Source organism: Gossypium hirsutum, chromosome A13, assembly GCF_007990345.1.
Source record: "Gossypium hirsutum isolate 1008001.06 chromosome A13, Gossypium_hirsutum_v2.1, whole genome shotgun sequence".
Classification (NCBI taxonomy): Eukaryota; Viridiplantae; Streptophyta; class Magnoliopsida; order Malvales; family Malvaceae; genus Gossypium; species Gossypium hirsutum.
In genome coordinates this window covers 64,161,392-64,233,480 of record NC_053436.1, presented here as the reverse complement: position 1 = coordinate 64,233,480, position 72,089 = coordinate 64,161,392, and the positions used below count along the sequence as shown (strand labels likewise).

Below are 72,089 nucleotides of genomic sequence, written 5' to 3'. Positions count from 1 at the left end.
TTTACAGAAATATGCACATCTCATCATATACAATAGGCAGATAAACTTTCACATAAAAGTGAGCTCATGTGACATAGATATATCGTATGATTTCACATAACCTCTCACACTGATCCGATGTCACATAATCATAGGAATAGTCTCATAGATTGCTCTCGTATGCATCACATAACTACCTTATGATTTAGTGCAAATCAAGCTCACATATAAACTTGGAGTACATACCTGTTTAACCTTTCGCATTGAATATATTTATAAGCAATTCTTATTACGAAGTCTTATAGCTTTAACCTCTACTCAGATTATCGGCGAGACCTTTAGCTCGGACGTAATCTCCACACGAAGTTATCGGGTCTTACCCGGACAAAATCTCCACACGTAGTCATCGGGTCTTACCCGGACATAATCTCCACACGTAGTCATCGGGTCTTACCCGGACATAATCTCCACACGTAGTCATCGAGTCTTTAGAGCTCGGATATAGTACGAGCACGAATCTTACGGACACTAATCAGTGATAATATTCTCGCATAAAGCCTGCGGGGTTTTAACCCGGATATAGTACTGACACAAATGCCCTTCGGGACTTATCACATTTATACACTTTCACATCCATCACGTTGGCCACTCGGCCCTGTCACATATATACACTTTCACATTCATCACATTGGCCATTAGGCCTTATCACATATATACCCTTTCACATTCATCACATCGGCCATTAGGCCTTATCACATATATACACTTTCACATTCATCACATCGGCTATTAGGCCTTATCACATATATACACTTTCACATTCATCACATCGGCTATTAGGCCTTATCACATATATACACTTTCACATTCATCACGTCGGCCATTAGGCCTTATCACATATATATACACTTTCACATTCATCACATCGGCCATTAGGCCTTATCACATATATATACACTTTCACATTCATCACATCGGCCATTAGGCCTTATCACATATATACACTTTCACATTTATCACATCAGCCATTAGGCCTTATCTCATATATGCATGTTCACATCCATCACATAGAATCCTAAATCAAAATATAGATTGTCATGTATTCACATCACAATTATCCAAATATACTTCACATACCACATATACTTTCACATATACACACTGTCTTGGCTGAATCTACATCTATCATTTTCCAATATCACAATTTAGAATTCACGTATGGGTTTAATCAATAGCTTATGAGCAACTAAAACAAGTTTATCAAGGTTTACAACACAATCTCAAATTCAGCACAAGCTGTTTTTCCTGAGCAATAGTCACTAAATTATTTATAACTGGAGCTACAAAACTCCAAATCACTTTCCGTTAATTTTTCCTGAATATAGACTCGTATATGTTCCATCCATAAAATTTCCAGAATTTTAGATTTGGCCAATCAATACCAGATTCTTCTTAAAGTTTCCCCTGTTTCACTGTTTGACTAATCTGACCACTCTTCACTACGAATCAAATTTCTAATTTTACAGAATTCAAAATGTGTTGTATTTGATTTCATTTGAAACTAGACTCATTAAGGAGTCTAAGAATATAAATTTTATCTTATAACCATTTTTGTACAATTTATATTGATTTTCTAAAAACAGAACAGAGGATTACAGTGTCATTCTGCGCTGTCTCACACAACTTTAATTATCTCATTATCGGAAATTCCTTTGCTTACACGGTTTCTTTTATAAGAAACTAGACTCATTAAGCTTTAATTTAATGTCTCATTCAGCCTCTAATTCAAATCCATAAATTTATGGTGATTTTCTAAAGTCACGTTACTGCTGCTGTCCTAAGCAGACTATTTCAAATTACCCTTAAATTCCCAAGCTCAAACACTTAAGAACTTACCATTTGAGCTTAGAACATATCATGGCCACATCATATCTTATTAAATCAACTCATCATGTCCTATTATAATTGAATTTACTCAACGTTTAATCACTTAAAACTTACAAAGGAATCAAACTCAAATACTTAAGAACTTACCTCGGAAATTGCCGAACGATTACAGATCGACTATTCGGTTAGGTAGCTTTTTCTCTTTTCCGAATTAGACTCCCTAAGCTCTTGAGCTTGAATAAACAAATTTAATCTATTACAAACCAATTATACAAACTCATGGCCGAATATAACAAGAAGACTACTGGATTCTACTAGCCACTCATTGCCCTATTATTAACCTTACTTAATTATAAACGCATTCGGCAATTTGATAATTAAGTTCATATCATGGTATCATAACTCAACATTTATTAATATATCATTAACAAAATATGCTCATGTCAAATTTACTCCCAATCACATCTCAAAATTCAGCAAGCTTAGAACTCATTTAATAATTAAATTCGGTAGCTTAATCACTTTGCTAACTACTAATGCATATAATTCAATGATTTTTACATCATCTTACAATCACCATTATTCAAGACTTTGAGATTTCCACAAATGTTCATCTAATGCCTCTAGGCCGAATGTAACATTGCACCCAAATTCACATAGTTTTTTTTTGTTATATCTAATTCTAATGTACGTAATCATAATTCAATTCAACATTATAAACCATTATCACCCATTTAGCCGAATATACCACATTAATTTTTAACATTACCCATGTAAATACCTATAGGTTCTTATACCTTAAATTCACACATTTAACCCTTTAATGCCTATTGATCATTCCTTTGGTCTTAACCTAAATGACAGCTCTCATTCTCCATATTTCAACCGAATTTTTCATAGCATGAAGACTTTCATACATTTATAAAAACTTTCATAACTCATTTGAGCCATCAAGCACATTTAGTTTGTTCATACTCAACTAGAATCAATTATCCTCCCAAAATCATCAAACATACAAAATATACCCCATTAAGCTCATGACCGATTTCTACATGCTTCATGAACACAAAAATTTTCACATGGGTCTTGTTGCAAGCTTCAAAACCAACCAAAATTCACAACTTTTCAAAGAAAATAACATGAACCTTACCTTATTTGAAGTCTTCTTTTGCCGAATGCCCTAAGCTCAAAGGTTTCTATTTTGTTTCTCAACTCACGGCAAGAAGAAGAAGAAATGGCCTTGTTATTTTCACCTCAAACATGTTTTATTCATTTATTTCATTAACTTTTATTATTTCTATTTTATGAAACCACTTTCTTTAATATAAACAAATATATTATTAACATTATTTATTGACATACAAAGCACAAAATGCCAAAATGTGTCATTCATGCCCATCCTTGCCGTCCACTACCAAGAAAAAGGAATGTTTGACATGCAAGTCCCTCATGCTTCAAACCATGCAATTTTTAGCCACTTCCAATTAACCTATGACATTTTCAAGATTTTTCACATAAGCCCCTTTTTATTTATTTCACATCCAAATGACAAAATTTAAAGCATGAAATTTTCACACATACTTATTCATAAATAATAAGCATAAAATATAACAATTAATTATTTTGTGACTCGGTTTTGTGATCCCGAAACCACTTTCCGACTAGGGTCAAATTAGGGGTGTCACTTTTATGGATTTGATGAACCGCATTTTTTGGCCGTATTTGGACAAGTTTGTTGTGGTCTTTATCGATGACATACTGATTTACTCGCATGATGAGGGTGAGTATGCAGAGCATTTTAGAGGTTCTACAAACTTTGAGAGGGAAGTAGCTTTACGCCAAGTTCAGTAAGAGTGAATTTTGGCTTAAAGAGGTTGGATTTCTAGGGCACATTGTGTCAGGTGACGGGATCAGAGTTGACCCAAGCAAGATCTCGGCTATTGTTGAGTGGAAACCGCCAATGAATGTAACTGAGGTTCGAAGCTTTTTGGTTTGGTCAGATATTATAGACGATTTGTAAATGGATTCTCTATGATAGCTACACCAATGACAAGGCTGCTGCAAAAGGATGTCAAGTTTGATTTGACAGAAAAGTGCCAACAGAGATTCGAGAAATTAAAGGCTTCGTTGACTGAAGCCCTAATGTTAGTGCAACCAGAGCCGGGCAAGGAGTTTGTGATTTATAGCGACACCTCTTTGAATGGTTTGGGATGTGGGCTCATGCAAGAAGGCAAGGTTATAGTCTATGCCTCAAGACAACTTAAGCCAAATGAGAGAAATTATCTGACCCATGACTTGGAACTAGCGGCTATAGTATTTGCGTTGAAGATTTGGGGGCACTATTTATATGGTGAGAAATGTCAAGTATTCACCGATCACAAGAGTCTTAAGTACTTGATGACTCAAAAGGAATTGAACCTAAGGCAACGCCAATGGTTAGAGCTAGTAAAGGATTATGAGTTGATTATCGACTACTATCCCGGTAAGACGAATGTAGTCACCGACGCTCTGAGTAGAAAGTCATTGTTTGCCTTAAGAGTCATGAATACTTAGTTGACTATGTCTAGCGATGGTTCGATCCTAGCCGAGTTGAGAGTTAGACCAACATTTTTACGAGAGATCTGTGAAGCTGAGAAAGATGATAAGGAGTTGCAAGTTAAGATAGCTCAGTGCGAGATGAGAAATGAATCTGAATTTCGTATTGGTACCGAGGGATGTTTAATGTCCAAAGATAGAATTTGTGTACTCAAGGGCAATGAGCTTATTCAGAAGATTCTACGAGAAGCTCATAGTGGTTGTTTGTCCGCCCACCCTGGTAGTGTAAAAATGTATAATGACCTTAAGAAAATGTACTGGTGGTCAGGAATGAAAAGAGACATTTCAGAGTTTGTGTCTAAGTGCCTAGTGTGTCAGCAAGTAAAGGCTAAACACCAAGTACCCTCGGGTCTACTTCAGCCTATCATGGTCCCTGTGAGGAAGTGGGATTGGATCACTATGGATTTTGTGAGGTGTTTGTCGATAACCCTGAAAAAGAAAGATACAGTATAGGTTGTTGTGGATAGACTAACAAAGTCGGCACATTTCATATCAGTGCTACCGACTACTCCCTTGAGAGATTGGTTGATTTGTATATTTTTAAAATTGTGAGACTACATGGGGTACCCTTGTCAATTGTTTTGGATAGGGATCCAAGATTTACCTCAAGATTTTGGAAAACATTACAAAAGACCTTAGGAACAAAGTTGAGTTTCAGCACGGCATTTAACCCGCAAACCGATGGTCAGTCAGAAAGAGTGTTTCAGATCTTAGAAGACATGTTGTGGTGTTGTATTCTTGAATTTCAAGGTAGTTGGGAAAGGTACATCCCATTGGTTGAATTTGCCTACAACAATAGTTATTAGTCAAGTCTAAAAATTGTGCCTTATGAGGCTTTGTACAGGTGAAAGTGTAGGACGCCCTTATATTAGACCAAGCTTAGAGAAGGATAAATTCACGGGGTCAATTTAGTCAAAGAGACTGAAGAGAAAGTTAAAGTGATTTGTGACTGCTTGAAGGCTGCCTCGGATAGACAGAAATCCTATGCGGACTTGAAACGAAAGGAAATTGAATTTCAAGTAGGTGATAGGCTATTTTTGAAAGTATCCCCATAGAGGAAAGTCCTCAGATTCGGTAGAAGAGGCAAGTTGTGTCCTCGTTTCATAGGACCTTATGAGGTTGTCGAGAGAGTGGAGCCTGTAGCTTACTGATTGGATTTTCCACCAGAGTTGGAAAAGATTCACAATGTGTTTCATGTGTCCATGTTACGTCGGTATAGATCAGACACTTCCCATGTGATTGCGCCAACAGAAATTGAGATTCATCCAAACATGACTTATGGAGAAGAACCAGTCAAGATTTTGGCTCGGGAAGTCAAACAGTTAAGGAATAAAAGTGTAGCACTTGTAAAGGTTTTGTGGCATAGACATGGAGTCGAGGAAGCCACATGGGAAACCGAAGAGACTATGAGAGACTAGTACTAGAGTTTATTCACCGGTAAGATTTTCGAGGACGAAAATTCCTAAGGGAGGAGAAGTGTAACAGCCTAATTTAGGGCCTAGTCAGAATAGTGGTCTCAGGACCACAAATCCAAAGTTGGAGAAATTATTTTATTATTATTTTGGAGTTATGCATGAAAAATCTGGTGAGTTAATTTTGACGTTTGTGAGCCCAATTGCGAGAAAGGACTAAATCGCATAAAGTGCAAATGTCCTAAGTTGATAGCTAAAGGTGTTATTTTAGTAGAGAATCAAAATTAGGGAATTTTAAAGGGCAAATAGACCCTTAAATGAAAGCATAGCCGGCCATAGAGTCTAGAGGAGACAAAATTGTTAAAATTAGGTTAAATTTGGTCACTAATTTTGATTAGCTTTATTTTCATAAAACAAAAAGGTTTCATCTCTTCCTCCTCTCTTCTTTTTAGCGGAAAATACCAGCATATATTTGGGGTTTTAAGAGCTTGATATTTCAGCAACTTGAAGCCCACACTAGTAAGTGATTTTGATGGTTTTTCTTGAATATTTTTGTACTTTTGATACCCTTGAAGCATGAGCTTTCAAATGAAGGTACTATTTTGCAAAATGATTAAGAGTCTAGGGTTTTCCCATGAAAGGATTTGTGATATTTTCTGAGTTTTTATGGAAGAAAGTGAGTCTTGGTTGTCTTATAAACAACTCTTGTGAAAGGTGTTAACATGAAAACACCTAATAGGACTAATGTGCATAAGTTGTAAAATAGATAAGAAATGAGTGAAATAGTGGGAATTTAGAGTTGCTATAAGAGTAAAAAGGGTTCGGTTAGGCTTGAGATTGAGGAAATTTGATAAAAATCGATTTTCAAGCATAGGGTAAAATGGTCATTTTGCCAAAGCCTAAGGGCAAAATGGTTATTTTACCGAAGATGTGAATTTTTGATTGCCTAATTTTATTTAGTGACTAAATGAGTTCATTTTGCTATTATAGATCAAGAATTACCGAATACAAACCTAGACCGGGGGAAGGCCAAGCAAATAGACTAAACCGACTACTCGTGTACATTTGGTAAACTAAGGTAAGTTGTATGTAAATAACACAACTACATTGCTACTATATGTGTTTGAATTGTCATTGAATAGACATGACATGAATTGCTTGTTTCTAGAAACGACTATGTATGATGAATATTGAGATAGTAGAACTCCCGTTTGAACCTTAAGAAATAAATCGGATATTTATGCCATGACCTTCGTGTAACACCCTGAATTTTGGGCCTAGAAGTAATGGGCCTTGAGTTTGGGATCGGTTAGAAGGTGGCTTAAAGAAATGAAATGTGTTTAAATATTTTATAATTGGATGTTTAGTCAAATTGTTAAGTGATTTAGGAAGGGTTGGTAGTGTGGAAAAAGTCCTAGGTTTGATCCAGGGCTTTAGCAAAATTTTGCATTTTTTTTCTAAAGGACCCTGAGCATTAGGTGGAAGGCTTATTAATAAGGCTTGGAAAAATCTGACACAAGGAAATGCTTGGCCTAGTGGCAAAAGGCGTTGGTAGCAAGCAGGAAGTCCAGGGTTTGAGTCCTGGCCTTGGCGAAAATTTTTATTGTGCATATGATTAGTAGGGAAGTAAGCGTTTAGGCCTTATAAATATGTTTGGTGGAAATTTGACACAGAGGATGTGCTTGGCCCAGTGGTATGATGGCGTTAGGAGTATGGAGAGGTGCTGGGTTCAAGTTGCGGCATGAGCAAAAGTTGTGGGTTTTTTTAGACAACCTGGAGGTCGGCAGAAAGACTTTATAATTAATTGGGGAGGAAGAACGACACAAATAAGGTAGGTTCCGTAGTGGCAAGGGACGTATAGTGTAGCCAAGAGATTAGGGGTTCGAATCTGAATGGTAGAAAATATTTTTAGGATAACTGGTTGCGAGTTAATAGAGCTTAAAAATAGTTAGGGATGGAATATGGCACAAGAGCGCCTGTGTTGGAGTGGCAAGAAGCATGCTATGGATATGAGAGGTTGCAGGTTTGAATCCCAGGCCTGGAAAAGTTTAAATTTTTATTCTTTAAGAAAACTGAGGCTTAGGCATATAAGCCTTATAGTTAATTGTGACCGAATGGTAGCATAAGATAGGATGTGGTGCAGTGGCCAGCAGCATATTGGGAAGTTGGAGGGCTAGAGTTCGAGTAGTGGCATGTGTAAAAGGGAATTTAATTTTGCTACTCAACGTAGGGAAGGATTGCTATTCAGTGGAAGCAATTTGAATGCAATTCAAATTGGAATTGTTTGCTAAAATCAAGGGGATTAGGATGAGGATTAAGTGTGGATATGATGATGATAAAAATTAGAGAAATTGAAGGGAATTTAACTGGACGAGTTTAAGTCGATTAGGGAGTGTAGGTTTGTATTTTTATTTATTTATTTATTTATTTTAGTATATATATGTGTGTCGTATGGGCAAGTAAGGGCATTTTTTGTTTTTGTGTGCTTCAGTCGCATATCATCTCCTCTTTTCTAAGCCAAACTCTTGATCTTTTCTTTCCTATTTTAGTCGAATCAACCTCTTCCCTCTTCAACTTAGCCGATTGTTACTTTGGAGGTTTGATTTCTTGTTGGCAAGCGATCTCACAATCAGTAAGTGAATTTGATCTTCTTAGGCTTTTGTTAAATATTTCTAAGTTCTTTCGTTTCTACACTCATAAAAGCCGATTTTTCTTTATCCTTTCCAATACTTTCGTTAACCCATGGTTTCTCCATTTATTTCTCTTTTTCCCTCTCATTCAAGACTGTGATTGCTGGCTAAGTATTAGTTGATGGAAAAAGGGAGTTCTAGTAGAAAGGTTAGGATAGAGGCTCCCAAGTTTAAGCGACGTAAGATGTCAGCCATTTGGGACTTTTCGACTGGATGCGGAAGGGGGACTACGTTAGATTTCGAGTTACATAGGCAGATCCCAGCCGATCAATCTAGTCAAGGCAAGTATAGGTTGTTCTTCGGTAAATAGTGGATTTATGTTGAATTAATGGGATGTGACTAATGGAGTATAATGTTGAATATAGGGTCGGGCGATTATGAATACTTAGTACTCCAGGTGATAAGGTGTGTACTTGTACCCTATGATAGCTTCATATAAAGCCGAAAGTGTATACATACCTGCACACACATAAGTAGATCGGCAAATCCTAAAAAGCCAAAATGCCGAAAAGTCGAAAAGCCAAAATGTAATATGCTGAATTAGGGCTTAATCGGAATAGTGGTTTCGCGACCACAAATTTGAGATAGAAATAATTATTTTATAATTATTTTGATGATTATGATATGATTGCATGATTGTGTGAAAATTTCGTGATGAAATTCTATGCCTAAAGTGCTTAAATTGAAAGTAGGGACTAAATCGAATAAGTTGCAAAACTTGCATTCTAGAAGTTTTTAGTATGAAATTGTTTTGGAATATTAATGAGGAGGTCTTAAATAGCAATTTGACCAATTTTAAGTTCATGAACAAAATTAGGACATGGAAGGAATTTTTGGAAAGTTTAGTAGTAAGGGTATTTTGGTCATTTAGTTATTAAAATGAATTAAAAACAAAATTAAAAGCCAATTTTTGTCCATATTCTTCATTAGGCCAAAATTTCAAGGGTTCTCCATAGCTAGGGTTTGTTTCAAGCTTCCAAGCTCCATAGTAAGTGATTCCAAGCCCTGTTTTTAATGTTCTTTACGTTTTTGGAATCCCGGTAGCTCGATTAAGCTTATGTTAGCAATAATTCAACCTAGGGTTTATATTTGGAAAAATACCCATAGGTGAAATTTGTGTATTTTGATGTTTTATGATAGAATATGAGGTTTTAAATTATGTTAGACAACTTGTGCTACTCGGTTTTGAGTGAAAACGAGTAAAAGGGCTTAATCGGCAAAAATACCTAATAGTCACAAGTATATGTTAGAGAGAGAATTTGATGTTGCCATAGAAGGGAAAAGTGATCAACATGTTATAAAACATAAGAATAAGGAATAAAGTTTAATTCCCGAGCCTAGGGGCAAAAGTGTAATTATGAAAAAGTTTAGGGGCAAAAGTGTAATTTTTCCAAAGTTCGTATTAAATGCTGTTTTGATGAATGTATGTATTAAATAAGATTAATTTGGCATTATAGATCAAGAGAAACGAGATTAAAGTCGCGATCGAGGAAAATAAAAGATTGTGGACTAAATTGCAAAATCTTTATATTTTGGTACCAAGGTAAGTTCATATGTAAATAATGTAGCATAAATGTTATTTTTAAATTATTAATGTTAATTATATGATATGCTGATTTTTAATCGTGAAATATTATGCTTTGTGGTTAATGTTGAGTAATATGCAAATTATGTTTACTACTTGATAAATATGAATTGCTACCGAGTATTGGTTCCGATATTCCATGGAAGACGGCAAATGTGAGATCGAGGGAAAAAGCCCGTTTGAACCTGAGGAATAGATTAGGATACAAGTGACATGTCACTAGGATGGTTGAGCATCCGAACTCGTTGAGTTGAGTCCGAGTTCACCTATGGATGCGAATGTCCGAACTCGTTGAGTGGTGTCCGAGTTCGTGAGATGTAACTAGGCATCCGAACTCGTTGAGTTGAGTCCGAGTTCACTTATGGATGCGAACGCCTGAGCTCATTAAGTTGAGCCCGAGTTCACTTAGGGGCGGGTTACATGATTTCTTGATTACATATGAGGCACTTATGTGCAAATTATCCGTGTATCCAAGTTGTATTCCTATGTGTTCAACGAGTGAAATTTCTAGTGAAATGGAAGAACACTTAAGATGCAAGTGACGTTTTGGTAAGTTTTGTGAAATGGACACTTTGGACAGGTATGTTCTTAACCCTCGGGTTGAAAATAGATACAATAACGATAAGGTGGTAAGATGATGAATGATGTTTAGAAATGTGATATATGTTTTGGTGATACCATGCTAAAGTTGTTTGGTATATTTGTATTGTTATGTTACTTGTTATTTACATATGAACTTACTAAGCATTTATGCTTACTCCTTCCTTTTCATTCACTGTAGTTTTGAACAAGCCGGCTCAAGAATCGGGACAGGTCGAAAGTTCGATCACACTATCCAAAGGACTTTTATCTTGGTAAATGGCTTGTACAACTACTTAAGTATGGCATGTATAGCAATATACCTATTTTGTGTAAATAATTTAATGATATGGCCATGTTTGGTTGAGAAAATGTTTGATATTGATAAGTCATGGTGATGGCTAATTTAGATCATGTTTGATATTATGGAAGTTCAATAGGTTATCTAGTTCATAAAAATTCATGGAAAGATGAAACTTGCCTTAAAATAGAATATTGCTGCAGCAATGATATGAATTTGAAAAATCACTAAAAATAGTATAAATGGAACTAAATAATGAGTAAGTTATTAAATTGAAGCTTAATGAGTCTATTTTCATGTGGATTGAACAAAAGAGGCATATAAATTATATTTTATGAGATATTTAAACTTTTGTGAAACAGGGCCAGAGTGATTTCTGGATCCCCTGTTCTAACTTTAAAAATTCATAATAAATTTTAAAAAAATAATTATAAGTTTTTCTTTACATGTACACATTCCTTATTTAGTCTAGTTTTAAGAAAAAGAAACCTTGTAGTCATTGAAATTCTGTATAGAGAGATATCTGATTCGTAATACACAGATGTCAGAGTAGTCGAACCCTGAAACAGAGGAGACTTTAACTAATAAACTATACTAATTGGCCCAACCAAAAATTCTATAAAAATAATTAGTAAATAGATATATGAGTCTAGATTTAGGGAAAATTTACGGATCTTGATTTCGAGTTTCATAACTTGAGATATGATTTTTCTTGTAATTGTAATGCGGGTAGTTAGAAAGCTGTGAATGTAGAAACAAATGATTTGAAGTTCCTAATTTGATAAATTATGTTCGGTAACCCCTCAAGCTCGACTCCGGTGACGATTTTGGGCGTGGGGGTGTTACATTTAGTGGTATCAGAGCAGGTTTAGTTGGTTCTCGGACTACGTGTTGTATGTACGAATTTTGCTATACATGCCATATGTATGAATTGTGATAGTGTGACGACTTCTGACCTTTTTAAATGATTTTTATATAGTAAATGGATCCCGATCCAGCTGTGGCAGATGAAGTAGAGAGTAATACGCTAGCTCCGGCTGAAGGGGCAGCGCCGACTGAAAACCCACCCCCTACTGTTGGTCAGGGAGGAGGAGAAAGGGATCAGGAAGCCTTTCTCCAAATGATGAGTGCATGGTACACTGAGTTCGTTCGTATGAACCCAAATGTACGACCTCTCCCACCTCCCCCAATTCCTCAACCTATGCCTCCGATGCCTCAGGGAGTGGATATGATAAAATTTCACAGAACCCCCGTTGACAGAATTCGTAAACAAGGGGCTGAAGAATTTAGAGCAAATATTGATGATGATGTAGAGAAAGCAGAGTTCTGGCTTGAAAATTCTATCCGGGTATTTAATGAATTATCTTGTACACCTGAAGAATGTTTGAAATGTGCTACATCTTTGTTGAAAGATTCAGCCTATAATTGGTGGAAGACTTTGATTTCGGTGGTACCGAAAGAGAGGGTAACCTGGGAATTCTTTCAAGAAGAGTTTCGGAAGAAATATATTAGTGAAAGATTTATTGATCAGAAATGTAAAGAGTTTCTTGAGCTGAAACAAGGTAATATGACAGTCTCAGAATATGAAAGAGAGTTTGTTCGATTGAGTAAGTATGCTAGGGAATATGTTCCTACAGAAGCCAAGATGTGCCGACGATTTGAAGACGGGCTCAACGAAGACATTAAGGTATTTGTCGGGATCCTTGAACTGAAAGAAATGGTAGTACTGGTTGATCGAGCTTGTAAGGCTGAAGAACTACTGAAGGAAAAGAAAAAGGTAGAATCTGAAACACGAAATTGGAAGAAAAGACCAATGAGTAATGCACCTTCACAGCAACCTGGAAAGTCAAGAAATATGAATCCTCGTTCCCAAGTTTCAGCTGGGCAATCATATGGAAATTTTAAGAAGCAGAATGTGGGTCCTAAATCTCAGACTACTTCTGCGGCTAGTGTGGGAAATACGAGATTTGTTAAACCCGAGTGCCAGCGGTGTTGTACAAATCATTTTGGTCCGTGAAGAGTAAATGAATGTTTTCGATGTGGTTCTCCAGATCATTTTATTAGAGACTACCCAGAGAGAGCTGAGAAAGAAAATTTTCAGAATGTAAAATCTAGTGGTGCAGACTCGAGGGGAAGGTATCCGAGAAAAGCTGGAAGTGAAACAAGCAGTAAGAATGTAGCCAGAGATGCAGCAGTTAGATCTAAAGGAAGAGCTCCGGCTAGAACTTATGCTCTTAAAGCGCGCGAAGATGCTTCTTCACCCGATGTGATTACCGGTACATTTTCTCTTTATGATACTAATGTTATTACTTTGATTGATCCCGGTTCTACTCATTCATATGTATGCATGAAACTGGTGTCTAGTATGAATATACCTGTTGAGAACAAAGAATTTATGATTAGAGTGTCAAATCCACTAGGCAAATGTGTGATAGTTGATAAAGTATGCAAGAAATGCCCTTTAATGATTCGGGGTCATTACTTTCCGGCCGACTTGATGTTGTTGCCGTTTGATGAATTTGATGTTATTTTGGGTATGGATTGGTTGACATTGCATGATGCTATAGTAAATTGCAAAGAAAAGGTTATAGAATTAAAATGTGAAATTGGTGAAATCTTGCGGGTGAACCAGACAAATCAGAGGCAATATTTAGTATGATTTCTTCGATGTCGGCTCAGAGATATTTGAAAAAGGGTTATGAAGCTTATTTGGCATATGTAATTAATACAAAAGAAGTTGAAAAGAAAGTTGAATCAGTGCCGGTTCTGTGTGAATTTGCGGATGTATTTCTAGAAGAATTGCCAGGTTTGCCTCCAGTCAGGGAAGTAGAATTTGGTATAGATTTGATACCGGGAATAGCTCTGATCTCGATTGCTCCATATAGAATGACACCAACAGAGTTGAAAGAATTAAAGTCACAGTTGCAAGAGTTGACTGGAAAAGGCTTTGTGAGATCAAGTTTTTCACCTTGGGGTGCTCCTGTGTTATTTGTGAAAAAGAAGGATAGTTCTATGAGATTATGTGTTGATTATCGGCAGTTAAACAAGGTGACAATCAAAAACAAGTATCCATTGCCAAGAATTGATGATTTGTTTGATCAGCTAAAAGGAGCGACATGGTTTTCAAAGATTGACTTGAGATCTGGGTATTATCAGCTGCGAGTGAAAGAGTCAGATGTGCCTAAAACTGCTTTTAGAACAACGTACGGTCATTATGAATTTTTAGTTATGCCATTCGGGATGACGAATGCTCCTGCTGTGTTTATGGACTTAATGAATCGCATATTTCGGCCATACCTGGACAGATTTGTTGTGGTGTTTATAGATGATATTTTAATTTATTCAAAAGATGAGACAGAGCATGCTGAGCATTTGAAGATAGTTTTGCAAACTTTGAGAGATAAGCAGCTGTATGCTAAGTTTAGTAAAAATGAATTTTGGCTCCGGGAAGTTGGATTTTTGGGTCATATTGTTTCAGGTGATGGTATACGGGTTGATCCTAGTAAAATTTCAGCCATTGTTGATTGAAAACCACCGAAAAATGTAACTGAAGTTAGGAGTTTCTTGGGGCTAGCTGGGTATTATCGGCGGTTTGTAAATGGATTTTCTATAATTGCTGCTCCTATGACTAGACTACTCCGAAAGGATGTTAAATTTGAATGGACGGAAGAATGTCAACAGTGTTTCGAAGAATTGAAAAAGTTATTAACTGAAGCACCAGTGTTGATACAACCCGAATCAGGTAAAGAATTTGTGGTGTATAGTGATGCTTCTCTAAATGGTTTGGGGTGTGTACTCTTGCAAGAAGGAAAAGTGGTGGCTTATGCTTCGAGGCAGTTAAAACCTCATGAGAGGAATTATCCTACTCATGATTTGGAATTGGCTGCAGTGGTGTTTGCTTTGAAGATTTGGCGACATTATTTGTATGGTGAAAAGTGCCGAGTATATGCCGATCACAAAAGTCTTAAATACTTGATGTCACAAAAAGACTTGAATTTGAGACAGCGAAGATGGTTGGAGTTATTGAAAGATTACGAGCTTGTTATCGATTATCATCCGAGAAAAGCGAATGTGGTTGCCGATGCTTTAAGCAGAAAGTTGTTGTTTGCTTTGAGAGTTATGAACACTCAGTTGAAAATTTCAGATGACGGTTTGATTCTAGCAGAGTTAAGAGCAAGACCGATGTTTTTACAAGAGATTTCTGAAGCTCAAAAAAATAATCAAGATTTGCTAGCCAAAAGAAAATAGTGTGAAGCTGATACGGGATCAGATTTCAGAATCGGTTTTGATGGTTGCTTGATGTTTAAAAATCAGATTTGTGTACCAAAAAATGATGAGTTGATTCAAAAGATTTTGCATGAAGCACGTAATAGTTGTTTGGCGGTTCATCCGGGCAGTACGAAGATGTATAATGACTTAAAGAAAATGTACTGGTGGAGTGGAATGAAAAGAGATATTTCCGAGTTTGTATCAAAGTGCTTAGTTTGTCAACAAGTGAAAGCTGAACACCAGGTACCTTCGGGATTACTTCAGCCTATTATGGTTCCTGAATGGAAATGGGATCGGATTACTATGGATTTTATATCAGGGTTACCGTTAACTCCAAGGAAGAAAAATGCCATCTGGGCAATAGTTGACAGACTGACTAAATCGGCTCATTTTATTCCGGTACGTACAGATTATTCTCTTAATAAGTTGGTGAATTGTATATCCGAGAGATTGTTAGACTTCATGGGATAACTTTGTCAATCATTTCGGATAGAGATCCGAGGTTTACCTCACAGTTTTGGCAAAAGTTGCAAGAGGCATTAGGTACAAAGTTAAATTTTAGCACTGCCTTTCATCCACAAACTGATGGACAATCAGAGAGAGTAATTCAGATTCTTGAAGACATGCTCAGATGTTGCGTATTGGAATTTCAAGATAGTTGGGAAAGGTACTTACTATTGGTAGAATTTGCTTATAATAATAGTTATCAGACAAGTTTGAAGATGGCACCTTATGAAGCATTATATGGTCGTAAATGTCGGACGCCATTGTATTGGACTAAACTCAAGGAAAGTCAGATTTATAGAGTTGATTTAATAAAAGAAACCGAAGAAAAGGTGAAAGTGATTCAAGATTGTTTGAAAGCTGCTTCAGATAGACAGAAATCTTATGCGGATTTGAAACGAAAAGAAATGGAGTTTCAAGTTGGTGATAAGGTATTTTTGAAAGTGTCTCCATAGAAGAAAGTCCTTAGATTTGGACGAAAGGGCAAGTTAAGTCCGCGTTTTATTGGACCGTATGAAATAATTGAAAAAGTTGGACCGGTAGCATATCGGCTAGCGTTACCACCCGAATTAGAGAAGATTCATGATGTGTTTCACGTATCTATGTTATGTCGGTATCGTTCACATATAATTTCACCGACAGAAATTGAACTGCGACCGGATATGACTTATGAAGAAGAACCGATTAAGATTTTAGCTCGAGAAGCCAAACAACTAAGAAATAAAAGTGTTATGGCAAAAGCATGGGGTAGAAGAGACTACATGGGAACCTGAAGAAACTATGAGAAACCAATATCCGCACTTGTTTACCGGTAAGATTTTCGAGGACGAAAATCCTTAAAAGGGGGGGAGAGTTGTAATATGCTGAATTAGGGCCTAATCGGAATAGTGGTTTTGTGACCACAAATCCGAGATAGAAATAATTATTTTATAATTATTTTGATGATTATGATATGATTGTATGATTGTGTGAAAATTTCGTGATGAAATTCTATGCCTAAAGTGCTTAAATTGAAAGTAGGGACTAAATCGAATAAGTTGCAAAACTTGCATTCTAGAAGTTTTTAGTATGAAATTGTTTTGGAATATTAATGAGGAGGTCTTAAATAGAAATTTTACCAATTTTAAGTTCATGGACAAAATTAGGACATGGAAGGAATTTTTGGAAAGTTTAGAAGTAAGGGTATTTTGGTCATTTAGTTATTAAAATGAATTAAAAACAAAATTAAAAGCCAATTTTTGTCCATCTTCTTCATTAGGCCAAAATTTCAAGGGTTCTCCATAGCTAGGGTTTGTTTCAAGCATCCAAGCTCCATAGTAAGTGATTCCAAGCCCCGTTTTTAATGTTCTTTACGTTTTTGGAATCCCGGTAGCTCGATTAAGTTTATGTTAGCAATAATTCAACCTAGGGTTTATATTTGGAAAAATACCCATAGGTGAAATTTGTGTATTTTGATGTTTTATGATAGAATATGAGGTTTTAAATTATGTTAGACAACTTGTGCTACTCGGTTTTGAGTGAAAACGAGTAAAAGGGCTTAATCGACAAAAATACCTAATAGTCACAAGTATATGTTAGAGAGAGAATTTGATGTTTCCGTAGAAGGGAAAAGTGATCAGCATGTTATAAAACATAAGAATAAGGAATAAAGTTTAATTCCCGAGCCTAGGGGCAAAAGTGTAATTATGAAAAAGTTTAGGGGCAAAAGTGTAATTTTTCCAAAGTTCATATTAAATGCTGTTTTGATGAATGTATGTATTAAATAAGATTAATTTGGCATTATAGATCAAGAGAAACGAGATTCAAGTCGCGATCGAGGAAAAGAAAATATTATGGACTAAATTGCAAAATCTTTATATTTTGGTACCAAGGTAAGTTCATGTGTAAATAATGTTGCATAAATGTTATTTTTAAATTATTAATGTTAATTATGTGATATGCTGATTTTTAATCGTGAAATATTTTGCTTTGTGGTTAATGTTGAGTAATATGCAAATTATGTTTACTACTTGATAAATATGAATTGCTACCGAGTATCGATTCCGATATTCCATGGAAGACGGCAAATGTGAGATCGAAGGAAAAAGCCCGTTTGAACCATAGGAATAGATTAGGATACAAGTGACATGTCGCTAGGATGGTTGAGCATCCGAACTCGTTGAGTTGAGTCCGAGTTCACCTATGGATGCGAATGTCTGAACTCGTTGAGTTGAGTCCGAATTCGTGAGATGTAACTAGGCATCCGAACTCATTGAGTTGAGTCCGAGTTCACTTATGGATACGAACGCCCGAGCTCATTGAGTTGAGTCCGAGTTCACTTAGGGGCGGGTTACATGATTTCTTGATTACATATGAGGCACTTATGTGCAAATTATCTGTGTATCCGAGTTGTATTCCGATGTGTTCAACGGGTGAAATTTCTAGTGAAATGGAAGAACACTTAAGATGCAAGTGACGTTTTGGTAAGTGTTGTGAAATAGACACTTTGGATAGGTATGTTCTTAACCCTCGGGTTGAAAATAGATACAACAACGATAAGGTGGTAAGATGATGAATGATGTTTAGAAATGTGATATATGTTTTGGTGATACCATGCTAAAGTTGTTTGGTATATTTGTATTGTTATGTTACTTGTTATTTACATATGAACTTACTAAGCATTTATGCTTACTCCTTCCTTTTCATTCACTGTAATTTTGAACAAGCCGGCTCGGGAATCGGGACAGGTCGAAAGTTCGATCACACTATCCAAAGGACTTTTATCTTGGTAAATGGCTTGTACAACTACTTAAGTATGGCATGTATAGCAATATACCTATTTTGTGTAAATAATTTTATGATATGGCCATGTTTGGTTGAGAAAATGTTTGATATTGATAAGTCATGGTGATGGCTAATTTAGATCATGTTTGATATTATGGAAGTTTAATAGGTTATCTAGTTCATAAAAATTCATGGAAAGATGAAACTTGCCTTAAAACAGAATATTGCTGCAGCAATGACATGAATTTGAAAAATCACTAAAAATAGTATAAATGGAAATAAATAATGAGTGAGTTATGAAATTGAAGCTTAATGAGTCTATTTTCATGTGAATTGAACAAAATAGGCATATAAATTATATTTTATGAGATATTTTAACTTTTTTGAAATAGGGCCAGAGTGTTTTCTGGATCCCCTATTCTGACTTTAAAAATTCATAATAAATTTTAAAAAAATAATTAGAAGTTTTTCTTTATATCTACAGATTCCTTACTGAGTCTAGTTTTGAGAAAAACAAACCTCGTAGTCATTTAAATTCTGTATAGAGAGATATCTGATTCGTAATACAAAGATGTCAGAGCAGTTGAACCCTGAAATAGGGGAGACTTTAAATAATAAATTGTACTAATTGGCCCAACCAAAAAATTCTAGAAAAAAATTAGTAAATAGATATATGAGTCTAGCTTTAGTAAAAATTTACGGATCTTGATTTAGAGTTTTGTAACTCGAGATATGATTTTTCTTGTAACTGTGACGCGGGTAGCTAGAAAGCTGTGAATGTAGAAACAAATGATTTGAAGTTCTTAATTTGATAAATTATGTTCGGTAACCCCTCAAGCTCGACTCCGGTAACGGTTTCAGGCGTGGGGGCGTTACACAAAAGTTTGGCTACGGTAGTCTTGCGAGTGCGTGAACACTCGTAAAGGGGAAACCGATAGGTTATCTGAGGCCCCATGGGCGATTCCATGGACTTGGGCTATGAATTGGCTAATCGGGCCAGTATGGGCTAAATGGGGTCGATAGGCTGTTGGGCCCATAATAGGCATAAATTGATAATTGATGCTATGTGATGGAAAATCGTATGAGAGCATGACTGTGAATGTGATTTGGGCCTAATGGGCCATATAAATGTGATTTGGTCCTAATGGGCCATATAGATGTGATTTGGGCCTAATGGGCCATATAGATGTGATTTGGGCCTAATGGGCCATATGAATGAGATTGGGCCTAATGGGCCATAAGCATGTATGTGGACTTGTTTGGGCTTTGTAAGGGGTTTTTAGCCTAGTGTAACACCCCTCGCCCATATCCGACGCCAGGACATGGTTCGAGGTGTTACCTGACTTAACTCAATCAAATATACCAAACCAGGCGTAAAATTTTGATAAATTTTAAAACTTTTACTTTCACAAGCAATTAGTTCCTTAAATGGGCTTACGAGGCCCAAAACATACATTCGAGATGATTTAGACTTAATTGAGAATTTAAGAAAAACTTGGTGAAATTCATGCTTTAGGGTTCCACACACCCGTGTGACTCGGAACACGCCCACGTCCTCAGCCCGTGTGCGACACTGACTTTAGGGCACGGCCATGACACACGCTTGTGATGCCTACTTGTGGTCAAACTGACTTATAGACACGACTATGGCACACGCTCGTGTGGCCTAACCGTAGACAATACTGATTTAAAAGTTTAAGTGCAGGGGAACACACGACCATAACACACCTATAGGGGTGAGCCATGTGTCACACATGGTCTAAACACACACCCATATGTCTTGCCCATGTGGACAAACTAGGCTATCTTCCAAGCCATTTTGTTACCCAATTTGCACAACCTACACAAGATCATTTCAATATGCTAATTCCATCCCAAAATACATCAATTCATCCATAGAAGGAACATCGTATACATTTGCCAAAATGAATAATAGTCATTATCTAGGGTTAATACAAAATGAAGGGCTTTTATCTTAAGCCAATATACATAAACAGCTCTCATTAATACAACTCCCTAGTCTAGCCCTATATGTGCCATAATAAAAAATATAAATCCAACTATACTGAGTATTATGGTTGATAGTGTGATCGATATCACTGACTTCAAGGGATCCTCGAGCAGAATGATAGTACTGAAAGAAAAGGGAAGGAAAGAGAGTAAGCATAAAGCTTACTAAGTTGCACATAAATATATACAAGCATAAAGCTTACTAAGTTGCACATAAATATATACACAACATCAACTTCACATTTTATCAATTATGCTCATAGCTCGAAGGTAAGTATAAACTGGACTTACTCATTACCATCAACTCAAAGCATATTTTCTAATTGAGCTCATTACTCATGCTTACCAAATAGGTGCCTATAACACTTACAACATTATCATACTTTCCTTATTAAATCTCTTTCTTAACTCTTAAAGTTGAACCTTTTGGAATACTACCGGATATTCTATAAGCCTCAAACATGGGTTAAGTTGCCGCTGCCATGTCCCAGATATGGTCTTACACTGGCTATCTCCATTGAGGCCGATGCCATATCCCAGATATGGTCTTACACTAGCTCTCGTGTATACGTGCTGATGCATGTCCAAGACATGTCTTACACTAGCACAAAACTTAGCCAATGCATGTCCCAGACACGTCTTACATTAGCTAACATCATCGAGGTCGATGCATTGCCCAAACATGTCTTACACTGGCACTCACCTCTATGTCGATGCCATGTCCCAGACGTGGTCTTACACGGGCTATCATGATGCGTCTGATGCATGTACCAGACACGTCTTACACTAGCCCTCATCTCAATGCTGATGCCATGTCCCAGACATGGTCTTATACCAGTTCTCACATAACCTCATGTCATGGCATGAATATCCGGTTTGCTTTCTGGCGTTCTTACTGGATCTTTCAACTTTCTCAATCATAAATACATATACTTAGTTCCAATTCTAGAAATTTATACTATACCAAATCAATAACAATCGAATACATGCATTAATAATATAGTTGTTTTATTTACATACAACTTACCTCGGTTTACAAAAAGTATTTGACTAGTCGGCTTAAACGGATTGCTTGGCTTTGCCCTAGTCTAGGCTCGATTTTGGAAAATCTTGATCTATAATAACAAAATACACTCATTCAGTCATTAAACACAATTAGGCTATCTAAAATTTACGTCTTTTATAAAATGACCATTTTGCCCCTAGACTTTAGTAAAATGACCATTTTACCCCCATGCTCAAATTTTGATTTTTATCAAATTTCTTTGTATTTAAAGCATAGCTAAACTATTTTTACTACTAGAGCAACCCCAAATTCTCACTATTTTACACACTTATTACTTAATTTGCAACTTATGCAAAATAGTCCCTATAGGTGTTTTCATGCTAACACCCTTCATAAAAGTTATTTATAACACAACTAGGACTCATATTCCTCCATAAAACTCAGCATATACCATAAATACATCCATGTAAAAATCCTAAACTCTTGACCATTTTGTAAGATATCACTCTCATTTGAAAGCTCATGCTTCAAAGGTCTCAAAAGTGTAAAAATCTTCAAGAAAACTAATTAAAATCACTTACTTATGAGTGCTTTAAGTTGCTGCAGATTTTTGAGCTTTCAAAACTCAATATTTGATGATAATTTCGGTGAAGAAAGAAGATGGAGAAGAAGAAAATGATAGCTAGGCTTTTAGGCATTATTTTATCACCAAGTCATGACATCATCTACCTAATACTTTGACTATTTGTTTAAAATCCATCACATGGCCGGCCAACACTATTAAAAAGGGTGCACTTTCCCTTTAAAAGCCCTCAATTTTTATTTTCTAGCTATTGAACACATTTGGGTACTAAAATGTAACTTTTTCCCTTTTTGCAATTTAGTCCTTTTTCGCAATCGGGCCTAAAAATATTAAAATTAACTCACCAAATTTTTCATGTACTAATATAATCATGCTATAACCTCATAAAAATAATAAAAATAATTTTTCTATCTTCGAATTTGTGGTCCTGAGACCACTATTCTGACTAGGCCCTAAATCGGGTTGTTACACCTAGTATATGATGACTGCATAAAAATTAATTAATCTATTGAGACCGTGGACAAGTCATAGGGTTAAGGTGTGGCAACTGGTATATGCATGTCTAGGATTGGATCTAGGGAGAGCTTGGTACTTAAGCGGTCTTAATGACTCACCTCCTCCTCTCTGGAATCCTACCTAGTGCATAGTATTCGTTCATCATAGCCCACGGGATTTGTTAACGGGCCAAGGTAAGTAAAAACTCGTAATAAGGGAAAAATTATCGAAATGCCCCTAAGGACGAAAATGACCAAAATAACCCTATGTATGGAATGTAAGATCTATAGATGTTACATGTATACCTGCAGCATTCATATGCATTCATATGATATTCTGTTTAGGTTGCATATTGGGTTGGGAATTATGGAACAGAGGAAGTATATGAGGATCACATGGTTGCTTGACAACCGTGGATCCACTGACGGCTATTAAGCCCAATATATGATTGGCAGCTTGCTGCAATGAAGGTAGTACCGCAACCGGGCTACCATTGATATGTATCGATTGGGTGGGTCGATATTTCTATCCCCATATGATATGTACTAGGGGACAGAGTTGGTGTGTAGTGGTTGGATTATTGGGGTGGGTTTCACAGCATTGCACGTATGATATTATTGTGATATTATTGCGATGTGGGCTTCGGCCCAACTAAGGCTAATATGGGCTAAGGCCCAAAGACCACCGTTATTGAATCGGGCTTAGGCCCAAAATGACTAATGATTGCTTTATACTCATTGAGGGTTGTACATACTGAGTTTTCAAAACTCACCCCCTCCTTCTAAATATTTCAGGTGATCCTCAGTAGGCGGTTCGACGGATGGAGGGACTCGGGGGTGGCCAACTAGTATAAAAAGTTTAGACTTAGTCTTTATGTAATTTTAATATTTTGATTTTAAATTATTTTCTTTTTGATTTGGGTTGTAATAAGGCCTTCCCTCTGGTTATTATTTCAAATTAGGATTATTATTATTTTTATGCTTTATATTTGTTAGAAGTAGAACATGATTTTCCAAAACCATAACTATTTTTAAATACTACGTTTCCGTAACTCAACTTTTTTTTTAACAAGTTTTCATTGATCATCTATTTTAAATAAAGCTTCCCCAACTGAATAGAGATTTTACAAAGTAATTAAGGTTTTCCATTTTAAGGAAGTGTTTCCAATGAAAACAAGGTTTTTGATAAAACACTTCAATGTGACACGCCAGATTCGGCCATAACGTCCAGGCTGGGTTTAGCGTGTTACACTTCGGGTTATTTGTATGCTAGTGTAAGACATGTCTGGGACATGCATCGGCCACATTATGAGAGCCAGTGTAAGACCATATCTGGGACATGGCATTGGCATTGAAACGAGTGCTAGTGTAAGACATGTCTGGGACATGCATCGGCCTCGAGACGTAAGCCAGTATAAGACATGTTTGGGACATGCATCACCTATAAGATGTGTCAGTGTAACACTATGTCTGGGAGATGGCATTGGCCTCAATGATGATAGCCAGTGTAAGACCATGTCCGGGACATGGCATCGACAACTTACCCCATGTTTGAGGCTTATGGAATATCCGATAGTGTTTTGAATGGTTCAAAGGTGAGAATCATGATTTTAGATTAATGAAGAAAAGTATAACCTTGTGGTGAGAGGTACAGGTACCTAATTGGTACGAATGAGATATGAGCTCATTATATAATATGTGACTTGTATGGATGGTAACGAGTAAGTTGTGCTTATGCCCATTTTTATGTTATGAGGATGTTGATTATTGATAAACTGTTGTTTTATAATTATTTATGTGCAACTTATTAAGCTTTTATGCTTACTCCCTTTTCTTTTCATTTTTCTTATAGTGCCGCCTAACTAGCCAAAGGATCATCGGAAGTCAGAGATATTGATCACACTATCGACCGAAGCATTCGGTATAGTTGGATTTATATTTTTGAATATGGCATGTATAGGGCTTAGACATTATTAGTTTCCAATGGTCATTTTGAGGCTTGTAGGCCCGTAATAAGAAGATTAAAGTAGAAATTGAAAAAAAAAGTTTTAAATTGGACCGATTCTTGGTGACTCGAGATTATTTGTGTGCATGAGAGCACGTTAGGTAATGCATTGTACTCCGCACCAGCATGGGTTATGGGTATGGGGTGTTACAGTTTTATTGTACATTATTTAAATGGCATGACTTAAGATGTACCTATGATACTTGATGACATTGTGGTAAATGTTATTGTGTTATGTGTATAATATTGCATGATTAATGTTGTTAATTACTTATATGCAAACTTACTAAACTTTATGTTTATTCCCCATTCCTTTCCATTTTCTTATAGTATTGCCAAGCTAGTTCGAGGATCGAAGGACATCAGAGCTCGATTCACACTATCAAACTAATCTTTTGGGTATAGCGAATTTAAGTATTTTTTAGTATGGCATGTATAGAGACTTGGTCTTTTTTTATATCTCATATTTGTGTAGCCAAATGTGTTGGCTTATAATGATTTCATGATTCATTTTGTATATGGCCATGAGATATGGCCCATATTAATTATGGGATGTAATCCTATTCGTACATGCATACATGTGCTATGGTCACTCATGTTGTGGTTAAATTCATTTGACATGGATAAATTGTGAATATGATCATGGATGCATGATGATGGAAATGTGAGTAAATGACATAATAAAAACTAAGGCACGAATGTATGAAATGGAATTAAATTGATGTTTCATATTGCATGTGATTTGGTAAGCTTGGTCTAAATAAAACATGAAGTCTCAAGCAAGTATAAATTGATAAGAAGTTGTTATGTATGAGCCATATTTATGAATGTGTAAGTGCTCATTTATGCCATGTAGGATGTCATTTAGATATTTAAGTGTGCATGTATTATTGAGGGTGACAAAAGGCTTGAAAAATAGCCTTAAAGTTGTCCACATGGATAGGCACACGGGCGTGTGTTTAGACCATGTGTCCTATAGGTGTGTGATCCGGCCATGTGTCACTTGCACCCTAATTAGGTAAAACAAAATGCCTAGTAGTAAACACAAGGGCATAGACACAACCGTGTGTCTCAGCATGGGCGTGTGACCAGGCAGTGTGAAGTCTGCACTTAATTTTTGGAATTTAATTCACCACACGGCTTAAGCATACGGGCATGTGACTTGGCCGTGTGACCCTAATTGGTGATGACATCATAAACAGAGAGTTACATGGGCAGAAGACACAGGTGTGCCCCAAGCCATATGGCCGTGTGTGACCACACGATGTACCTGCACGGGCGTGTAACCCTGTTTCATGAAAAATTTTCTAAGTTTTTCTAAAGTTCTCGAATTAGTCCCGAACTACTCTCGATGTATGTTTTGGGTCTCGTAGGTCCATATAAGGGACAATTTGCATATGTATGAATGAATTTATTTTGAACAAATTTTTATCGTTCGTTGTGTGTGTTTACTGGTATTTAAGTCCGGTAATGCCTCGTATCTTGTCTCGATGTCAGACTCAGGTAAGGGGTGTTACAGGTTGGATTTCCTCACAACTCTCTTACAATGTTGTGGCATGTCCTAGTCATTACTGTTAGCATGAATAGTTTTACCAGTAGCTTTCTTGAATCATTTTCTCTTAAGCTGGTTGATGGGTACCTCTTTCTCATCATCATTAGAATCAGACTTTGTGATCTCATTAATCAGTTGATGAACAGCACATTCCTGGGTAGTCATAGAGGTCATTGGTTGTGGTGTAGGTGTAGTAGTCTAAGTGATATCCCTTCCATCATCATCAGATTCAATATGGACAGATTTTGTCCTGCCTTCATCTTTCTCTTGGTCTTGATTGTGCGTGGGGGTAGTAGTAGGTTTTTCATCTTTTGGTTCAGGATTCAATAGCAGTTCATTAGGAAGGACAAGAAATGGTGGCATTAGGTGTGAGAAATTCTTTTGCAAGGATTTACAAATGGTAATATCACGTTGGTGGATGTATGCCTAAAAGATGGACATTTTCTCTTGTGTTTTGCCAAAGCCCATGACAAGCATTTTCTGATGTTTTCCCAACACAAAAAACTACTATTTGAAACCTTCTACATCTTCAATCAATCTCTGCTCAAACTCAGTATGGGAAGTCGAGGGGGTAGTAGGAGCACTCCTGGGAGAAAAAGATAGAGGTCTGCTAGTTTGCCTTGGCATTTCCTCACCAACGAATTTATATGCAATCTGTATAGCAATAGCCTCTGTGTTAGGAAGATGGCCTCTATTTTGTGATAAGGGAACCTTGACTCTTTGGAAAAGTGTAGTGATCAGTTTTGGGATATTTAATGTGCCAGCATTCTTTTAGGCACAATGATGAATTTCAGGAAAGATGATTTTTACAACATTAATCTTTCGACCCATCATTATGGAGTGGAGATGCAATAACCAGTCCTTAGAGATTGTAGCATTATGTGTAGAAAGAATGAGACAAGTTTTCAAGAAATGGTACCAAATCTTGCATTGAGGCTTCAATGAGACTCCGTCGATTGTGTAACAGTTATTTCTTAAGATTGACCATTGTGTACCTTCCACACAAACATCAATGAGAACCTGCGCTAAACACTTTGGGGAAATTGTCTTTACAAAGTCAGCATGCTCGTCAAAATCTTCAGACAATCCACATTGAGCATTGATGGAGACGTCATGAAATAGAAATAATGCCCCACACATGTATAATGTAGGCATAAAAGTCTTTCACTACATTTGGGATGACATCAATCATGATAGAGACAGAAGATTCCCCACCCATGCTTTTCAACGACTGATGATATAGCCTCTGTATACCCCATGAATGGTGCATCCTAAAAAAGGAATCTGTTTTCTATGCAGAATGGTCATTTGGAAATACTTTTGTGGTATTTGTCTTTAGCAAATTTACTAAAAAAAGTGCGTGGAGAGGCAGAGGTTGAAGCAGAAGCCATTTTGGAAGCAACTGAAGAGAATATAGACAGCCAAAAAAGAAAAAGGCAAGATTTTATTGCAGTTATGATTGAAACTAATAGTAAAAGTAGAAAATGAAATGGGATGAAAATGTGGGAAGAAACTAAACCGGCTAGGTTAAAACATGGTGGAGAAGAAATTGTGACGTGTGCGATAAGTTTGGCCTCAATCATGTGCTGACAAGGCAGAACAATTAACATTTAGCGGGAAAGAATTAGTGCAAATTAGGAGAATTAAAATAATTTAGGCTAATGGCTCCAATTTGTACTTATTCTAGCCCAAAGAAAAACTTGTAACAAGAAATCAAATAAATAATTAAATAAATTTATTGGGTAACAAATAAGAAAAGTAAAAAAAAAATGAGTAAAGAAAAATTTCTACAAAAGAGCAATTATTAAGTATCGTGAAGAGAAATGAATTTTTTGTCATGCATTATAGGAGCTCCTAAATAATTTTTCAGGCATTAACTATTGACTTTGAAAGTGGATCCTGTTTTTCCATCTTTAACGTCTACAGCTCCATGAAGATATATACATGACTTCAAATGATCAAGACCATCTTAACTTTAATTTGCCAAGAAATTGTTTAAGTCTAGAATTGAAGAGCAAGACTTGTTGTCCAGATACAAATTGCCGTGGCAAAATTTTCTTGTCATGCTAATGCTCTGTCCTTTCTTTGTATAGTCTCGCATTCTCATAAGCTTGAGCTTGAAATTCATTCATCTCATTAATCTCCAGTAGGCGATGAGTAGCAGCAGCACCCCAGTCTATGTTTAGTTTTTTGATTGCCTAAAATATTTTGTGCTCTAGCTCAACTGAAAAATGACATGGTTTACCATAGGCAAGCTCGAAAGCTGTGCAATAAACCCAAAAATCTACATCTATTTGTTTGGGAATTATATGCCGTGACAATTTTATGTTGAACTGCATATATGTTCAGAGCATTGGAGACTAATCTACAATCAAAATGTAAGCCTTCATTACTAATTAAGGCACGAGGGGAACCAAACCTAGAAAAAATATTTGTATGTTGGAAATTTAGAATTGATTTAGCATCATTTGTGGGTAAAGCCACATCCTCAACCTATTTGGATACATATTCCACCACGACAAGAATGTAGATTTTTCCCTAGGATGGTGGAAATGGTCCCATGAAATCAATTCCCCAAACATGAAATAATTCCACCTTTAAAACATTTTGTAGTAGCATCTTGTGTCTTTTTGACAAGTTACCAGTTCTTTGAAAGCGATTATAGTTTTGAAAGAACTGATTAACATTTTTAAACATGGTGGGCCAATTAAAACCAAATTGGAGAACCTTTGCAACAGTTCTCATGCTTCTAAAATGTCCATCATAAGGTGTAGAATTACAGTGATGCAGGATACTTTAAAATTCATCATCTGGGATACATCTCTAAATTGCTTGATCTATACACTGCTTGAATAAAAATGGCTCGTCCCAGTAATATTGCTTAACATCATGAAGGAATTTCCTTTGTCCTTGATGATTGAGCACAGGTGATGGCAACCCTCTTACTACAAAGTTAACAATATCAGCATACCATGGCAATGCCATAGCTAACAATATCTACTCATTAGGGAATTCATCTTTAATCATTTGACCATCACCATACTTACTCCCTACTTCCAATCATGACAAGTGATCAACCACTTGATTTTCAGTGCCTTTCATATCTTTGATTTCCCAATCAAATCTAATGAATCTAGGTTTGGCCTCTTTTTTTCATCACCAAGTATTTGATGGCAGAATGGTGTATATAAACTGTGACTTTGGTGCCCACTAAATAACCTCTGAATTTTTCAAAATCAAACACCACTGCTAACAATTCTTTATCCGTGGTGGTGTAATTGAGATGTGAATTTGTCATCGTGTGACAGGAAAAATATATAGAATGAAACATCTTAGCTTTTCTTTTCTCCAACACTGCTCCGACAGCAAAGTCACTTGCATCACACATTAGTTCAAATGGTAGAGTCCAATCTGGTGTAGTGACTATAGTTGCTATAATTAATCTTTCATTTAAATCTTCAAACACCTTTAAGCATAACTCATCAAAATGAAATGGTCTGTTTTGCTCCAACAATTGACATAGAGGCTTTGATATGTTAGAAAAATCCTTGATGAAGTGACGGTAAAATCTAGAATGACCTAGGAAGCTTCTAATTCGTATCACTAAAGTTGGTGGTGGAAACTTTTCAATCACTTTTATTTTTTCTTTGTTGATGGTAATTCCTCGTTGTGGAATCTTGTGACCCAAAACAATGCCTTCATAAAACATTAAGTGATATTTTGCCCAATTTAGCTCCAGATTTGTTTCTTGACATTGACAAAGTACTAAACATATGTTTTAGGCAATCTTCAAAAGTGTCACCAAACACCAACAAATCATCCATGAATACTTCAAGGAACTTCTCCACCATGTTAGAAAATATTTCCATCATGAAATGCTAGAATGTTGCTAAGGCATTACACAACCCAAATAACATTTTTTTAAAAGCAAATGTTCTGTAAAGATAGGTGAATGTAGTCTTTTCTTGATCAGTAGGAGATATGACTATTTGGTTGTACCTTGAGTAGCCATCTCAAAAATAGTAGAAGGCTTTCCTAACTAGTCTGCCCAACATTTTATCTATAAAACGCAGAGGGAAATAGTCCTTCTATGTTGCTTTGTTGATCTTTAGATAATCCATACAAACTCTCCAACTGGTGACAGTACGTGTGGGGATGAGTTCGTTGTTATCATTACTGACTACTGTGACTCCTCTGTTCTTGGGTATGTACTGAATAGTGCTCATCCAAGAGCTATAAAAAATTGGGTATATAATTCCAGCATCCAACCATTTGATAATCTCCTTTTTAACTACTTCCTTCAAGACAAAATTTTCCTTCAAGACAAAATTAAGTCTCATTTGCTATTCAATAGATTTTCCATGAAAATCTTCAAGTATTATTTTGTGCATGCAGATTGTTGGGCTAATTTCTTTGATATCCGCAATTGACCATCCTTAAGCTTTCTTGAGACCTCCTGTAATTGTATCTCCTAGTTTGTTGTAAGCTTGACAGAAATAAATACAGGTAGTGTATCGTTATCTCCCAAATAAGCATACTTCAAATGCACTGGTAATGGATTTAAATATAGCATACGTGAATATTCTATTGACGAGTGAAGAGGGTTGAAAGAGCGACTTGATAAGTCTAATGATTCAAAGCTGCTTCTGTATCCATTTTCAAATTGATGTATTTCCATCAGTTCTCCAGATTCTTCAGTCAATTCTGTTTCATTTAATTCAGCGGAGTCTATATCAGAATTGTTGTGCATATGCCCTACAAATTCTTCCTAAAATACAATGTCAGTAAATTTTATAGCATGGCATTCTGCATCTGGATCTACACACTTTAAATCATCAAACACATTAAATGTCAACTGCTGATCATTAATTCTCATGGTTAACTCACATTTTTGTAACTCACATTTTTGTACATTAATAAATGTTCTACTAGTTTCTAAGAAAGGTGACCCAAGTATTATAGGTAACCTTTTTATTTACTTCACATTCTAGAATAATAAAAGCTGTTGGAAAGATGAACTTGTCAACTCTTACTGGTATATCTTCAATTTTACCTTCTGGATGGACATATGATCTATCAGCTAGTTGTAGTGTGACTGTAGTAGGTCTGGACTTTCCTATCCCAAGTTTCATGAAAACATACATAGGCATTAGATTGATACTTGCATTTAAATTGCATAATGCTTTGCCTATATAATAGTTTCCAGTCGAACAGGGTATAGTGAAACTCCCTGGATCTTTTACTTTTGGTGGCAGTCTACTCTTCAACATTGTTGTGCACCCTTCAGTAAGTACAACAGTCTTGAACTCCCCTAACCTTCTATTCTTCGATAGGATATCTTTCATGCATTTGATCTAATGTTTCTGTAACACCCTGAATTTGGGCCTAGAAGTTTTGGGCCTTGAGCATGGGAGCGGTTGAAGGCAGCTTATAATATTCTGTTGTGCATGCAAATTTCGTTAATGAAGGCTTGTTTTAGTGGTTAAGTGTGTTGAGAAGTGTTGGAGAAGTCCTGGGTTTAAACCTAGACTCTAGCAAAAAATTTGGTTTAAGGTGAATCAAACCCTGGGTGTAGTAGGTAGGCCTTAAGAATATTGTTGGAGAAATTGTGACACAAAAAACCTTATGGCTTAATGGCAAGTGGCGTGTGGAGCATTTGAGGGGAGGCATGGGTTCGAATCCCATGGCAAGCAAAGAGCATTTATTTTGCTAAGAGGGGACGGCAAGAGTTGGTGTTGAATTTAAACTCTGATGTTGGAGGGATCCCACATCGGGAAGCTAACATAAGAGTGGATGGGAAGCTGGCTTTAAATATAGAGAACCATGAGGAGAGTAAAGGTACCTTTCTTGGATGATCCCTTTCGCTTTATGGCGTGCTCGTTTGGGCTGGGCGTCGGCTAAGAGTGCTCGGAGCGTGGATTAACTCTAGTCTCCAATCAGGTGTGTATTTATCACTACTCTTGTTGTTGGATGGCTACTTCGGGCCGCGATGGGCCGAAAGGGGCCATGTGGGCCCAATGGGCCTACGGGCCCAATTGGATAAGTTGTTTGATTGTGTAGTAAATATTGGACTACGCTAGGTGAATCGCATATCTGTGGCTAGGTTTGGGCTAAAAGGGCCACACGAGCATGTGGGCCCATTTGGGCCGAGAATAGGCTTTAGGCCCATTCGTATTGTTATCCATGTTTAGAATAGTTTAGTTTACCAATTACTGAAATGCCCTCGACTTGTAAAATTACCAAAGTACTCCCGATTTACAGAATTACCGTTTTACCCTCGATTTACAGAATTATCGTTTTACCCTTGATTTTTAAAATTACCGTTTTACCCTCAGTTTACAGAATTACCATTTTACCCTCAGTTTGTAGAATTACTATTTTACCCTCGATTTACAGAATTACCGTTTTACCCTCAATTTGTAAAATTACTGTTTTACCCTTGATTTACAGAATTACCGTTTTACCCTCAGTTTATAGAATTAACATTTTATGCTCGATTTACAGAATTATCGTTTTACCTTTAGATTACAGAATTACTATTTTACCCTCGATTTACAGAATTACTATTTTACCCTCGATTTGTAAAATTACCGTTTTACCCTCGATTTATAGAATTACTGGTTTACCCTCGGTTTACAAAATTATCGTTTTACCCTCGATTTACAGAATTACTATTTTACCCTCAATTGTGAAATTACTAAAATACCCCTGTAGGGTAGAATTACCGAAATACCCCTATAGGGTAGAATTAATAAAATACTCCTGTAGGGTAGAATTACCGAAATACCCCCGTAGGGTAGAATTATCGAAATACCCTTGTAGGGTAGAAATACCGAAATACCCCTGTAGGGTAGAATTACCGAGATACCTTTGTGTGGGTAAAGTTACCATATTGCCCCTAGGGTGTTAAATGACTGTTTTGCCCTTGTGGGCAAGTGACTGACTTGGACTGTGTGGTTGACGGATTTGATTGTGAATATATGTTGGTGATATGAATGACTTGACTGTGATTGTTTGATTCAAATATGGGCATGACATTCTGCATACATGACATGTTGCATGGGTTGGGATTTTGTACGGAGGAAGCGTTCTGGTCGCTATGCCATAAATATCTGTTCTGGTGGCTCTGCCACAATATCTGTATCTGGTGACTCTATCACAATATCTGTTGACCGATCGATGGCTGAGTGCCGATCACGTTATCGAAGGCTGTGTCCCGTTGTTGTGGGCTTCGTGTCGATTATAAACCCGTTATTAATGGCTGTGTGCCAACCTAAATATGGCTTTATGCCATCTTGACTATGGCTTCGTGCCAAACGTATTTACCTGTAGCTATGTGCCTAACATATTTGTTGACGACTCTGTGTCGATCATATTTACCGAAGGCTGTGTGCCAATTATATTACCGTCACTGATGGCTATGTGCCGAAGTTATTACAGTTATCTATGGCTTGGTGCCACGTATTCTGTTAGGTGAGTTTGCCACATTATCTGATTCTGGTGGCTCTGCCACAATATCTGTATCTGGTGACTCTGTCACGATATCTGTTCTGGTAGCCATGTTACAAATTTTATGGTGTGTAGCGGATGGGTGGGTCGAGTTGTCTCCCCACATGGTGTAAGATTGGTACGAGGGTGTATACGACTGGATTGGGTTGGGATTGCATTCACATTCTGATTCTGATTCTGTCACCTAATTCTGATTATGATTCTGATTCTGTTACTAATATTGATTCTGATTCTGATTCTGTTACTGATTCTGATTCTGATTCTCATTTTGGTTCCAATTCTGATAATGTTTCTTATTCTGTAATGGGCTAAGGTCCATCTGGTACTGTCTGTTGTATTGGGCTAAGGCCCGATTGGTACTAAAATTGTAAGTAAGGCTGGGGCCAGACTTTTAATTCTTTTAGATGACTGACTGTTCCTTTTTATAGTAGGGGATTTCACACTAAGTTTTCGTAAACTCACCCCGTTTATTAACCTTTTAGGTAATTTCCAGCCTTAGATGGATCGGGGTTGCTAGGGGCTCGGAGGAAGCCACACACACTATTTATGTTACAGTTTTGATTATTATGTTTAAATTATTTTATGTGGGTTGTAGTAAAGCCGTTGTAATTTTCTGGATTTCAAATTTCGAATTTTATTTATTGTTCTTATAATTTCTAGTATTAGAACACGATTTTCCAAAGCAACTACTGTTATTCAAAACATCACGTAACCGCAATTGTTTTTAAAGTAAGTTTCCGCAACTACCAAGATTTTTACAAAGTTGTTAAGAATGTTATTCAGCTGAGGTTTTCTAACAAGGTTTAAAAAGGGTATAAGTTTTTAATTATTAAGAAGGGTTTTTAATGGAAACATGGTTTTCGAAAAACACTTCAATGTGACACGCCAAGTTCGAGCCAAACTTCCAGGCCGGGTTTGGGGTGTTACATTTAGTGGTATCAGAGCCTGGGTTGCAACAACTCGGCTGTGGATTGGGTTTTCAAAGGTTGAATTTTAGAAAATTATTTTCAACCACGTGGTCTGTTTGAAGTATTTCTCTTAAAAAGTGTGGCACACCGAGTCTCCGGCGCCGAATCCATAAGTCTTCTGAATACTTTTGTCTATTTAGAAATTGAAATACTATGGATTCCTTAGATATTGGTCTGAATTTAAATTTGGTATTTATTTTATGTGGATGTGATGTTTGGATATAGAAATTGTACATATGTGTGATAAATATGTGTCTGCTTCAATGAATAAGTGTTGTATGTATGAGATGTTTCAAGTTCTAGTTGAAGTGTGATAGTGATAGTAGGATCAGAGTGCGCAGCGGTAGCGTAGTGGGGTAGATGTTACACGAGTACCCTGTTAGATGGAAATATCGAGGACGAAATTTTTTTAAGGGAGGTAGAGTTGTAACACCCTGAATTTGGGCCTAGATGTTTTGGGCCTTGAGCATGGGAGCGGTTGAAGGCAGCTTATAATATTCTGTTGTGCATGCAAATTTCGTTAATGAAGGCTTGTTTTAGTGGTTAAGTGTGTTGAGAAGTGTTGGAGAAGTCCTGGGTTTAAACCTAGACTCTAGCAAAAAATTTGGTTTAAGGTGAATCAGACCCTGGGTGTAGTAGGTAGGCCTTAAGAATATTGTTGGAGAAATTGTGACACAAAAACCTTATGGCTTAGTGGCAAGTGGCGTGTGGAGCATTGAGGGAGCATGGGTATCGGAGCGGGCGAAGAGTTGGTGTTGAATTTAAACTCTGATGTTGGAGGGATCCCACATCGGGAAGCTAACATAAGAGTGGATGGGAAGCTGGCTTTAAATAGAGAGAACCATGAGGAGAGTAAAGGTACCTTTCTTGGCTGATCCCTTTCGCTTTATGGTGTGCTCGTTTGGGCTGGGCGTCGGCTAAGAGTGCTCAGAGCGTGGATTAACTCCACTCTCCAATCAGGTGTGTATTTATCACTACTCTTGTTGTTGGATGGCTACTTCGGGCCGCGATGGGCCGAAAGGGGCCATGTAGGCCCAATGGGCCTACGGGCCCAATTGGATAAGTTGTTTGATTGTGTAGTAAATATTGGACTACGCTAGGTGAATCGCATATCTGTGGCTAGGTTTGGGCTAAAAGGGCCACACGAGCGTGGAGGCCCATTTGGGCCGAGAATAGGCTTTAGGCCCATTCGTATTGTTATCCATGTTTAGAATACTTTAGTTTACCAATTATTGAAATGCCCTCGACTTGTAAAATTACCAAAGTACTCCCGAATTACAGAATTATTGTTTTACCCTCGATTTACAGAATTATCATTTTACCCTCGATTTCTAAAATTACCATTTTACCCTCGATTTACAAAATTACCATTTTACCCTCAGTTTATAGAATTTCTATTTTACCCTCGATTTACAGAATTACCGTTTTACCCTTAATTTGTAAAATTACTATTTTACCCTTGATTTACAAAATTATCGTTTTACCCTCAGTTTATAGGATTACCATTTTACCCTCGATTTACAGAATTATCGTTTTACCTTCAGTTTACAAAATTACTATTTTACCCTCGATTTATAGAATTACTGTTTTACCCTCGATTTGTAAAATTACCGTTTTACCCTCGATTTATAGAATTACTGGTTTACCCTCGGTTTACAAAATTATTGTTTTACCCTCGATTTACAGAATTACTATTTTACTCTCAATTATGAAATTACTAAAATACCCCTATAGGGTAGAATTACCGAAATACCCCCGTAGGGTAGAATTATCGAAATACCCTTGTAGGGTAGAAATACCGAAATACCCCTGTAGGGTAGAATTACCGAGATACCTTTGTGTGGGTAAAGTTACCATATTGCCCCTAGGGTGTTAAATGACTGTTTTGCCCTTGTGGGCAAGTGACTGACTTGGACTGTGTGGTTGACGGATTTGATTGTGAATATATGTTGGTGATATGAATGACTTGACTGTGATTGTTTGATTCAAATATGGGCATGACATTCTGCATACATGACATGTTGCATGGGTTGGGATTTTGTACGGAGGAAGCGTTCTGGTGGCTATGCCATAAATATCTGTTCTGGTGGCTCTGCCACAATATCTGTGTCTAGTGACTCTATCATAATATCTGTTGACCGATCGATGGCTGAGTGCCGATCACGTTACCGAAGGCTGTGTGCCATTGTTGTGAGCTTCGTGCCGATTATAGACCCGTTATTAATGGCTCTGTACCAACCTAAATATGGCTTTGTGCCATCTTGACTATGGCTTCGTGCCAAACTTATTTACCTGTAGCTATGTGCCTAACATATTTGTTGACGACTCTGTGTCGATCATATTTACCGAAGGCTGTGTGCCAGTTATATTACCGTCACTGGTGGCTATGTGCTGAAGTTATTACAGTTATCTATGGCTTGGTGCCACGTATTCTGTTAGGTGAGTTTGCCACATTATCTGATTCTGGTGGCTCTGCCACAATATCTGTATCTGGTGACTCTGTCACGATATCTGTTCTGGCAGCCATGCTGCAAATTTTATGGTGTGTAGCGGATGGGTGGGTCGAGTTGTCTCCCCACATGGTGTAAGGTTGGTACGAGGGTGTATACGGCTGGATTGGGTTGGGATTGCATTCACATTCTGATTCTGATTCTGTCACCTAATTCTGATTCTGATTCTGATTCTGTTACTAATATTGATTCTGATTCTGATTCTGTTACTGATTCTGATTCTGATTCTCATTTTGGTTCCAATTCTGATAATGTTTCTTATTCTGTAATGGGCTAAGGTCCATCTGGTACTGTCTGTTGTAATGGCTAAGGCCCGATTGGTACTAATATTGTATGTAAGGCTGGGGCCAGACTTTTAATTCTTTTAGATGACTGACTGTTCCTTTTTATAGTAGGGGATTTCATATTGAGTTTTCGTAAACTCACCCCGTTTATTAACATTTCAGGTAATTTCCAGCCTTAGATGGATCGGGGTTGCTAGGGGCTCGGAGGAAGCCACACACACTATTTATGTTACAGTTTTGATTATTACCTTTAAATTATTTTATGTGGGTTGTAGTAAAGCCGTTGTAATTTTTTGGATTTCAAATTTCGAATTTTATTTATTGTTCTTATAATTGCTAGTATTAGAACACGATTTTCCAAAGCAACTACTGTTATTCAAAACATCACGTAACCGCAATTGTTTTTAAAGTAAGTTTCTGCAACTACCAAGATTTTTACAAAGTTGTTAAGAATGTTATTCAGCTGAGGTTTTCTAACAAGGTTTAAAAAGGGTATAAGTTTTTAATTATTAAGAAGGGTTTTTAATGGAAACATGGTTTTCGAAAAACTCTTCAATGTGACACGCCAAGTTCGAGCCAAACTTCCAGGCCGGGTTTAGGGTGTTACATTTAGTGGTATCAGAGCCTGGGTTGCAACAACTCGGCTGTGGATTGGGTTTTCAAAGGTTTAATTTTAAAAAATTATTTTCAACCACGTGGTCTGTTTGAAGTATTTCTCTTAAAAAGTGTGGCACACCGAGTCTCCGGCGCCGAATCCATAAGTCTTCTGAATACTTTTGTCTATTTAGAAATTGAAATACTATGGATTCCTTAGATATTGGTCTGAATTTAAATTTGGTATTTATTTTATGTGGATGTGATGTTTGGATATAGAAATTGTATATATGTGTGATAAATATGTGTCTGCTTCAGTGAATAAGTGTTGTATGTATGAGATATTTCAATTTCTAGTTGAAGTGTGATAGTGATAGTAGGATCAGAGTGCGCAGCGGTAGCGTAGTGGGGTAGATGTTACACGACTACGCTGTTAGATGGAAATTTCGAGGACGAAATTTCTTTAAGGGAGGTAGAGTTGTAACACCCTGAATTTGTGCCTAGAATTTTTGGGCCTTGAGCATGGGAGCGGTTGAAGGCAGCTTATAATATTCTATTGTGCATGCAAATTTCGTTAATGAAGGCTTATTTTAGTGGTTAAGTGTGTTGAGAAGTGTTGGAGAAGTCCTGGGTTTAAACCTGGACTCTAGCAAAAAATTTGGTTTAAGGTGAATCAGACCCTCGGTGTAGTAGGTAGGCCTTAAGAATATTGTTGGAGAAATTGTGACACAAAAAACCTTATGGCTTAGTGGCAAGTGGCGTGTGGAGCATTTGAGGGGAGGCATGGGTTCGAATCCCATGGCAAGCAAAGAGCATTTATTTTGCTAAGAGGGGGCGGCAAGAGTTGGTTTTGAATTTAAACTCTGATGTTGGAGGGATCCCACATCGGGAAGCTAACATAAGGGTGGATGGGAAGCTGGCTTTAAATAGAGAGAACCATGAGGAGAGTAAAGGTACCTTTCTTGGCTGATCCCTTTCGCTTTATGGCGTGCTCGTTTGGGCTGGGTGTCGGCTAAGAGTGCTCGGAGCGTGGATTAACTCCAGTCTACAATCAGGTGTGTATTTATCACTACTCTTGTTGTTGGATGGCTACTTCGGGCCGCGATGGGCCGAAAGGGGCCATGTGGGCCCAATGGGCCTACGGGCTTAATTGGATAAGTTTTTTGATTGTGTAGTAAATATTGGACTAGGCTAGGTGAATCGCATATCTGTGGCTAGGTTTGGGCTAAAAGGGCCACACGAGCATGTGGGCCCATTTGGGCCGAGAATAGGCTTTAGGCCCATTCGTATTGTTATCCATGTTTAGAATACTTTAGTTTACCAATTACTGAAATGCCCTCGACTTGTAAAATTACCAAAGTACTCTCGATTGACAGAATTACCGTTTTACGCTCGATTTACAGAATTATCGTTTTACCCTCGATTTTTAAAATTACTGTTTTACCCTCAATTTACAGAATTACCATTTTACCCTCAGTTTACAGAATTACTATTTTACCCTCGATTTATAGAATTACCGTTTTACCCTCAATTTGTAAAATTACTATTTTACCCTCAATTTACAGAATTATCGTTTTACCCTCAGTTTACAGAATTACCATTTTACCCTTGATTTACAGAATTATCGTTTTACCCTTATTTTACAGAATTACTATTTTACCCTCGATTTGCAGAATTACTGTCTTACCCTCGATTTACGGAATTACTATTTTACCCTCAATTGTGAAATTACTAAAATACCCCTGTAGGGTAGAATTACCGAAATACCCCTATAGGGTAGAATTACTAAAATACCCTTATAGGGTAGAATTACCGAAATACCCCCGTAGGGTAGAATTATCGAAATACCCTTGTAGGGTAGAAATACCGAAATACCCCTGTAGGGTAGAATTATCAAGATACCTTTGTGGGGTAAAATTACCATTTTGCCCCTAGGTGTTAAATGACTGTTTTGCCCTTGTGGGCAAGTGACTGACTTGGACTGTGTGGTTGACGGATTTGATTGTGAATATATGTTGGTGATATGAATGACTTGACTGTGATTGTTTGATTCAAATATGGGCATGACATTCTGCATACATGACATGTTGCATGGGTTGGGATTTTGTACGGAGGAAGCGTTCTGGTGGCTATGCCACAAATATCTGTTCTGGTGGCTCTACCACAATATCTGTATCTGGTGACTCTGTCACAATATCTGTTGACCAATCGATGGCTGAGTGCCATTATTGTGGGCTTCGTGCCGATTATAGACCCGTTATTAATGGCTCTGTGCCAACCTAAATATGGCTTTGTGCTATCTTGACTATGGCTTTGTGCCAAACGTATTTACCTGTAGCTATGTGCCTAACATATTTGTTGACGACTCTGTGTCGATCATATTTACCAAAGGCTGTGTGCCAGTTATATTACCGTCACTGTTGGCTATGTGCCGAAGTTATTACAGTTATCTATGGCTTTGTGCCACGTATTCTGTTATGTGGGTTTGCCACATTATCTGATTCTGGTGGCTCTGCCACAATATCTGTATCTGGTGACTCTGTCACGATATCTATTCTGGCAGCCATGCTGCAAATTTTATGGTGTGTAGCAGATGGGTGGGTCGAGTTGTCTCCCCACATGGTGTAAGGTCGGTACGAGGGTGTATACGGCTGGATTGGGTTGGGATTGCATTCACATTCTGATTCTGGTTCTGTCACCTAATTCTGATTCTGATTCTGATTCTGTCACCTAATTCTGATTCTGATTCTGATTCTGTCACCTAATTCTGATTCTGATTCTGATTCTGTTACTAATATTGATTCTGATTCTGATTCTATTACTGATTCTGATTCTGATTCTCATTTTGGTTCCAATTCTGATAATGTTTCTTATTCTGTAATGGGCTAAGGTCCATCTGGTACTGTCTGTTGTAATGGCTAAGGCCCGATTGGTACTGAAATTGTATGTAAGGGTGGGGCCAGACTTTTAATTCTTTTAGATGACTGACTGTTCCTTTTTATAGTAGGGGATTTCATATTGAGTTTTCGTAAACTCACCCCGCTTATTAACCTTTCAGGTAATTTCCAGCCTTAGATGGATCGGGGTTGCTAGGGGCTCGGAGGAAGCCACACACACTATTTATGTTACAGTTTTGATTATTACCTTTAAATTATTTTAGGTGGGTTGTAGTAAAGCCGTTGTAATTTTCTGGATTTCAAATTTGGAATTTTATTTATTGTTCTTATAATTGCTAGTATTAGAACACGATTTTCCAAAGCAACTACTGTTATTCAAAACATCACGTAACCGCAATTGTTTTTAAAGTAAGTTTCCGCAACTACCAAGATTTTTACAAAGTTGTTAAGAATGTTATTCAGCTGAGGTTTTCTAACAAGGTTTAAAAAGGGTATAAGTTTTTAATTATTAAGAAGGGTTTTTAATGGAAACATGGTTTTCGAAAAACACTTCAATGTGACACGCCAAGTTCGAGCCAAACTTCCAGGCCGGGTTTGGGGTGTTACAGTTTCCACCAAAGGTATGTTGATGTGCAATTGCTTCAAGACCTGTAACATCCTGAATTAGGGCCCAGTAGGAATAGTGGTTTAGAGACCACAAATTTGACACAGTGAAAATTTTTTATTATATTTTTATGGTCCACAATTTCACGGGATGATTTTGTGAAAATTTCGTTCGAAAATTTTGACGTTTGGGCACTCAATTTGGACAAATGGACTAAATTGTAAAAAGTGGAAAAGTTGAGTTCTACATGTTAGAGGTGTCTAATTGTTATGAAATTTTAAATTGGAGGCCCTTAAATTGTAATTAGACCATTGGATAATTTTTTGGACAAAAATGGACATGAAATGCGTGATATACAATATTTTTAAGTTAGGGGCATTTTGGTAATCTAGTAATTAAAATGAATTAAAAACAAAATTACAAGCTAATTTTTGTCCATCTTCTACCCCATGGCCGAAACATGCATCGATAAGACATAGCTAGGGTTTTTCAAGCTTCCAAGTTCGATTGTAAGTCCGTTCTAGCCCCGTTTTTAACGATTTTGTACGTTTTTGAAATCCTCGTAAAAAGATCTAGTCATTTCTACCCATATTTTGAGCTAGGGTTTGTGTTTAAAAATTTACCCATGGATGACATGCTTGATTTTTGATGTCTAATTGTAGAAAATGAATTCTCGGTGTGTAATAAATGACTTTTACTAAGTGATTTTCGGTGAAATTGTCAAAAAGGACCGTTTTGCAAAAGTTAAAAAATTTGTCATAAAAGTGTGATTTAGTGGAAATTAGGGGCACATATAGTTATGAAAATGATTCACCTACGCTTAAAATTCAAGGAAATTGAATAAAAATCATTTTACGAGCTTGAGGAAAAAGTGAAAATATGTGAAAGTATAGGGGTCAAAATGAAAATTTGTAAAAATATGATTTTTGGACCCATATGAATAATGTGACTAATTATTAAGCTAAATGTGATATTATAGATCAAGGAAAATGAGATTCGAGTATAGATTGGGAATGAATGAGATTATGGACTAAATCGAAAGAAATAGCCGTGCTCGCATTTGAGGTAAGTTTGTATGTAAATAATATATTGATTCTTTTTATGTTATTATATCTCAATATTAAATGAGGTGTGGCTGCCTATGGAATGATCATTTGATGTAAATTACGAATCGAAATAGATTATGAATGAGTTTGTTAAATGTTGAAAAGTGAGTAATTTCCCGGTTGAACCTTCGGAATAGAAATGATACGAATGATCCATTGTGAGAACAAATGTGTAGTACTATGTGCAGGATACTATGTGCTTAAGATGGTTTTAGGTCACGTGTGTAGTCCTAAGTATAGGCTAATATGTGTACTAGACAGTTAGGTCGCATGTGTAGTACTAAGTGCAAGCGACTATGCGTACCCGACAACTTCAATCACATATGTAGTACTAAGTGCAGGCTACTACGTGTATCAGATAGTTAGGTCACATGTGTAGTACTAAGTGCAAGCTACTACATGTACCGGATTGTTGGCCGCATGTGTAATACGAAGTGCAGGCTACTATGCGTACCAGATAGCTTCGGTGACAAGGGTGGTAATATGTGCAGGCAACCGTTTATCTATTATTATTCCGATGAGTTGAACGAGAAATGGACTAAGTGAAAATACATGTGAGCATGACCATGTGATGAATAAGTGCAGGTATATGTTTCTGGAAATTTATGAGCAATGTGCTCAATAGTCGAGCGAACTTTCAGTAAGATGGAAAGGAGTAAGTGAAATTATGTAAGAGTGAAATTTGTAATAGAACAGTTTTGGACAGCAGCAGTTGTGTAACTTTGAAAAATCACCAAAAGTCAATTCAAATCGAATTAGAGATTAAATAAGATATGAAATTAAATATCTTTTAATCTATTTTCACATAAAGGAAACAGTGTATGAAAAAGAATTTCATATTATGAGATATTTGAATTTTTGTGAGACAGGGTCAGAATAATTTCGGAATCCCCTATTTTGAGTCCATTTATATGCTTAAAATATTTAATGAGTCCATTTTCAAGAGAAACAAATGAGAACATTAATCAAACCACGTACTATGAGATAATTGATTTTTAGTAAAGAAAGGTCGAAGCTGTCAAGCAGCAGAACAGGGGTAACTTTAAAGAATAAACTGTACTTATTGCTAGATGAAAAAATTCTGGAAATTTCATGGTAAAAATATGTACTAGTCTAGTTTCAGGTAAAATTTATGGATCTTAATTTTGAGTTTCGTAGCTCCAGATATAAATAATTTAGTAACTATGACTCGAGAAAACAACATGACTAGAAAATAAGTAAAAGTGTAATTATGATTATATTTCCATGGATTCATGTTGATAATTTGCTCATTATTTTCATATGAACTTACTAAGCTTTAAGCTTACTCCCTCCTTTCCATTTCTTTTAGTGTTGTTTGGTCGGCTTAGGGTTGGAGATCGTCAGAGGCAGCATCACACTATCAAGCCAATACCTTTGGAATATTGTTACATATGTTAGAATTATCAAGTGAGTGGCATGTATAGGGATCTAGTTCTATGAAATGTGTTATTCTGATTTGGCCAAATGTATTGGCCTATTTTGAGCTATTTTATATGGCCATAAGAAGTGGCTCATATTGATTATGGCTTGTAAGTATAGCTAGTCAAGTTATGATTTATTGCTTATGATGTGAAGATATGATTATGTTTGTTTGTCATGCATGGTTGGCAATATGTCATGTGTGTTGAATGCATGTTTTATGACCATGAATTAAATTTGTAATATGTAGATAAATAATAATGCTTTGAACATGGAAGTTTGATGATAAGTTGAAATAAATTGGCACAAAGATAACTATGGTATGGCTAGTCTTGGCTTAATATGGGAATGTGTAACACATGCATGTTGATAGGTAAATGATATGTTTGTATCATAATTGAGGATGTTGAATGCCATTGGATCCATGCATATGTGTGTGCATATAAGGGTAACAAAAAATCTTGGAAAATAGCCTAAGAGTTAGCTACACGGGATGAGACAAGGTCGTGTGTCTCAACCATGTGAGGGACACGGCCTGGTGACATGGGCGTGTGGCCTGGCTGTGTGGTTCAATTTATTTGTTGATGCCATAAACAGTGAGTTACACGGCCTGAGGACATGGGCGTGTGACCCTGTTTTATGAGAAAATTTTCAAAGTTTTTCCGAAAGCTTTCCAAAGTTCTCGGTTTAGTCCCAAACCCTTTCTAAAGTATGTTTTAGGCTTCGTAAACCCAAATAAGGGACTATGTGCATGTGATTGAATGTTTTAAAATATGAATGAAATTTTATGGCCCGGTTTGCTTGATTATTTGTGTTTAAGTCCGTTAATGCCTCATATCCTGTCCCGGCGTCGGACACATGTAGGGGGTGTTAAAGACCTCTGGAAATTTCTTGAATTGAGCATATTCTTTCGGCATTTAGAAACACTGGGGAAAAGGTGGCGGTGACCTTCATTTCATTTGTTGTAGTTGCCTTGCCATGGCATTTGTATTGGCTCGACAAGATGAATTTGCTTCTGTATACATTTGTCTACTTCCATATTTTGTAGTTTGTTCCACTTTTGGTTTGAAAGTTTTTCTTCCAGGAACTTCTGAACTTTCAACGTCTGAAAAGGCATCATTTACAACTCCTGGCAACTGAGTGCCACTCTAGAGTGTTAGGCCTTTACATTATTCCTTTTGTTGAGATCAAGAACTTTCTATGTCACTAGGCAATGCTCCTTGTTGTCTGGAACTTAATGCAATGGCAATTTGTCCCACTTGATTCTCTAGAGCTCATAAGGAAGCTGCCTGGCTCTAAACTTTGTTGTACATTTTGCCTCAACATTGGTTAACTGTGTCCCGGTAGTACAACAACCACATTCTATTTATTAACAGTGATGGCATGTCTCATTCCCTAATTTCTCCTGCTAAAATTTGGATATTGTTTCCACCCTGGATTATAGGTGTTGGAGTAGGGATTGTTGTTGCCACGATTAAAATTCCCCATGTAATATAAAGAGGCTGAATTGGATGGGCATTAATAAAAAACATGATCTTCTCCACAGTATACGCATGCTAGTTCTGTAACCTCCATCTCCTGCACTACAGAGGGTATTTTGAGAGTTTTAATCATATTTGTTAAAGATGATAGCTGAGTTGTTAACGATGGAATCACACCAAGTTTCATTACTCCAGCAACTCTTCTACCAGTACCAACTTTGGTAGTGGGGTACTGATAATCATTATTTTCTATTATTTCCAGAATTTCGTATGCTTCATTGCAGGATTTGTCAAGCAACGTCCCATTAGTATATGCATCCACCACCATTCGTGTATGAGCATTTAATCCTTTATAGAACATTTCTATTTGTGTCCAATGCTGAAAACCATGCATTAGACATTTCCTAATTAGTTCCTTGAAACACTCTTATGCTTCGTGTAATGTCTCATCTTTAGATTGCTTGAATGATGTAATGTCATTTCTAATCTTGGCATTCATGTTGGAAGGATTGTACCTAAGCAAAAATCTCTAACACAGTTAATTCTAAGATGCCACCGTACCTGATGCTAATTTTAACATCCTAAACCAGGGTCTAGTCGAAACAGTGGTTTCGAGACCACAAATCTAAAGTAAAAATAATTATTTTATGATTAATTTGATGACCCATGATATGAATGCATGTTTGTGTGAAATTTTCATGAAGAAATTTTTTGCCTAAAGTGTCCAATTTGAAGTTAGGGACTAAATTGAATAAGTTGCAAAACTTGAGTTCTAGAAGCTTTAAGCATGAAATTGCTATGGATTATTAATTAGAGGTCCTTAAATAGCAATTTGACCAAGTTCTCAAATTTTGGACAAAAATGGGCATGAATAGGAAAATTTTGAAAGAAAGGCCCTAAGGGCATTTTTGTCATTTGGTTAAAAAAAGAATAAAAAGGGAAAATAGGTCAAAAATCTTGTCCATCTTCATCTACCTTGGTCGAAATTTCCATGCTCACAATAGCTAGGGTTTCTTCAACTTTCAAACTCAATAGTAAGTGCATCCTAGCCCAGTTTTTAATATTCTTTACATTTTTTAAGTTGTCATCAATCGATCTAGCTATTTCTACCATTATTTTGAGCTAGGGTTCATGTTCAAAAACTTACCCATGTGTGAAATGCATGTATTTTGATGTTTAATGGAAGAATTTGAAAGTTTGATGTGTGATAAACATCTTTTACAAAGTGATTTTGCATGAAAACACCTAAAAAGGCCTATTTGTAAAAGTTGCAAATTGGGTAGTAAATATGTGAAATAAAGAAAAATGTGGGCTGCTAGGAGCAGGAATATGAATTGGCTAGGCTTGGGTAACAAAGAAAATGCATGTATTTTATTTTACGAGCCTAAGGACCAATTAGCAAATAAGTGAAAATTTAGAGGTAAAAAGGTAATTTTACCAAAGTATGTGTTATGGGTTGATTCAAACAATGTATGTATTAAATAAGTTAAATTTGGCATTATAAATTAAGAAAAATGTGATTCGGGTCTTGATCGGGGGAAAACAAGGTTTACGAAGAATAGGCTCGTTTTCATCATTTTGTAACGAGGTAAGTTCATATACAAATAAAGTGATGTTATGTTATATTTTAAATGCTTGAGTATTATGTGAATGCAAATTCTTTAATGCTATTATGAGTTATGCTTTGGTCGCTCCATGAGTAAGTGATAGTATTATAGACATTCAGATCAACATTACGAGCAAGCTTGACAGAGATGTGTATCAAAAAGCCCCGTTTGAGACTTAAGAAATAGTTTAGGATACAAGTGACATGTCACTAGGAATAATGTGATTTAGAGCTCATGAGATATGTGATATGTTTATGTGATTCTGGGTGCTAGTCTTGAACGTCCTACTGGTGGCTGGGTAGTTCGGCATGTGTTGCGTATATCTGACAGCTTGTGTGAGCAGCCCGTGTAGCTATGTCTTGACCGACAACTTGTGCAATCAGACCCGTGAGTAGCTCAAGAATGAGCTTTTATGTATTATGTGTTATGAGGTAGCTTTAGCTATGTATGTGGCACTTATGTACGAGTATTCCTTGTATCCAATAGTATTCCGACTATTCAACTAGTAAATTATGGATAACTTGACAAAAGACCCGAAGGGTAAGTCAATGAGAAGAATGAGTAAGAGATTATGTTATGAGTTGATACAGGTATGTATACCAAACTCACGAGAAATGCCATGGTATGTGATGAACTTATGACAAGGGTCTTTATGTTATGAGTAAGTTTAAATGGTTTGATGAAATAAAAATTATGTTTATTATGTTAAATATATGTTAAATACTTATTTAGATAGCATGTTATTTGCATATGGACTTACTAAGCTTTAATCCTTACCCCTCTTCCTTTCCATCTTTTATAGTCTCGCCAAGCTAGCTCGGGGATTGAAGGACATCAGAGATTCGATCACACTATCAATTGGACATTTGGGTATAGTAGTCTCAACATTTTGAGTATGGCATGTATAAGAGACTTGGTCATTTTGTTATGTGTCAATTGATTAGCCAAATGAGTTGGCTCATGATGGTATTATGATTCATTTTGTATAAGGCCATGAGATGTGGCTTATATTTGCTTCTCGGGTTGTAACCTTAATTAATTATGCATGCATGCAATGTGTTTATGCTTTGTGATGTGGTTAATGGTTGCTTGTTGGTATTGGATGTAATAGCTCGATTTTGGGTCTAGTCAGAACAGTGGTTTTGGGGTCACAAATCTGACGTAAGAAAGTTTATTTTTATTATATTTTTATGGTCTACAATTTCACAAAATAATTTGGTGAAAATTTCGTTCGAAAATTTTGCCGTTTGGGCACTCATTTAGTCAAAACGACTAAATCGTAAATAGTGCAAAACTTGAGTTCTAGAAGCTAGAGGTGTCCAATTGTTATGAAATTTTAAATTGGAGGTCCTTAAATGGTTATTACACCATTGAATAATTTTTTGGACAAAAATGGACTTGAAATAGGTGAAATGGAATATTTTTAAGTTAAGGTCATTTTGGTCATTTAGTAATTAAATGACTTAATAAACAAAATAAAAGCCAAAATTTCTTGGCCATCTTTTTCCTTGGCCGAATTTTACATGAATAAACCATGTCTAGGGTTTTCCAAGCTTCCAAGCTCGATTGTAAGTCCGTTCTAGCCCCGTTTTTAATGTTTTTTACATTTTTGAAATCCTCGTAACAAGATCTATCTATTTCTACCATTAATTTGAGTTATGGTTAAAGTCTAGGGTTTTGACCCATGATGAACATGTGTGTATTTTGATGATTAATGGTAGAAAATGCATGTTTGTATTTAAAAAAATGACTTTTACTAGGTGATTTTTGGTAAAAAAGACTAAAAGAACTAATTTGTAAAAGTTATAAAAATGTCATAAAAGTGTGTTGTTATAGTTATGAAAATGGACTAATTTGTAAAAGGACTAATTTGGAAATTGTGGGTTGTTATAGTTATGAAAATGGTTCGGCTAGGCTTAAAGTACAAAGAAATTGAATGAAAATCATTTTACGAGCTTAGGGGAAAAAGTGTAACTATGAAAAAGTTTAGGGGTAAAAATGTAATTTTTGAAAAATATATTTTTGGGGCTGAATTGATTAGTATAATGATTAAATAAGTTAAATGTGATGTTTTAGATCAAGAAAAATGAAGTTAGAGCCTAGAACGAGGGAAAACAAGTAATTGACGGTTAGGTCCCTCTTTGCCATTTTGGTATAGAGGTAAGTTCGTATGTAAATAATGCCATGTTATGTTTGTATTTTAAATATTCTAAATGCTTTGATAATGCATGAAATAAATGATTGGTTCTATGGTTTTATTTGATGAAATTCGGATAAGTGAGAAAAATCTCGTTTGAACATTAGAAATAGAATAGCATACGAGTGACATGTCACTAAGGATTTTTGTGATATATGTGTGATTATGTGATTCAGGTACTGGTCTCGTACGTCTACCAGTGGCTGGGTAGTTCGACATGTGTTTCGAATATCTAACAGCTTGTGTGAGTAGCACTGCATAGTTACGTCTTAACCGTCAGCTTGTGTGAACAGGCCTGAGATTTGCTCGAGAGCGAGCATTCATGTGATATGATATATGAGGTGTTGGTTTATAGTGATTTGGTGATTCATTTTGTATATGACCATGAGATATGGTTCATATTGATTATTTTGTTGTGAAAATATTCATATATGCATGCATGCGCCAAGGTCATACATGATGTAGTTAAAATTGTTTGGCATGGATTGTAACATCCCGAATTAGGGATAGTCGAAATAGTCGTTTCGGGACCACAAATCTGACACAGCAAAATTTTTTTTATTATATCTTTATGGTCTACAATTTCATGGGATGATTCTGTGAAAATTTCGTTCGAAAATTTTGACGTTTGGGCACTCAATTTAGTCAAAAGGACTAAATTGTAAAAAGTACAAAAGTTGAGTTCTACATGTTAGAGGTGTCAAATTGATTTGAAATTTTAAATTTGAGGTCCTCAAATGGTAATTATATCATTTGTAAATTTTTTGGACAAAAATGGACATGAAATACGTGAAATAGAATATTTTTAAGTTAGGGGCATTTTGGTCATTTAAGTAATTAAAATGAATTAAAAACAAAATTAAAAGCCAATTTTTGTCCATCTTCTACCCCATGGTTGAAACTTGCCTGGAGAAGACATAGCTAGGGTTTTTCATGCTTCGAAGCTTGATTGTAAGTCCGTTCTAGCCCCGTTTTTAATGATTTCTACTTTTTGAAATCATCGTAACAAGATTTACTCATTTCTACCCATATTTTGAGCTAGGGTTTGTGTTTAAAAATTTACCTATGGATGACATGCATGTGTTTTGATGTCTAATGGTAGAAAAAATGAATGCTCGGTGTGTAATAAATGACTTTTACTAAGTGATTTTGGATGAAATTGTCAAAAAGGACCGCTTTGCAAATGTTACAAAATTTTTCATAAAAGTGTGATTTAGTGGAAATTAGGGGCTGCTATAATTGTAAAAATTATTTAGCTAGGCTTAAAATGTATGGAAATAGGATAAAAATCATTTTACGACCCTTGGGGAAAAAGTGCAAATATGTGAAAGTTTAGGGATCAAAATGCAAATTTGTAAAAATATGATTTTTGGACCCATATGGATAATGTGACTAATTAGTAAGCTAAATGTGATATTATAGATCAAGGAAAATAGGATTCGGGTATAGATTGGAAATGAATGAGATTATGGACTAAATCGAAATATATAGCCGTGCTCGTATTCGAGGTAAGTTTGTATGATAATAATAATGCAATGTTATGTTTGAATTATATTCCTTACTATTATTGCATATATTGTATGACTTAATAAATTGGAAAAGTTGATGGAATGGTGTTATAACGTGGAAGAATATTACATGAAATGCAAGAAAATGATTATACATGACAAGTGACATATGAAATATGTGATATATCTTATGTAAATTCTTAAAAGCTTATTTGCTATTTGAGTTATGCCTTATTATGCTATGAATGGGAATATGGTGAATTTGTAAGCATGCATGATATTGTGGTCGTTGTTCAAGACATGACAAGCAAGTGCGATGAGGATGCTAAGTGCAAGTGTGGAAAATCTCATTTGAACCTTAGGAATAGTTTAGGATACAAGTGACATGTCACTAGAAATTTAGAAATCCGAGCTCGTTGAGCAGTCTGAGTTCGTGATATAAGACAGAATCCGAACTTGTTGAGTAGTCCAAGTTCGTGATCTATGTGGCATTTGAGCTCGTTCAGAGGTCCGAGTTCATTATGGATGCGAGCATCCGAGCTCTTTGAGGGGTCCGAGTTCATAATGGATGCGACTCATGTAACATCCGAGCTCGTTAAGAGGCTCGAGTTCATTATGGATGTATACATGTTATGAGGTAGCTTTGGCTACGTATGTATATGCGGCACTTAGGTGCAAGTTTCTGCGTATCCAATAGTATTCCTAGTGTTCAACTGGTAATGTAATGAATGTGATTAAAGTCTCGAGGAGGGCATGTTAAAGAGGTATGGTTATATGATACACTACGATGAGTGCAGGTACGTATGCTAAACTTATGAATAATTCCTTGGTAAAGATCGCTTTATGATGAGCAAATATATACGTATATATGATAAGTAAGCCAAAAGGGTTTAAGTGATGAATAATCTTTATGGTTATGTTATTATGTCTTTTTGAAATTGAACATGAAATCTATGAAATAGTAAGTTCATGATTAGTTGAAGATGAACTTATGATAGTTACCATTATATTGCACTAAGACAGTGTTGGACATTAGCAGTTGTGTGACTTTGAAAATTCTGTACATTTTATGGTAAAAAGATATATGAGTCTAGTTTTAGGGAAAATTTACAGATCTTAATTTGGATTTACGTAGCTCTAGATATAAATAATTTAGTAACTATGACTTGAGAAAATAGCATGACCAAAAAATAAGTAAAAGTGTAATTATGATTATAATTCCATGGAATCATGTTGATAATTCGCTTATTAATTTCATATTGACTTACTAAGCTTTAAGCTTACTCCCTTCTTTCCATTTATTTAGTGTTGACAGGTTAGATCAGGGTTGGAGATTGTGGGAGGCAACCTCACACTATCAAGCTACCTCTTTTGGAGCATTGATGAATCTTAATGTCTTCAAGTGAGTAGCATGTATAGGGACTTAGTTTTATGATAGATGCCATTATGATTAGCCATATGTATTGTCTTATATTGATTCATTGTATATAGCCATGAGATGTGGCTTGTAATGATTGTGGCTTGTAAGCCTAATTATCCATGATAAGTTCTAATTCTTGTGATGCGATGATGTGTTTATGCTTGCGAGATATGTATGGTTGGTATTATGACATATATGCATGATGGGTGCTTCTTGACCGATCGAAATGGTCATAGCCACGTGGTAAATGTATTATATGGAAATAAGTTGATAATGTTTGAATATGAATACTTGATGTTGATTGAAGCTACTTGATAAATTGATGGTTATGAAAGTTTTGTAAAAGTGGTCATCAAATGACAAGGTCAATGGATATAGAATTATTGTGTCTAGGTTTAATATTATATGAGTACGTGTAATAAGTGAATGATAGCATGTTAAGGTTAAGAATATACCTTTGTGAAGTATGTTAAATCATTAAGATGATGCCATGATGTATATCTTTGATGTGTGTAAATATGTGAGGGATTAATGGTAATAAAAGGCTTGGAAAATAGCCTAAGTACTAGTCACACGGGCAGAGACACAGCCATGTGTCTCAACTGTGTGGAGGACACGGCCTAGAAAACGGGAGTGTGGCTTGGCCGTGTGGTTCAATTTGTTTTACTGACGTCATAAATAGAGAGTTACATAGCCTGAGGACATGGGCGTGTTGGAGACACACGGGCGTGTCCCTGTGTCCACAAAGGCGTGTGATCCTATTTCAGGAAAATTTTTCTAAGTTTCCCTAAAACTTTCTAAAGTTCTCGATTTAGTCCCAAACCGCCTTTAATGCATGCTTAGAGCCTCAGTAGCTCATGTAAGGGGCATTATGCATGTGATTGAATGTTTTTAATTTAAATGAAATTTTATGGTCCGATTTTGCATGTTTGTGAATGTTTAAGTCTCGTAATGCCTCACACCCTGTCCTGGTGTCGAATACAGGTAAGGGGTGTTACATGGATGAATTGTGGATGTGACTATTGTGACAGCCCTAATTTGACCTTAGTCGAAAAGTGGTTTCGGAACCACAAAACAGAGTCATGAAAATAATTAGATGTTATATTCTGTGCTTATTGTATGTGGAATTTGTATGTGTGAATATTTCGTGCCTTGATTTTATCAATTAGGTGTTAATTTATAAGAAAGGACTCTTGTGATAAGACTTGAAAATGCGATAGGTGAATTTTAAAGTGGCCAAATAATGCACGAATTATTAACATGCGGGACTTGCATGTCAAATGGACCACTTTTAATTTAGTGGCCGGCCATAATGATGGTTGATAGATAATATAAGCATTTTATTTTAGCATTATAATAGTTAATGGCTTTATATTATGAAATAAAGAATAATTAAAATAAGAAAAGAGTGATAAAAACAATGTATGTTAATCTTTCTTTTCCCCATTGCCATAACTAGTGAAAGAAAAATAGAAGAAGAAGCCAAGGCATTCAGCCATGGTTATTTCATAAATCAAAGGTATGTTAATGTGATTTTGATGTAATTGTTTATGAAATTAAATTGATAAGTGCATTGTATAGTTAACCCATGGTTTAAATTCATGAATTATTGAACATATGTGCATTTGGCAATTTGTTAAATTGTGATAATTTGATAGCTTTTGGAAGGTGTTGTTTAGATGTTAAATTTGCTTATAATGGCTGAATGAGTGTAATGTTAATGAATGATTAAGTTGAATTCATTGTTGAGAGGCATGAAGTTAAAGTTGTCGTATATATATGCTTTTGGGAAAGGAAATTTGTTTTTATTTAATTTAAGCATGTTCTTATTAAATTGAGCTTTGAATTGATGTAATTAAGTGGAAAATGAATTGATGGAGTTGTGAGTGTATAAATTTCCTTAGTTGGGGCAAAGCATGTATTCGGCCATGTGAGTAAAATGTTAGATTTCTAACGTTTGAAGTTTTAAATTATAAATGGTTATTAGATGAGCCCTAAGCTTGTTAATATTTGTTTGTGAAGTTGTCAATTGATATCTTAATTAGGGAATTGAATATTGTTTATAATTTGAGGTTATTGAAAGTCGAATTAGATGATAAATAACAATTGGCTATTGTGTTTATGTGAATATATATATATGCTGAATGTAGTCTTGGATAAGTAAATTTTGATATATTAGATTGGTAACATGGTTATGCTGATTGTGAAAATGTGATAAAGGTGCCAAGAAATAATTTAGTTGTTGGTGTTTTAAAGTAAATTGAAATGAAGTTTTGCCGAATGTGTTTATTGGTGTGTGGAAATTTGATTTGTAACATTAAATCATTAGTATGTGTTCTATGATTTCCGAATGTGAATTAAGGTAAATAATGTGGAAAGGGATGAGTTGAGTTGTAAAATTTATGTATATGAATTAGTGGTTAATGGACAATCGGTCAAAGTGGTTAATATGCATTTGTATATGTTATAATGGCCGATAGTAATCAAGAATAAAGATGTGAATGAATGGGTGTTAATGAGTTGTCGTATGTTTCTTATTAAGAAAAATTGTTAATGTTTGAATCTAAATAAATTAGTTAAGTAATTAAACAAACCGATTTATTTTACCTAGCTCAAGAGCAAAAGGAACTTAACTCGGAAAAGGGAAAAGTGAAACAAATGGAATAGTCGATTCGTAGTTGTCCGACGACATTTAAGGTAAGTTCTTAAGTGTTTGTGTTTGATCATGTTATATGCCTAAGAGTTGAATAATCATAATTAAGAAGATGTTTGATTGTATATATATATACATATGTTCTTTGTGTTGAATGAATATTAAATTAAAGTTATGAGCCGTATGTGACTAGCATATCTAGTCAACTTTGATACTATTAAATGATGTACTAAGATATGTGTTCCAATGTGGAAATTAAACCCTATGTGGTTGAAAGGATGAAAATCTTTGTTCATAGATATGTGTTTCAGTTATACGTAATTGAAGTATAAGTTATGAAAGTATGAAAGAACAAGTGAATTGTTTATCGAAATGTGATATTCGGGCCTCGGCCTAGCAAGCTTTAAGCTGGTGAATAATATTATCGGGCTTCAGGCCTATTTCGGTGAAATGATATCGGGCTTCAAGCGTAGCAGGCGAAATGCCGGTGAATGAGTTCAGACTTAAAGTCTAGCAGGCTTTATGCCGGTGATGAATTTGGGTTTAAAACCTAGCAGGCTAAATGCTAGTGATTTAATAAAAGACTAAGACTATGAGACCTTGTGTTAAATCGGCAATTGGATTCGTTCAATACATTAAGTTGGCCAGGTATGTGATATATACTTATACATGTTAGATCGATTGGAATTGAATCATGAATGCGAAATGAGAAGCATAGGTGAAGATGTCATATGTGTATGTGTGTATTCGGTCATGGTGAAAGGTTATATGAATTATGTGAAATACCATTTAAATATGAATGACGAAAGTAACTGTGATTATGAAATGGTACAATGGTTAAATTCGGTTGAATTAAAGTTGACACTGAAGTATTTAAATGCCTATGTCATATATGTGAGTAAGGGTAAAACCATGTAAATTATCGATAAGGGTGGGCTATGTACGGAACCATCTTATAATTGCTAATTTGAACGGTTGTGTGGGAATCATTGAGCATGATGTACTGTATTGATATTATGCTTAAGTGAAATTATAGATATGTGATGAAATTGATTGGTGATATACATGTTTAAATAATATGAATGCAAAGAATGTGTGAAAGAGTAAATTTGTAATAAATCTGCTTGGGACAGCAGGAGTAATGTGATTTTGGAAAATCACCATAAATTGTGGGAGTTGAGTTAGAAGCTAAATAAATTATGTAATTCAATCTTAATGAGTCTAGTTTCTTATAAAAGAAACCATGTAAGCAAAAGAATTGCTGATAATGAGATATTTGAAGTGGCATGAGACAGAGTCAAATTACTTCAGGGTCCCCTGTTCTGTTTTTAGAAAATCATTATAATTTGGAAAAAAAATGGTTATAAGATAAAATTTATATGCTTAGACTCCTTAATGAGTCTACTTTCAAATGAAATCAATGAGAACATATTTTGAATTCTGTACAATGAGAAATTTTATTCGTCGTGAAGAGTGGTTAGATTAGTCAAACAGTGAAGCAGGGGAAACTTTAAGAAAAATCTGGTATGGATTGGCCAAACCAAATATTCTGAAAATTTTATGGATAGAAGATATATAAGTCTATTTTCAGGGAACATTAACAGAAATTGATTTGGAGTTTAGTAGCTCCAGTTATAAATAATTTAGTGATTGTTGCTCAGGAAATCAACTTGTAGTGAATTTGTGATTATGCTGTAAACATTGATAAAACTTGTTAATGAGTTGCTTATTGTTTTCTTATGAACTTACTAAGCGTAAAGCTTACTCCCCTCTTCTTTCCCATATTCCCTAGGGTTGCCAGGTTAGCTCGGGTTGTAGGCCGTCAGAGATATTATCACATTGTCGAGTCTACGCTATCGGCGTAAGTAAATCTTAGTGTTTCGAGTCTATGGCATGTATAGGGTTGTAAAGTTGAGTATGTAATATTATGATTAAGCCAAAGAATTTGGCTTGTTATTAAGGTAGTTTTATTATTCATATGATTGTATGTTATTATCTTTTGTGATGTGGTTTATAGCATGTATATTTAGAATTTGAATTGTGATTCATTGTTGAGTAAGTAAATGATACAATACTAAGATATTGGTAAATATTTAGCAATGCCTCATGAATGTTTTGGGGCCTTGTAAGCCTGATTAAAGGATAATATACACGTGTATGAAAAGTTTAAAATTGATCATAAATTTTCTTACGGCCTAGTTTTATATAAATGGTTGAGTTTAAATCTGGTAGCATCTCGAACCCTGTTCCGGCGAGGGATACGGGCGAAGGGTGTTACAGCTATGGATGTTTGATGATGGAATTTTGAGTGAGTGGCTTGATAATAACTAAGATATGAATAAGTTCAATGGAAGTCAACTTCAACTTTTAGTGCATGCAAATTTATAAATTTGGCTTGACAAAGTATAAAGTTTTATGCATGTATTAGCAAAGATGGAATGATCATGATCATGTCTTATTTGTGTATGTTTTAAGTGCTCAATTATGCCATGTTAAGTGCCCTTGAAGTCATGTATGTGTTTGTACAAATAAGGGTGGCAATTGGCTTGGAAAATAGCCTTGTATTTGTCCACACGGGCATGTGTCTAGGCCGTGTATGAAACACAGTCAGCCCCATGGGCTAATTAGGTAAAACAAAATGCCCAGTAGTAAACACACGGGCAGAGATATGGCCGTGTGTCTCAGCCATGTGAAGGACACGGCTTTAGCACACGGGCGTGTGACTTGGCCGTGTGTCCCTATTTTGCTGATGATGTCATAAACATAGAGTTACATGGGCTGAGTATACAGGCATGTCGCAAGCCATACGGGTGTGTGTGATCACATGACCTACCCACACAAGCGTGTAACTCCCCAAATAAGAAAATTTTCTAAGTGTTGTAAAAGTTCTAAAAGTTCTCGGTTTAGTCCCGAAGCACACCCAGTGTATGTTCTGGGCCTCGAGGGCTAATATAAGGGATGATATACATATGAATGAGAAGTTTTAAATTGGACAAAAATTCATTTCTCGGTTTTGTATGATTGTGTGAGTTTATATTCGGTAACGCCTCGTACCCTATTCCGGCATTGAATACGGTAAGGGGTGTTACATTGGATGTAATAAATGACACATATACTTAATGAATGAATTGGGACTAATAGGTATGGCCATGTTCATGGTAAAATTGAGTAGGTTGAAGGTAGGTTTATAAGGATGAATAAATATGAAATTGGTGTGGAATGCCATATGAAAGCATGATGGTTTGAGCATGTGATATGTTGACATTACAAAGTCATGGATTAATCATGATTGTGAGTATTTGAGTGACTAAATATGCTATGTTGCATGCCATAAAAAATGTATAAGTGAGTGAACTTTTAAGGGTGGCAACTGGCTTGGAAAATAGGCTCAAAGTTGTCCACACGTGTAGACACATAGGCATGTGTCTAGGCCGTGTGTGACACACAGCCTGCCCCATGGGCGTGTGATCCGGCCGTGGGTCCTCTACTGTAACATCCTGATTTAGGGTCTAGTCAGAACAGTAGTTTTGAGACCACAAATCTGTCGTAATAAAATATATTTTTATAGCCTACAATTTCACGGGATGATTTCATGAAAATTTTGTTCGAAAATTTTGACGTTTGGGCACTCAATTTGGTCAAAAGGACTAAATTGTAAAAAGTGCAAAACTTGAGTTCTAGATGCTAGAGGTGTCTAATTGATATGAAATTTTAAATTGGAGGTCCTTTTATGGTAATTAGACCATTGGTTAATTTGTTGGACAAAAATGGACATGAAATAGGTGAAATAGATTATTTTTAAGTTATGGGCATTTTGGTTATTTAGTAATTAAAATGAATTAAAAACAAAATTAATAGCCAATTTTTGTCCATCTTCAAGCTATGGCTGAAACTTGCATGGAGAAACCATAGCTAGGGTTTTCCAAGCTTCCAAGCTCGATTGTAAGTCCGTTCTTGCCCCTTTTTTAATAATTTTTACGTTTTTGAAATCCTCGTAATAAGATCTAGCTATTTCTACCATTTATTTGAGCTAGGGTTGATGTTTAAAAATTTACCCATGTGCTACATGTGTGTATTTTGATGTTTAAAGGAGGAACATGAAATGTAACACCCCTAACCCGTATCCGTCGCCGGAAAAGGGTTATGAGGTATTAGCAAACGAAAACACAACTTTCGGACATTCATGGATACACATAGAAATTAATCATTTTAATTCATCACATTTGAACATATACTAAATCAAATCAAATATAATAGGTTACATATAAATTAAAAACCAAGTTACTATTCATATGGTCATTTACCTAAACTTTAGCTGAAAATATATGCAACATGCCAATTACATATGAATTATTCAATGATAACTTTCATTCTTCTCTATTAATATATATGCATATAACATTTCTTATAAACGAAACATTATGTCAATCATCATATATTAAATCAACTACGAACCATTTCACAGGAAATTATTAAATCAAATATACCAAAATGTATATGCCAATGTCATAACAAAAATTACAAATACATAATCAATTCATTTGCACACATATTCGGCTATCAAGGTTAATCATATATAATACAAACTGTACCATTCCACCACAAGCTTAGATAACCATTTTTTTAATCAAACAAAGTTAATCATTTTACAACCAATGACTTCATAGACATAATCTATTAACTAATTTTATTACCAATATATTATATGCAAAAGTATATATATAGATATATATATGTGTAAGTATCGAATCACCAAGATGATTATAACCAATATCCTTTAATATTGAATCATGTATAATACCTTAACTGAACATAACAACTAATTTCACATGTATATTTCAACTATGCATAAACCATCGTCAAATCAATCGCTTATAGATCTATAATTACAAATATCGAATTACCAAAACCAAGCTCATCATCATATATATATAACATACATAATTATTTGACAAGAAGATCTATCCATAACATTTCATATCATACCTAATTTGCATTTCAAATTTATCATAAAACATACCTACCATATTATACCCTATTAACATTCTTATGCAAAACCGAATGCATGAAAGCATTACTATTAAGTCACATAACAAGACCTTATTAAAGCATATCAACCAAGATTCACATATAGTTATACATATAAGTAATAGCTGAACACCAAAATCAAACATGATCATCATCAAAACGAAGCATTAAATCCAAACTTAACATAGTAATAAGCCATTTCCATATGGCTCATGATTACAAAAACCAAAATCCAACATTTCAAAATATAATCCAGCCTATACATGCCATAGTTTCAAAAATTCAGCTTATAAAATACCGAAGACAGTAGATAGTGTGATAGACTTTGTTGATGATCCTCGAGCTCGTAACTAGATCTCGAAATCTATAAAACAGAGGTAAACATAACATGCAGTAAGCTATTTAAGCTTAGTAAGTCATAAGAAAATAAACAATTCAATGACATAATCAACTCATTTAAACCAAACCAAATTATACTATCATAATCATATTAAACCTCAATCTTATGATGTCACGTATATCATATACTTTCACATGTAAACTTATTTATGGCCAAATACATATATATATTAACAAACTATCTTTCGATTTCAAAGCTAAATATCATTATATGACCAAGTACATTTATACACATATATATACTCATGAATCAAAATATAATATCATATGCATATACATAGCAATGGTCGAATATGCTTCTCAAGGCACATATATTCACATTAGTAACTTATATAATTTACATCACATACCTAATGGTCAACTTACCTTATTTTTTTTTCAAATAGGTAATCAACTAACTCATACCTGGTCGTTTTAGCTCGTTTTACCGTTCAATCATAACTTATCATTGCCCGTTGAACCATTCGAAATCAAACAGGATACTCAAATAGTCATATATATCGAACAATGCCAACATCCCAGACGTGTTCTTACATGCTATCTCATATCGATGTCACTGTCCTTGACATGGTCTTACACGTAACCACATGTATCGATGCCAACGTCCCAGACGTGGTCTTACACAAAAACACATATATCGATACCAACTTCCCAGATGTGGTCTTACACGAAAATACATATATCGATGCCAACGTCCCAGACATGGTCTTACACGAAAGCACATATCAGAATCTTACAGTTCGTACGAGGCTTCCGGACGTCATAACTCAGTCGAATCGAATTAATAAACTTAATTCCCAAGCATATACACATTCGGTCATGATATATAAATACTCATAAATTTCAATTCAACATTTTAAGTTTACATTTGTTCAAAATTAACAGCATTTACTTGGTTATAAACTTACCTCGAATGATGAAAATCGGAACGGGATGGCTAGTCGGCAACTTTACTTTTCCCTCGATCCAAATCCGATTTCTTTGGTTCTTGATCTAAACATATACAAATTAAACTCATTCAAACATATTTTCATTCATTTTAGTCCAAAAACACATAAATGGGAAAATTACCACTTTACCCTTGATATTTTACACTTTTTACAATTTAGTCCCTATTGCACAAAACACAAAATATGCAAAATTTCAGTATATCATGCTTAGGCAAAATATTCATCTTACTCATACAAGTCCATATATTTCATTTATTTTACATTTTAGTCCCTCAATTTATTATTTTTTCAATTTAGTCCTAGTTACTCAAAATCATCAAAAATTGCAATACAAAACATATCAATCCAAAACATATCTTTCATATTTCATCAACTAACATCACAAAACTAAAATATTCATCAATGGCATAACTCAAAATATTCATCAAAATAAAAAATTCAAGCATGGGCTTTGTAGATAACATAGCAATGATCTCAAAAACGTAAAAATTATCAAAAACCGAGCTAAAACTCACCTTGAATCAAGTTTGATAATGGTCGAGCCCTTAACTCCTTATTTTCTTTTTCTTTTTCTAATTTCGGCATGCAAGGTGTATGAACACTTTATGTTTTATTTTATGTTTTATATTATTATTACATATTAATTAATTTACAAATATAACCTTTATAATTAAATAACTAAAACATATATATCAAGGATACAACCGTCCATAACTAAATCCAATGGTCTATTTGCAAATTAAATGCTTCATATTAATAAGACAAGTTCAATTCAGCCCCTACATATTTAACCACCAATTTTTCATTTTATGAAATTAAGCCCTTTTTATTAAATCGACACTCAAATGACAAAATTAAATCATGAAAATTTCACATATATAAATTCACACATAATAAACACAGAAAATAATTTTAAAATATTTTTCTGACTCAAATTTGTGGTCCTGCAACCACCATTCTGGTTAAGGTCTAAATCGGGCTGCTACATTTGTTGTGTGTTAAACGACTTTTGCTAAGTAGTTTTCGGTGAAAACACTAAAAAGGACTAATTTGTAAAAGTTATAAAATTTGTCATAAAAGTGTATTTAGAGGAAATTTTGGGCTGCTATAGTTATGAAAATGATTCGGCTAGGCCTAAAGTACAAGAAAGATGAACACATTTTATTTTACGAGCCTAGGGGCTAAATTGTAAATATGACAAAGTTTAGGGGCAAAAACATAATTTTCCAAAAATATGATTTTTGGGTCACAATGAATAATGTGACAAATTAGTAAGCAAAATGTGATGTTATAGATCAAGGAAAATGAGATTCAGACTTAGATCGGGGAAAAACAAGTATTTGACGATTAAGTCCTTCTGCACCACTTTTGGTATCGATGTAAGTTGTGTGATAATAATAATGCAACGTTATACTTGAATGTTCATGCTTGATATTACATGAACTGTAAGTACATGTCTAAATAATGTGACAATGTATTATATTTTGATGTGTTGACATTATGTGATGAATGTTTTATCAATATTATGTATGCTATGCCTAATGATTGCTTTGTAAGTATGAATGATATTGGTCGTTATCCACGATGTTACGAGCAAGTATGATGGATATGTTATGTGTATATGTGGAAGAATCCTGTTTGAACCTTAGGAATAGTTTAGGATACAAGTGACATGTCACTAGGAATTAAGAAATCCAAACTCATTGAGTTGGTCTGGGTTCGTGATATGTATGTGACATCCGAGCTTGTTGAGTTGGTTTGAGTTCATAATGGATGCAATATATGTGGCATCCGAGCTTGTTGAGTTGGTCTGAGTTCATAATGGATACGATACATGCATCCGGGTAATGGTTTTGTGTGTCCTACTGGTGGCTAGGTAATCCTTGAGTGGGTCGAATGCTTGATAACTTGTGTGAGCAGCCTGTGTAGTTACACCTTGATCAATAGCTTATATGAGCAAGCCCATGAGTAGCTCCATTGCGAGCATTACATGTTATGAGGTAGCTTTGGCTACGTATCTATATGTAGCACTTATGTGCAAGTTTCCGCGTATCTAATAGTATTCCAAGTGTTCAACGGGTAATGTAATGGATGATGTGATGAAAGTCCTAAGGAGAGTATGTTAAGGAAGTTATGATCATATGCTGTATTACAAGTTGGTACAGGTATGTACACTAAACTCACGAGTAATGCCTTGATATATGATGTTTCATGATAAATAAGTATGTAGGTGATAAGTAAGTCAAAGGTTTTGAATGATGAATAAACTTATGTTTATGTTTATGATTATGTTTATTATGTCATCATATGATAGTTATCATGATATTGCACTAAAACAGTTTTGGACACAAGTAGTTGTGTGACTTTGATAATCCACCAAAAATTGTGGAAATTGAATTAGAAACTGAATAAGATATTATAGTAAAGGTTATTGAGTCTATTTTCATAGAAAGGAAATGGTGTAAGCAATTTCATATTATGTGATATTTGAATTTTTGTGAGACAGGGTCAGAGTGATTTAGGGCTCCCCTATCTTATGTTTGAAAAATCACTAAAAAGTTAACAAAAATAACTATGGATTAGAATTCATATGACTAAATCCTTAATGAGTCTAATTTCAACAGAAATAGACGGGAACATTATCCGAATCCTGTACTATGAGATAATTAATTTTTAGTAAAGAAAGGTCGAAGCTGTTAAACAGCAGAACAGGCGTAACTTTAAAATATAAAATGTACTTATTGGCTAGACCAAAAATTCTAGAAATTTTATGGTAAGAAGATGTGTGAGTTTAATTTCAAGGAAAATCAGTGGATCTTAATTTAGAGTTCCTTAGCTGAAGTTATAAATAATTTAGTGACTATGACTCGAGTAGACAGCTTGACTGTAATATGAGCAAATAGTGGAATTATGTGTAATTTCGATTGTGTTACCATGAGAACATGTTGTAAGAATTTGGAAAAAGCATATTAATAAAGTCCTTATTATTATTTTCATACGGGCTTACTAAGATATAAAGCTTAGCCTTTTACTTTCCATTTCTTTTAGTGTTGTCAGGTTAGTTAGAGGTTGGAGATTGTTGAAGGCAGCATCACACTATCAAATTATCAAGCCGGGGTATTAATAAATCTTATGCGTTTTCAAGTGAGTGGCATGTATAGAGACATAGTACTTTATGATATGTATTCCATGATTTGGCCAATTGAGTTGGCTTATAAGATTCATTTGTATAGAGCCATGAGATATGGCCTATATTTGATCATTGGGCTGTAAACCTAATTGATTTTGCTTGACTATTCTAATATCTTGATGATATGCATGTTGTGATGGCTTGATATCAATGGATGTACGATATGGTATGTACATTTGATGGATGAACTTTTATCAATAGATGTAACCATATTCTTAGTATAAAAGTGTAAATTTAGAGTAAGTTAATGATGTTAATGAAGATGACAAGGCCAAATGAATATGGCTTAGTATGCCTAGACTTAATATTAAATGAGTATGAGAAAAATAAGTATGATGACATGCAAATGTTATGTTTGTAACTTCATTAAGGATGTTTAATATTTAATTGGATACCATGTCCTATGCCTTTGATGTTGTATAAGTGTGTGAGGGATTAAGGTTGACCAAGGCTTGGAAAATAGCCTAAGTGTTGGCCATACAGACAGAGACATGGCTGTGTGCCTCAGCCGTATGGAAGACACGGCCTAGCACATAGGTGTGTGTCTTGGCCATGTGACCTTAAAATGTTGCTGACATCATAAACAGAAAGTTACATGGGCTAAGAACACAGGCGTGTCTGAGCCACACGGGCATGTGTGACCACACGGCCTACTTACACGGTCGTGTAACTCTCCAAAACTAGAAAATTTTCTAAGTGTTGTAAAACGTTTTGGGTCTTGTAGACCCATATTAGGGACAAATTGTGTATGTATGAATGAAGTTGTTTTGAAGAAAAATTTTTATGGCTTGGTTTTACATGTATGTGTATGTTTAGGTCCTTTTGCTCAAAAAAAAGTGTATGTTTAGGTCCGATAATGCCTCGTATCCTGTCCCGGTGATGGAAATGGGTAAGGGGTGTTACACCTGCACCCTAATTAAGCAAAACAGAATGGCATGTAGTAAACACACGGGCAGAGACACGGCCTTGTGTCTTAGCCGTGTGAAGGACACGGCCTCAGGACATGGGCGTATGCCCGGGCCATGTGAAGTCTGCACTTAATTTTTGGAATTTAATTCGCCACACGGCCTAAGCACAAGGGCGTGTGGCTTGGCCGCGTGACGCTAATTGTGTTGATGATGTCATAAATAAAGAGTTACACAGGCTGAGGGCACAGACGTGTCCCAAGCCACACAGGCGTGTGAGACCACATGGCCTACCCACACGGGTGTGTGATCATGTTTCATGAAAATTTTCTAAGTTTTCCTGAAGTTTTCTAAAGTTCTTGGTTTAGTCTTGAACTTCCCCCGATGTATGTTTTGGGCCTCATAGGCCCATATAAAGGATAATTTGCATATGTATAAATGAATGTAATCAGAACAAAATTTTATGGCCCGATTTTGTATGTTTGCTTGTGTTTAAGTCCAGTAATGCCTCGTATCCTATCCCAGCATCGAACACGAGTAAGGGGTGTTACATTTAATGGTATCAGAGCTACGATTTAGTCAATTCTTGGACTAACATATCATGTGTATAGTCTAACTATACATGCCATAAATGAATTATGATAGTGTGGCAACTCCTGACCTTTTATATTGTGTTTTCGTATAGTAATGGATCCCAATCGAGCTGAAGCTATTGGCGTAAAAAGTAATGCACTAGCTTAAGCTCAAAGGGCAGCGCCAGTTGAGAGTAGACCCGCGGTCGTGAGGGAGGGAGGAGGAGAAGAGGCTAGGGAAGCCTGTAACAACCCGATTTTAGGGCTAGTCGGAATAGTGATTTTAGAACCACTAAACCGAGGTCGAGAAAATTATTTTAAATATCATTTTATGTATTGTGGCATGATTAGATAAGTACATGAAAATTTTGGTGAATTAATTTTAGCGATTTCTTGCTTAATTGTGAAAAAGGACTAAATCGCATAAAGTGCAAAAGTTCTATTTTGTTAGATAAGGGTGTCAATTAGCTAAAGAACCTAATTTGAGGGCCTTAAAGAGGAATTATACCCCCTAATTCTTAGGTTGGCCGACCATAGGGGACAAATTGATGGGAAAGTCAAAATTAGGTGGTGTTTGGTCACCAATTTTGGCTAGCTTGAATAATATAAACAACAAAAGGTTTCATTTTTTTTTTTGCACTCTTTCTTCTTCCACCAAAAAATTGGCCATCAAAGGGGTTTTTGAAGCTTGAAAATTTTAGCAATTTTAAGCCTTCACAAGTAAGTGATTTTCATGACTTTTCTTGATGATTTTTACATTTTTGGATTCCTTGAAGCGAGAGCTTTTAAATGAGGGGACTCTTTTGCAAAATGATTGAAGGTCTAGGTTTTTTCCATGAGAGCATTTAGGTTGTTTTCTGAATTTTTATGGAAGAATATGATCCTTTGGTGAGTAATAAACAACTTTTGTGAATGGATTTCTCATGAAAACCTTAATAGGGACTATTTTGCATGAGTTGTAAAATAGATGATAAATGTGTGAAATAGTGGAAATTTTGGATTACTATAAGAGTAGAAAGGGTTCAGTTAGGCTTATAATATCAAGAAATTCAATAAATATTGATTTTTGAGCATAGGTGTAAAATGGTCATTTTGTGAAAGTCTAGGGGCAAAATAGTCATTTTGCCCAATTATGAACTTTTGGCCATTTGAATTGATATCCTGATGAAATAAATGAGTTTTATTAATTTAGATGAAGAGAAACATGATTCGGGTCTTGATCAGGGTAAGAACAAAGTTTACGAGGATTAAGCTAGTCTTCATCATTTGGTATCGAGGTAAGTACGTATGTAAATAATGTGTTATTGAAGATTACTTTGGTATATTTTAATAATATACATGTGTAATTAGCTTATTGTTGTTATGTATCTAAGTTCTAATTGTTGCCATGAATGTATAAATGACATGTTATGTGAGTAAATTACAATGTGAGCAAATGCGATACTATTCGATTTGATATGAAGTCCTGTTGAACCTTAGACATAGCATAGGATACAAAAGGGCATGTTATGAAAATTATGTGGTCTGAACTCATGAGTTGAGTTTGATTTCATGAGATAAATGCTATAGGTAACGTAGTAAAGGTATTGACTTTGTGTAGAGACCCGTGAGTGGCTCAAGGAGCAAACCTTACATGATAGCTATGGGGTCTGGGTCCTGACTTGATAAAAAGATCCATGAGTAGCTCAAATGTGAGCATTTCATAGCACGAGATAGCCCTGATTTTTTATATGGCATTTAGATGCAAATTCCTCGCGTATCCATATTTATTTTGAGAGTTCAACGGGTAACCCGAAGATTTAGTTGGTGAATACTTTGATGAGGTATGTATACTGATCTCATGGTTAGGACCTGAGTAAAGATCGATGTGTATTAAGCATACATGAATGGAAGGAAGAGTAAGATAGAGGCGTTAAGTGATATATATCCTTTTTAGCATGACAAGCTAGCGTTGGATGAATATGATTTTCTTATAATTACACATTAATTGCATATATGTACTTACTAAGCTACCACGCTTACCCTCCTTTCTTTTCTTTCCTTTTAGTGCCGCCAAGCTAGCATCTGGGATCCAATGACATCAAAAGCTTCAATCACACTATCACTCAAGACCTTGGTATAGCTAGTTTCATCGTTTTGTTTTCTGGCAGGTATAGGGACTCAAGTCTTTGTTTAGTGTTTTGTTAGCTAGCCATAATGTGTTGGCTCATATGATGAATATGATACTCATTTTGTATAAAGACATGGATGATGGTCAATATTCATTTTGATTTATAAATAGAAGATGATGTTTTCATAGATGAGTAAATTGCATAAATGAAATGTTGACCATTGTCGTTATTTTGGCTACATGATGTGTCCTTATGTTAGTATAGTGTAATTATTGTGTAGGTTACATAAGTAATAGTGATGAAAAGGCTTGGTAAATAGCCTTATTTTGTCCACACGGGTAGGTACACGGGCATGTGTCTAGGCCGTGTGTGACACACAGTCCACCATATAGGCGTGTGATATGGCCGTGTGTCCCCTGTACGTAAGAATTGTAAGTTAGTTTGCATGGTAGTAAACACACGAACAGAGACACGACCATGTGTCTCAGCCATGTGAAGGGCACGGCCTAGCACATGGGCATGTGTCTTGGTCGTGTGGCCCTTAAAGATTACTGGCGTCAGAAACAGAATGTTCAGGTTTTTGCACAGGGCTAGGAAACGGGCATGTCAGGGTCGTGTGAAGGACACAAGCCAGAGACACGGGCATGTTCCAAGCCGTGTGAAAGCTCCTGTAGGTGTGCATTTAGACTTAATTGCACATAGGTATAGGACACGGGCGTGTCCCTGTATTGCTTATGCCGTGTGAGCCACACGGGCCAATAACACGACCATGTTGAAATGTCTCACGGGCGTGTTGCCCCTCCCACACGGGTGTGTACCCCTGTGTTAAGAGTTATTTTTAGAGTTCTTATTAAGGAGCGTGTTCCAATGTTTGTTTTAGGCTTAGCAGGCTCTTATTAAGGAGCCTATAAATAAAACTGAGAAATTTTTAACTTGACCATGTTTTGGTGTTATGAAAATGTCTATATGCATAAGTTTAAGTTGGGTAATGCCTCATATTCCAACCCCGTGTGGGGCACGATTGTGGGGTGTTACATTTAGTGGTATCAGAGTTATGATTTAGTTGGTTCTTGGACTAACGTAGCCTGTGTATGAGTCTAGCTATACATGCCATAAATAAATTGTGATAGTGTGACGACTCCTGACCTTTTTAAATTGTGTTTTCATATAGTAAGGGATCCCGATCGAACTATGGCAGATGACGTAGAAAGTAATATGTCGGCTCCCACTGAAGGGGCGGTGCCATCCGATAGTGGACCTCCCACGTTGGTTAGGTAGGAGGAGAAGTGGCTCGAGAGGCCTCTCTCCATATGATGAATGAGAGGTACACGTAGTTCGTTCGAGTGAACTTGAATGCCCAACCCCCTCCACCCCCACCTATCCCTCAACCTGTCCCCGTAGTACCCCAGGGTATGGACCTTGAGAGGCGGAATAGACCTCCAGTGGATAAGATCCAGAAGCATGGAGCCAAGGAGTTCCGTGCTAATAAAAATGATGACCCTAAAAGGGAAGAATTATAGCTTGAGAATACCATCAGGGTATTTGATGAATTATCTTGCATTTTCGAAGAATGTTTGATGTGTGCCATGTCTTTGTTGAGGGACTCGGGATACTATTGGTGGAAGATGTTAGTCTTAGTGGTGCCTCACGAAAGGGTCATATGGGAATTCTTCTAAGAGGAGTTCCGAAAGAAATACATTTGTGATGGACTTATGGATAAAAAACGTAAGGAATTTCTTAACTTGAAACAAGGCCGTATGACAGCTGCTGAATATGAAAGAGAGTTGGTCTGACTTAGTAAGTATGCTTGGGTGTGTGTGCCCTCCAAGGCTAAGTTGTGTCCAAGGTTTGAAGACAGATTTTATGAAGACATTAGACTGTTAGTGGGCATCCTTGAGTTGAAAGAGTTCGTAGTACTTGTTGATCGGGCCTGTAAAGTCGAGGAATTAATAAAGGAAAAGAAGAAAACCGAAGCTGAAACTAGAGATGCAAGGAAGAGACATGCGAGAAAGTCATTTCCATCTCAGTTTAAAAAATCCAGAGATGTCTACTCTCATTCCCACGCATCTTCTGGACATTCGTACCGAGACTGTAAGAAGCAAGATTCGAATTTTAAGTCTCGGGCTACATCAGTGGCTAGTGTAGGCAATGTCAGATCTTTCAAACTCGAGTGCCAACATTGTGGTAGAAATCACTTCGGCAAGTATAGAATGAATGATGGACCTTGTTTTCGATGTGGTTCTCAAGACCACTTTATCAAGGATTGCCCTGAGATGAATAATAAAGGAAAATTTCAAAGTACAAGGCTAAGCGACACCAATTCTAAAGGACGGCCTCCAAAAAATGTTAAAGTTGGGGCTGGCAGCAAGAATGTAATGAGAGATACAACCATAAGGTCTGAAGCTAGGGCTCCGGCTAGGACCTACGCCATACGGGCACGTGAAGATACATCCTCTCCTGATGGGATCACTGGTACATTCTCTCTCTTTGATAATACTGTTATTACTTTGATTGACCCTGGTTCTACTCATTTGTATGTGTTTGTGAAGTTGGTGTCTAGCACGAAGATGCCTGTTGAGTTTACAAAATTTATGATTAAAGTGTCAAACCCATTAGGCAGACATGTGATAGTCAATAAAGTATGTAAGATAAGTCCTTTAGTAGTTAAAGGTCATTGTTTTCCGACCGATTTGATGCTGTTACCATTTAATGAGTTTGATGTCATATTGGGTATGGACTGGTTGACATTCCATGATGCTGTAGTAAATTGTAGACAATAGGCTATTAAATTAAAATGTGAAAACGGTGAAACCCTTTGGGTTGAATCAGGTGAGCCAGAAAACTTGCCTACGGTGATATCCTCCATGTCCGCTCAGAAATATTTGAGGAAAGGATGTGAAGCTTATTTGGCTTTTGTAATGAATACTAAGGAATTGGAGTTGAAGGTTGAGTCATTACCGATTGTAAGTGAATATGTGGATGTATTACCGGAAGAATTGCCTAGGTTACCCCCTAATAGAGAAGTTGAGTTTGGTATAAAGTTAATGCCAGGGACCACGCCTATTTCGATTGCTCCGTATCAGATGGCCCCTGGAAACACAAAAATTTATATACTTTTTCATACCCAATTCTACTTAAATTCATGCAAATTCGGTTAAATTCTTGTCAAAAAAATAATTAAATATTATAAAATAATTAACTTATGTTAAAAATATGAACATTATGAATTTTAATTAATTTTGTAGTTAATTTTGATTAAATTTGGTTATTTTTGACAGAATTACACAATTAGAGAAAAAAGGCCCGGTGAACACTGCTAGAAGAACAAAACCGAGAGCAATTTGAAGTATCGAGGCCAATTAATTTCCAGCCCAAGATGGTTCAGAAATGTGTGTTAATTCATAATTAAATTAATTTTAATTTATTTCCTATTTAATTTAGGTTAAATGAATTAATTTTAATTAATTATGAAGAAAGGGCCTAGTAAACCGCACTAGTTGAACCGAATGAAGTGAGCCGAACCAGCCACTAATTGGGATGACCAGAACCGTCCATTGGCTGACCCAAATCAGAAAATTAGCTGATAAAATATGCTTGCAAAAAGGCCCTTGAAAAACCTCCCAACTGCATTCAAACCCTACCTTTATTTTAGGCTTTGTAGATTTGCCCCGGCCTATTTTTAGCAAGGTTGAAAGCTTCAACCATGCCATGTGTGTGGCCGGCCATGGGAGGGATCTCTTGGCTGCTGAATTTGCTATTTTTAGCTGCCCTCTTCAGCTATAAAAGCCACCCTATGCTGCCCATTTCAAAGCATCCCTCAATATCCCTCATTCCACAACATTCTCTCATTCTCTCTTCACTTTTCTCAAAGTTTCCTCTCCATTTCTCCATCCCATTTTCCCTTCCTCTTGTTCTGATTTCCTCTCTTGAGAAAGAGGTGTT

The 72,089-nt window shown here is 36.0% G+C and overlaps 1 non-coding gene across 1 annotated transcript; it reads left to right on the top strand.

Moving 5' to 3' along the window:
• The first annotated feature begins 45,990 nt into the window (after positions 1–45,990).
• Positions 45,991–46,097, top strand: LOC121213470 (small nucleolar RNA R71). The gene has a single exon (XR_005908851.1). It is a non-coding gene; the product is annotated as a small nucleolar RNA R71 (small nucleolar RNA).
• The last annotated feature ends 25,992 nt before the right edge of the window (positions 46,098–72,089 follow it).